The sequence below is a fragment of the Rhododendron vialii genome, chromosome 6a (assembly GCF_030253575.1).
Source record: "Rhododendron vialii isolate Sample 1 chromosome 6a, ASM3025357v1".
In the NCBI taxonomy this organism is placed as follows: Eukaryota; Viridiplantae; Streptophyta; class Magnoliopsida; order Ericales; family Ericaceae; genus Rhododendron; species Rhododendron vialii.
In genome coordinates, this window is record NC_080562.1 from 31,188,760 (window position 1) to 31,250,108 (window position 61,349).

The following is a 61,349-nucleotide window of genomic DNA, read 5'->3' on the forward strand; positions in this document are numbered from 1 at the left end:
TCGGGATTTCCTGTCCCTCTTTGAGAGAGAGAGAGAGAGAGAGAGAGGGAAGAATGCAAATTGGTCTACAGAATTTCTATTCTCTTGACTTTAGACAAGCAAATATATAGAAAGGGGAAAAAAAATCTCCCTAAATTCTCTCGCGCAATTCACTGAAAGATAAAGTCCTCTTTTGTAAAGTGGTGTCAAACCAATTCCTTATCCGGTACCGGAAAATTCGGTTTCCGGCCAAAATTTCCCCGTCCAAGGTGAGAAAACCAAAAACCAGTTAGCAAAAGTTCAATCTTCGTTTTTTTCTTTTTTTCTTTTTTCACAAATGCTTCGACAAAACTCAAAGCAAACACACCCAAAAGTCGCGACTCGCGACGATTCAAAGCAAATCAAGAAAAAAATAAGAAAAATAAAACCGACGCGATCAGATACAGTGTATTTTTGAGATTCCGAGAAAATCCCCCGACATTTGCGGAATGGACAAGGGATGGAAAAATATGAAGGATTTGAGAATGCTTTCAAACGGGGAAAGTTTTGGATTATGGTAACTCGAAGAAATCACGCGATCCACCAAGAAAAACTGTTATTGCGTTCACAACGATGATCTATTCCTCAACGGAAACCCATGTTTTCTGGTATCACTTTCCGGGGAAAAGGAAAAAGAACAAACAAACTAGGAAACTGAACTGTAATCAGAGAGAGGGAGAGAGAGAGAGAGAAGAGATCACCACGTATGTACTATATAGATATACACACGTAGATATATATGCTCTCTTACGTGAACCGTAACCGTCCATTAAAAGAAGTTGCATCGACTATGCTTATGCTGTAGAGTAACTATTCAATGCTTCTGAAATACTGTCACCTCATGTTCCAACTTTTTTTTTTTTTTTTTAATGATAATACGGTGTTTGATTTCTCGCAACTGTGAGATGGTAAAAGGGCATTGTGTAACTATTCGCGCCAGGTGACCTGCTAATTATTTACCTAACTACGAGGTTCGAAAAGTTAATCTCGAATTACACATACGTTGACGTGTTCCCTTGTATATTAGTACACCAACTTTCACTTCCCCATTGATGTAAGACTTGATAGTGGTGTCGAGCAGCCGATCTGACCATCCATCTTAGTAATCGACGGCAACGGACGGCTCGGATTTTTATCCACTCGAATTATATTCAAGTCGTCTATGTCGAGATAAGCGGCTCGACACACTGCCAAGCACGAGGTGCTTGGCAGCATCTCCCATTCCAGGACTTGGGGCCTCACAATTTTATACCAACTGTAACACCTTGTGCCAACTGATCTACTAACTCTTAACCTAATCACGTACTCAACGGATTAACTTCGAGGTATGCGAGAGTTCATATTTCGTTATATACCAATTTCGTTTCACATTTCCCACCAATGTATTTTTCGCCTTTGCAAAAAGCTAAATTGATTGGATATAAGTATCTACCTGTATGAATAATAACTTTTCAAAGAGCAATGGAGGGTCAATGTCTAATTCCGTTAAGACCAATATGACTCCATCAAGCCCATAACCATGTTCAACCAGCTTGATTTTTTGTATGGATGAACACAATAGGGGGCATTGTGGGCAATTTCTAGTACTACCTCCGTCCCAATCTACTTGTCACTTTTGAGAGTTCTTGCCAATTTTCAATTGATTATATCTTGTAATTTATAATGTTTTAGGTGATTTTGAAAACATTGTATTATTGAACAAATCGAGATCTATTAAACAAGATCCATATTGGATATAAAATTCATTACCAATTTAAAGATATAATTAGTTTTTTTTATCCAATTAGAATAAAACTGGAACAAGTAAATTGAGACGGAGGGAGTAGCTCTTTGTAGTTCAAGTTGTTTTCACTAAATTAAAAGTTGTAGAAAATGTGTTGGGTGTTTAGAATAAAATGTATTGAATGGAGGTTTGCGGAAAATTATTTTGACATATTTTTAGATTCTAGTTTCTAAAATAAGGGAAGAATGTTTGTCAAAAAATTTAGAAAATTGATTTTTAGAATTTACAGATTTTGAGAACCTGAAAAAGGAAAGAAATTCTCACAATTTTGCAGCTACAACGAACATGTTTCTTAACTTCTATTAAATTCATAATCTAAAATTTGAAATAGAATCTGAAGCTAAAATTTAAAAATCTGTATCCACAGCTATAACAAACACGCCCTTAATTTAGTATGAACAAGTTAACTAAAACCAAAAAATTGTAGTGAAAAAATCTAGTGGGAACGTGGCCTAAGTCCTACGAAATGAGCGACTCAAGTTGGCAAGTAGGATTGTGATAGGTTCTATTTTGCATCACATAAGGGGACGGGGGGCGTGCTACGCGATCTCAACCGTCCAAAAGTGTTATGGATAATCTAGATTTTAAAAATTAAACTCTTTTCCAGAAAAGTTTCATTTTAATATTTCAGACCATTGATTACTGAGACAGATGGTTCACAAACACACAGCACAGCACACACTGCATAACACAATCCCCGCGTCCATGTTACTGGGTACATCATAGAAATCATCATATGAAAAGATCTTAATTAATTCTACGGATATCTAAAAAATATATTAATAAGTGAACATTACCCCACCTGTAAGATCCGGATCCCTTTTCGATAACGAGAGTCGTTTAATTTTTAAGTGCTTGGTCAAATAGTACTTGCACGAGTTCAAAAAATAATGGTCATATAATCGTACTCCCTCCGTTCGAATTTAATAGTCACTCGTTTAATTCTAACCCGAAAAAAAAAGTTATATCTTTAAAGTAGTAATGAATTTTATATTCAATATAAATCTTGTTTGATAGATCTCGATTAGTTCTATAAGACAATATTTTCAAAATTACATAAAAATATTATAAATTACAACATATAATCGATCGAGAAGTGACACAAACTCCTAAAAATGACTATTAAATCCGGACTAAGGAGTAATTAACAACCGATATGATTATCATTTGAAAAGATTGTTTAATGTAGCCATTAGAAAACCAATCAACCAAACTCTAATAGGTGTGAACTTAATTTGTTTAATGGAGTAACAATTAGAAAACCAATTAACCAAACTCTAAATAAGTGTGAACGTGAACTCCAGCGGGTTTAGCCAAGCCGTTGTGAGAAAGCAATAAGTGCTCATTCATAAGGTCGCAGGTTCCATTTTCACGGAGGCCGAAATTTCAACTAGGAGTCATGCCCGGTCGTTACCTCTAGGGTCTCAAAATTAGTTGAGGTGCATGCAAGTTGATCCGAATATCCGATTTAAAAAAAAAAAAAAGGGGTGTGAACGTGGGGAGAAAGGGAGATTTCCCTTTGTTGGTTTTTTTAGATAAAGACTGAGAGAGACGGGACAATAATGAAGGCACCATAAAACGAATATATTGTACTATAATTGATGTAACTGCGTGAGACTTATCCAAAATATTTATCTATCTCTCTCTTTTCCTAATCTCTGTGGAACTTTAGTGAAAGTTCGAGACTTGGCCATCGCTGGCTTTTTAAAGTTGACATCTTTAATTTCTTGAATCGGTAAAAAAATGTCTGGATGTCATCTTATGACGATTTTGGGAAATACTGTAATTAATTTGATAAATGCTCCTTTTAATTTGTTGATGAATTTTCGTACTCTCTCTCTCTCTCTCAAGTGGAGTATTTCTTTACTGGTCTTGGGCACGTGGTGCCACAACACCTCTTAATACCACGTGCTTGACCATTTGCCGTGTTTTTTTTTTATATTTTTATTTATGTAAATTTATAATAATACACTTTCATGTATGAAAAATCAAACAAGTGAAAGGATAACATTGGCCCGTTAGATAATTGGGAGTTTGGGCTTGGCCCTTTAAGGTGTTTTGCTTCGTCGCAACCTAACCACTTAGAAATAGGTTTGCACCCCAAGCGTAGGGCTAGGTCGTTGAAAGCATAATAACCAGTAAGACCGGATCGTTCCCACAGAGAAATCTTCTTTAGCGAATTTGGAATAGAAGTTGCTTAAAGATTGCGGCGTTCAAGCGGCCAACTTTAGAGTTTTGATTCGATTGATGAAATTAAACTTGGAAATAAACTAGGTTAAGATGGTCGAGTCAAAGGGATTGATTTACCCACGACTTAGCCATCAAACGGTTTCTTCATCTAACTCATGAGTGGACCGAAACCGTCCGGATTCCACTAGAAGAATTAAAAGCTGAAGACTACTTATAACTTAATTCAAAACTCTAATTCAAATTGAACTCATTTAACGCAAGTGAGAGATGAAAAAGGATCATTCGCACGCGTAGGATTATCAAGCACGTAGCATAAGGCGATAGACTTCATTGATCAAAGAAGCCACCAATCCCCATGATCAAAGCTAGAAATCATGGGTTTAATTCATTCAAAACCTTGAGATTAAGCTAAAGTTAAGAGAAACCATATAATGGACTAATCCATAGGGTGAACCTCACCCCATGACCGAACCGATTAACTACTCACTCATAATAAAAAGACTAGAAAACATGCTAAGAAATGAAAACATGATTAACCGATAGAATTGAAAACAAACTTGATTTATATAGAGATCTCACTAATGGCTACAACATTAACAAACGAGAATTAATCATCCAACCACTACTTACTTGAGTTGTTGAGGAATTGAATGCAAGAACTTGAAGGCAATAACTAAGGAGCTCTTAAAACATAAAAGACTTAAAGTGTAAAAGAGTACATAATGGCCAATAATGGCTTACAAAGCTATTTAAAGGCCACACAAATCAGCCATACAATGGACCAAAAGGTCCCTAAAATATCCCAAAAACAACTAGAAGTAGAAACTTTCCATATATGAAAGGTTGAAATATTCAGCAAAAAAGGTGCTAGCCGAAGGGCATTGGTACCAATACCTAAAAAATGAGGTATTGGTATCAATCCAACTGTCTTCTAATTCGGCATGATGGTACCAATACCTAAAAAATGAGGTATTGGTACCTCTGTGTGAAAACAACAGAACAGGGTCAGCTTCGGCCATCATGTCTTGTCGTGCTCCGACGGCCTTCCAATGCTTCATTACATGATCAACGAGACTTGGCGGAGGTATGCCAAGTGGCCTTGGAGTCTCGGATACCCTCGAGGGCCATCCTCGATGCATATGCCTTGCTTGAACCACTTTGGCACACTCCTCGCCAATCTTGACCTCCGGCCAATCTCCGAGGCTTCTTGTGGCACCGTTAGGCTCCGGTGACAATGTCCATATGCCGCCGGGCACTTGAACTCTTGGTGACATACCGGAATGTCCCTTGGCGTACAAAATCGCCTTATTAGCACGTTTTACCTGAAATACACAAAAACGTACCTTACATGCAATATCGCATAAAAACGATTACTTAAACATATAAAAGCTACAAATTAGAGGATTAAAGCCCCAAGATTATACAATCTTGGGTGCTAATCATGTTTCCTCCAATTTTCTATTGGATGTGTGATGTACCCTTATCGAGATTAATAAAAAAAAAATTATGATTAAAAAAAAACTTTATAATTTCAAATGAATAAAAATTATAAGAAGGATGCTCATATAATTAAGGAGGGTGAAAATTAATACCATCTTTGTTTCGATGAATTTTTATGCCATTACAGTGATTTAGAAGACAAATTTTACATTTAAATTTAATAGTACTTATAAAAGAGGAGAGTATGAAAATTATTTTCCCATTTTACATATTGCCATGATTCCATGAAATGTTTTAAGGATAAAGTTGGAAAATGATAGAGACGAATAGAAGGCTATGGAATATCGAACTTCCGCTTTACGAGATTGTATACCATGCGGAGGAGACCACCCTATGAAACACTGCGGTCAAGTACCGGTTTTATTACAAGTACAATAAAAACACACAAGTTTGTTCATTTTGGGTTTTGAAGAATGTTTGAGTGGATAGAGAAATTGCAATGGAGACCATGGACAGAAATTTTAAAGCCCCCAAACGAACAACAATTGGTGACTTTTTATTGGCTCATTCATTGCTTCACCCCCAAATTAGTGTTTGTAATTATATTGACTTGCCAGCCTCGCTGCTACAGATATTCAGATTTTATTCACTCACAATTTTCTTTTTTCGGAGGTGTGCAAATGGGGTAGCTCATTCTTTGACTAGAAGAAGCAGTAATGGTCTCTTCAGTATGTTGGAACTGGGAAGGCTACCTTCGCTTGTGGCTTTCTAGTCGTCTAATTAAAGACGGATGTTACTTTTATGTGATTATCTTATCTACTTGTGTTTTTTATCAATATAAACTATACTATAATTCACACACACACACACAAAAATTAGAGTTTGTAATGGATTTTTTTTTGGTTTAAATTAAGGCATTTTTAAAGGCCCGTTTGTTATCGGTATTATTTTTTTGAACTCGTCGATAAATCTATAAGCAAGTAAATTAAATGGACCCTAATTAAGCGTGGAGTATGAGAGGGTGAAGCATGGAATGAAACTATCCAATTTATGACCTTTCATATTTATTACTACCTTTTAATTACCCAACTTCAATTAATAAAGATAACATTACTCTCGTTTACATTTAAGTTTTAAAGGTAGTATTTAACAGTTATGACACTATCTAACTGCATGTTTAGGGCCAAAAGGAAAAAAAAAAAAAAACTCATTTTCTTTATTTTATTTTTACGGGCTTTCTATATGTCTTGGCATTTTGCCTCGGACGCAACTTTGCATGCTACATTTACCTAGCCTGGAGAGGCTAGCTAGGCAAGTGGTATTCAGATTACCCCATTTCACATTTTTCACCCTGCGTACAAAGCACAAATCCAATCCATTCTTGATGCATGTATGAATGGATAGCAAAGAGAGAGTAGGGTTGGAGTATTGACGCAGCGTAGTAGCAGAAGAGAAGCTAGATATCGTACATGTAGACGAATGAAGTCTTTCCGTAAAATCCGTAGAGATTTGTTCTACATCGATCAAGTGTGAACGTGGAAAAATATATAGGCATGAAGAATTAATGACCTTAATTTTTTGTACTTTTGATTATGACCAAAAAATACAATGGTGCTACGACCACAACCACAAACATATGTACACATATAAAGACACAAACTCTCTTCACATTAATTGTGGGACCCATAAACTTTGCGTCTTTCTGTGCGGGTGAAGAGTTTATTGCAACAAATAAATATTAGTAGGTTTGGAGATGCTTTATGTCATAGGCTCCCTAATTCTGATGAGACGATTACCCAACATTTTCAATTCCAACCTAAAAACCCCACTCATTAGCAAAAACGGTCTTGCTATTGTCAGTCCACTGGGCTGACGATAAACACACTAAAAGACAAGAAAAACACGTATTTCTGTGCACTTTTTACATCTTTTAATACACATTCACACACCTACTATATCGTCAGCCCATTGGACTGATTTTAGAATTTTCCTAGCAAAAATGTCAACCTCCATTGCATTATCGCTTGTTGTTGGCAAATTTGTGAATGAACCTCCACAGAAAGTCTTAATTTCAAGACAATCGAAAGGTCCCTACGTGATTCATCGATCATATCTTGGCATTGCAGCTCAAAGGTCCATGGTTTAATATTGTTGGTAACTCCCCCAAGATGTGAGATCGAATATTATGGCAGAATTCAATTCATCGATATATTCATTTCAATAGGTTTAATATTGTATTGATTTCTAACATCAACTCAAGGGACGTCTCTCCTTGCATTATGAATTGATCAATCCCGTTTTCAGAAATTCTCACCAGCTCCACGAATTCCTCACAGCAACATTTGTTGGAGAAAATCAAACTGCATGCGCGCTCGACTCACGACGAACAAAAAACAATCAGGATCTTAGGATACTATCGTCATAGAAAAACAAACCAGAGAAAATGAAGAGAAAGAGGAACAACATGATATACGTGAAAATCCTCAACGCGAGGAAAAACTACGGGAGTCACATCAGTCCACTATGAACGAAGAAAACAAAAGATTACAAGTCTTCTCTCTCTGAAAAGTTTTCTTTTGCACTTTCTGTTTCTAAAATTTTTTTGGTCTCTCAACAAATGAATACAACAATTGATATTTACAGGCAAAGGCCAAAATCTGCGCGGGACCCCTCCAGTCGCGGGATGCCTGGTCGTGCGCCTGCCCGACTCAGAACTCTGCCGCGTGAACCTGTCGCTGAACTCTGTTGCTGAAAGTTGTCTGCATCCCCAATAACATTCTGGAATTGTTCTTTGTTAAGGGGGAGGCAGAAATAATCTATTCACCAAGGCGGCTTTCGGAGGTGTTCCTTCTAATGTTTGTGGCTTAGTCGTTCTATATCGGGACATAGACGCCGGTCAACTTTTACACCCACCAGTGAGGCAGTGATCATCTGTTTAAACATACTATTTATAGGGCTTGGTTTGGATTGATTTCTGTAATATGTATTCTATATTATTTTGTATAATTCGTTTGTAATATCAATGAATTACAGTATTTTGGATTCGCCGATCATATTGTATTTTCCCCGACATCGCTAAGTCAACTATCCATGTTGTTTTTTGAATTCCGACTGTGCAGTCATAATAATAATAATAATAATAATAATAATAATAATAATAATAATAATAATAATAATAGACGGTCATTAAGTAATATAGTGCTGATATCTTATCGTATATTAGGACAGTAACTCAAAATAATAAATTAATTATTATTTCTAGAATAGAACTTTGCAGGATCCACAAACACTAAAATTAGGTAGCAGATAGAAAGAAATTTAATGAAACAATATGAGTTAGGTCACAAGGAAAGGTAATAAATAGGCAAATATGATGGTGGACGCCGATGGAAGAAATTGACGCTAGCTGATGACCTACCGAAAATACTAGATATGGAGGCGATTTGATAGAAAATTTAAAAACGCGATCAAGAAGGCGATCTGCAATCGCAAGTGAGATCGAAGAATAATGATTTGAAGAAATCGACAGCTAGTGCTAATCAACTTCAAAATCTTACCAAAAATATCTTGGGTCCTTTGACGATTGGGATATGCAACGTAATGCACATCAACCCGATATATATACATTTCATAACGAAATATAGCGAAAATTCATGTCTATGATATCTTTTATGATAGTGGTGGTCAAAAGTTGCTTAATGTTTTAGATACTGTATTTTATTTTAATTAGAACGAGAATGAAGAACTGCCGGAAAAATGTCAGGCAATTCGAAAAATTAAATTATCTCCCTCTCACTAAAATCTTTCTTGTTCTGGAGCAGTCAATAGAGACGACGTAGCATGATATCGATGCTTTTAAGTACTAATTATATGTGTTTGGACAATAACTAAATTTTTAGAAGTAAATTTTACCATTTTAAAATCCAAACTTTGATTTTTTTGAGTATCGGATGATTAGTATTTAGGGCGTGTGCGTGCCCGATGCTGGTTTCTATATGCAAATGTATCTACTCTTTTCAAAAAAACATCGATCATAGTAAAAATAAATAAAAATGTATCGATGGCATGACTACGTACCTAGAATGTCTAGAACCTTTTCCGTTCAAAAGATTATGACACTTATAACTAGCTCCGATTCACACACTAATCTTAAACTAGTAGCTTACACCACAAAACTTAAAAAAACTTGAGCTATCGAACTCATTGTACTGTTTATAATTTATCGCTATTAGGATCTCCTCCAATTCACTGTTCACTTTTTTCAAATCTTATTTTGTTCATCAACTGATCGACTTGTTATTGGCCCGTTCTATCGGACATTGCTTCGCCGGCCAAAAGGAGTTCTGGATTTCGTAATCAACTTCTTTTCATTAAATTTTTACGGGCTCGTTTGTTACTCTATCTTAATCTTTTACGGTAAGTTTTTAACTTTTCGATTAAATAAATAAGCAAGTAAATCAAATCAAATGGACCCTCAGTATAGAGTGTGAATGTGAAGAATGGAACAAAGCTACCCTATTTATTATTAGGCTAATTAAAATCTAACAGTTATGACACTATCTAACTCCATAGTTTAGGTCATCTTTGTATAGCAAATTTGGGATGAATTTGAAGAAAGCCGTGAGCTCATGAAGGAAGAAACTCCTCTTAAATGGGATGAATCCTGCAACGATGCTTGCAAAAGCATCAAATCATATCTGACGGGACCTCCAGTTCTCTCTTCTCTTATACTCAGATGACCACTAATCTTGTAGTATATTGCAACAAAAGAGCATTCTATACCCGGACGACCACTAACCTTGGAGGATTCGTACATCCAAATCCACAAGTAAATTAACACACACAATCGAAGAACAAACCAAGAATAGAAAACAATCACAAGCAAGAAAAACAAGACACAAAAATTTACTTGCTTCCAACTTAAATTGATTGCTTAATCGTACTCCACAGAGTGTTGGAGTGTATAATTATGATAAAAGAAAAAGAGAGTTACAACTTGGAGCGCCCTAACTATAGAAGAGAAAAGCCCCTGCAGCAATCCCTAAAAACTGCTCAAAACACGTGTTTTCATGTACCCGACGGTTAGGAACAAATTTATCACACTGATGACCGATTTCACCATGGTCAGGACAGCACGGTTAGGACCGTAAATACAAAACTTCGGATTTTACTCTCTTCACACCGGTCAGAACTGAATTCATCACCACTGTCAATGTTGTGCCAAACACAAAATTAAGAATATAGCAAATCAACAAGCGATAAACAAGAACACAAGGATATACGTGGTTTCGCTCAAGCACAAAGCAAAAACATACTCCACGGGGAAAAGAGCAAGAGGATTCACTATAAACAGGGAGAGAACACGAAGAGCCGGCTATACCCGTAACTCTACTTGAAGCACCAAACAGATATCTAGAGACAAATCTTTGGTGGAACCCAAAAGGGAGACACAAACCCTTGGTGGAACCCTAAGAGATGAACAAAATCCTAATATCTAAGTCATTGAACAAAAGATCATAACCCTAGGAACCCTTAAGGTCCCTATTTATAAGAAAACACTAAATAAACCTAAACCGAATAAGAATAGGAATAGAAGTCCTAGTCAATTTAGGAATTTTAGTCAATTTCCAACAAATCTCCACCTTGGCTTGAATTCTATCGAACTCAATACTATAGGCAATCTTCTCCTTCAATCGCTCATCTCCCCCTATAGCCCCCCAAGGGGCAATCACCAATGGCACAAACGAGCAAGGCTCAAGCACGCATCTTCCAACGGGCACCTCCCACCAACGCATCCATCCCAGATACACACAAAGATCTGTTCAAACTCCCCACGAAGTTAAAAACTCAATACTAAGTCAATCTCGAATTCACTGATGAAGAACCCAAAGATGTAGCACAATCGTGCTACCATCAAGCACATAGAGGTTATTCGATTTCTGACCCTTCATCAAAACACGAGCACCCTTCAAAACCCTCAAGATTCCACCTTTAGCGGTATGCTTCCAACCCAAAGAGTCAAGAGTACCCAAAGAGATAAGATTCCTCTTCAAATCTGGTATATGTCGAACACCAAATAACATCCTCACAAACTCATTATGCATTCTGACTTTAACTGTTCCAATCCCAACAATTCTACAGGGCATATTATTCCCCATAAGAACTGTACCACAACTGACCGATTCATAAGTATCGAACCAATTCTTATTTGGACACATGTGGTAAGAACGTCCGAAGTCCAGAATCTATTCGGTATTCGAACAGACATCACCAACACTCACAGAAAGAACACAAGTGAATCGTCGGGAATCCTCTTCAACAATACCAGCAACAACCTTCTCTTCAAAATTGTCCTTATTTTTCAACCTAGGACACTTTCTCACCATGTGCTCATATTTCCTACAGTAAAAACACTTTACTTCTGATTTGTGGAACAAGAGCCGGAAATCCCTCTACTACCATTATCACTCTCAAAAGGTCTTCCTTGTGCCACCAAACTATCAGTATAAACCTCACTTTCACCGGATACTTTTTTCCTTAATTCCTTTGAATATAAACTAGATTTAACATCTTCCATGAAAATTGTATTTCTCCCATAAAGTAGAGTAGTAACAAAATACTCATAAGACGTAGGCTAAGAACATAACACAATAAGGGCTTAATCTTCATCATCAATCACAACATCAATATTTTTTAAATACATAATAATTCGATTTAACTCATTTAGATGATCTTTTACGGGTGTACCTTCCCTCATACAAAACACATAAAGGCGTTGCTTCAAATACAACCGGTTGGTAAAAGACTTCGTCATATAGATGCTTTCCAACTTCAACCAAATACCGGTAGCCATATCCTCCTCCCCGACCTCGCAAAGCATATCATCAGCTAAACACAACTGAATCAAACTGAGTGCCTTTGCATCGAGATCCTCAAACACACTATCCTGCATATCAGCAGGCTTCTTCGATTTTCTTAACAATGTCTTGTGTAATCCTTGTTAAACAAGCAAAACCTTCATCTTAATACGCCATAAACTGAAGCTAGTGCTCTGCTCATTGAATTTCGCAATTTCGAAACAAGTCGCCATTGAAATGATCACTAATTGCACAATACGTAGCGCAAAACGAAAGCATCAGATTAAAAACCCGATGCTTTGATACCAATTTGTTGTGCCAAACACAAAATTGAGAATATAACAAATCAACAAGCGATAAATAAGAACACAAAGATATACGTGGTTCCGCTCAAGCACAAAGTAAGAACGTACTCCACAGGGAAAAGAGCAAGAGGATTCACTTTAAATAGGGAGAGAACACAAAGAGCCGGCTATACCTGTAAGCACCAAACAGATATCTATGGATAAATCTCTGGTGGAAACCAAAAAGGAGACACAAACCCTTGGTGGAACCCAAAGAGATGAACAAAACCCTAATATCTAAGCCCTTAAATAAAATACCATAACCCTAAGAACCTCCAAGGCCCCTATTTATAAAAAAGTACTAAATAAACCTAAACCGAATAGAAATAGAAATCCTAGTCAATTTAGGAATTCTAGTTAAATTCCAACAGTCAAGACTGAAATCGCTGAGACTGATGAATGTGACTTCACACCTCATGAGACCCATCACAAATATATGTACTTCAATTATTTTCATGTCTAACTAGAAATAGAGTAATATTCTGATTAGGTATTTTTCATGGGTGGGTGTCCAAGTGGTGATGTTTATATATACTTCTTGTATTAGATATTTGAAAACTTCAAAGTGACTTGAACTCCTTTGTATGCGTTTTAGTAATTTAAATCGAGGTCTGATATAGTACATGAAAAAATATATATAAAATTGTTCAAGAAACAACACTAGACAATCTAGATTCAATTTTAAATGCGTTTTAGTAATTTAAATCGAGGCCTGTCTGGACTGTCCAGTGTCATTTTATGGACAGTTTCATATTTTTCTTTTAGGTATCCTATCTTTTCTGATTAATTTAAATCACCAAGAAAACAAAATCTCTATCATAATTACTCCCTTCGTCCCGATTTTGTTTGTCCACTTTTTCACTTTGCATTGTCTCAATTTATTTGTTCGTTTAACTATTAAATGGATAAAATTTCCTTTTTGCCCTTACTTTTTTAAATAAAGTAACTTTTCAAAAAAACTGAAGGGTGAATATTAAAAAGTAAACTACTTTTATATGTAATCATTATGTTTCCTAAATAAGTTGGATTCCAAATATTGGATAAACAAATTGGTACGAAATGAGTACATACTGATGAAAAGTATAAGGGTACACTGAACTTATACTTTTGATACTGATATATGGAGTAAGTATGTATCTAAATAGAATTCTGTGCATGCTACGGATTTCCAAACAAGGCTTTTCCACACAATTTCAATTCCGTATATCTTTCAATATGAATTTTAAAAAATATACAATATGAATCTTGTTTGATAATTCTCAATTAGTTCTATTATACAAAGTTTTCAAACTCATAAAAAACACTATAGATTGAAATATATAAGTGATTAAAAATGACACGAATTTTAAAAATTACCATTCTTTTTAAGACAGATGGAATTTGTATCTAAATAGAATTCTGTACATGCTACGGATTTCCAAACAAGTCTTTTTCACACAAGTCTGATAAATCAAGACAAAAATAGCACAATCAAATGTCTAATGTGAATGAAGGAAGTTCTGTCAACGATATGCCTCATGCATATTTATGTGGCCTCCATTATTGTTGATCGATCCAGTTTGGATTTTCCTAAAATCACCTCCCCCGGCCAGACTCACCCCCTTCCATATTTCCATGGTGGGTGCAAATTATTGGCCATGGTACTATTTTGACTTTATTTTTTATTTTTTCCTTCCGTCTTTAGTTGATTGATTTGTGAGAGTTTTGTCTCTCGTTATATGAAAGTTGTTAGTTTCGTCTTTAGACTTTTTGTCTACAGATTGGGTTCTCTCAATCGAGGTTGCTTCACAACGATATTTGTGTTTCGACATATCTCTACACGATGTCTTTAGTGGGACAACTCGTGGCGGCTTGGCGGATATGTAGTTCTTGTGCATTCATAATTGGTTTGAGTACATTTGATCGTCTGAGTATTTGGTGTCTTTTATTTGTCCTTAACTTTGTACTTTTTCTCATTTGAGACTCCTAATTAGATGTTAGGCAGTTTAAATTAAAGTGTTGCTATTGCGTCAGGCTATGCCTGGGTTTGAATGAAAGACATCGATTGCCTTATGATTTACTCGTTTTGTATTTGTTAGACGATTAATTTGGCTTTATTCAAGTTCTTTGTAATAATCTCTGTTTTGTAAGTGCCGCTGAACGTTTATCGATACAATCTTCTCAATTTTTGACAAAAAAAAAAAAAAAACTAGCTAGCTAGCTAATTAATTCATTCAAAAAATGATCATTTTCTCTGGTCCACAAGTTTGCGATGGTACACAATATATGCAGATTTTATTTTTCATGAAAATAAAAGAACTAGAGAAGAGGATAATGCCATGACTCAATTTTCTGGTTTCACACTAAGGAAAAGTATTTCTTAGATGCTTATGCGTTCAGCTTGATAGAGGTGGGTAGAATGACCGAGTACTGGACACCGTCGGCACTGTCGGGAGTCGATAACACTCGTCATTGCTTCAACTTATTACAGAGAAAATTTTCAGTGTCGACTAAGTACCACGTTATCTGGCTCACGTGGTGTCTGAGCGGACATATTTGGGCCGTCCAAAAGTGTCTAGATTGAAACACTCTCTCCTCTTACCCCAACACTCTCTTTCCTCTTTATTTCTCATTTTCTCTCTCCAAATCTGAGCCGTTCAAAATCGAAATTGATGGTCCGAATGCATTGAGCGGGCATCACGTGTAGAAAGACAAAATAACCACTTGTGTCGATAACCATTCAGAAATTTAAAAAAAAAAAGAAGTCATAAATCCATGGTGTAATTAAGCAGGGGCGGAGACACCTCGGTAAAAGTCGGGTTAGCGGTCATTTGCCAATATAGTTAAATGGCTTTTTTTTTTTTATCTTTATTCTAAAAAAATTAAAATTATGATTTTTTTTAATAAAGATAAAAATAAGCCAATGAATCTATTTTTTTTTATCTTTATTAAAAAAGAGTTTTGCTCGCAATTTTTTATTTTTTAGATTCCTCTCGTCATAAAGAAACAATAATTTTCAAAAAATCCACGAAAAACTAACAAACGTGAATTTTTTTTTAATAAGGAAAAAAAAAAAGTCATTTCACTTATTTTACTAACCTCTTACTTGATCACCTCACGCATCTTGATTACAAACATTAGCTAGACACGACGTAAATGTTCAAGCATTTTCTCCTCTTCCACAAGTTAAAACTATTGCAAATGGTACTGTTAGATTTTTTGGAGGTTCCAATTAACCTAAAATTACTTGGCAATAGGTGGAGTAGCCTCTAGATTTTATTAACTAAACTTGAGTGGCTTAGATGAGCAATGTGAGATTAAGTATAACACTTCCCCTCACGTGCAGCCCGGATGCACATGGAGGCAACAGACCCGGAGCTGAGCGATTAACTTGGGCGAAAGAAATGACAGATACTTTCCACATGAGTCGAGGCTACTCAAGACCTAGCTCTGATACTTTCGAGATATGAAAAGTTGTCATAGTCAGTTGTAAAGCAAAATCACAATTACGGAGTAATATCTATCTTCTATTTAATTAACCCGTTAGGTTAATCATTGCTTTCGATTAGCAAATGGAAAACAAACAAAACTGCTACCACCACTAACACCTTCGCAAACACATACAAACTCGCATGCACTGTGGGTCTCATACACAGTGGAGCTATGCAGTGTGTGCAGGACCCACAGCACATGTGAGTGTACGTATTCGTGTTTGGGTAAGTGTTTGAAGTGATTGCAGGAAAAAATTAGACCAATTTGGTTCTAGTGTTTGGCCCATTCGTGAATGCAAATTACTCCCTTCGTCCCAAATTATTTGTCCAGTTCGCAAAACGGAGACTAAAAAATAATGCATTTCTCTCAAGAAAAAATTCAAATTTTTTTTATAAATTAAAAGAACTCATCGATATCTAGTAAATTATTAAAAAAACTTTTAATTTTTCTTGCAAAAATTGTATTATTTTTACGTCCTTGTTTTGCAGACCGGACAAATATTATGGGACGGAGGGAGTAATTATCTTACGAATACCTACAAGTAAAGTGATTAGAAGTAGTCTTAATTACTAAGAGCATCCACAGTGAAATAACCAAAATCATAAGATTGTTAAAGTTAGCAATGTTCTCTCAAAAAAGTGCTCACAGTGGCATAACCAAACTTAACAAAATCTTAGCAACTCATCAGGGCTCTTGGATAATTAAAACTATCAACTTTTTGCCAATAATCAAAATCTTCTCTCTCTCTCTCTCTCTCTCTCTCTCTCTCTGATGGAGGTAAGAAAAACATTTTTAAAAGAAGTTTTTTTTTTTTGCAAAAATAGTTAAAACTTTTTTTTTTTAAACTGTCTTTTTTTGTAAAAGCTGTTATTTAAAAAAATTGTCTTTTTTTTCAAAAATTGTTGTTTTAAAACTTTTTCGGAAAAGTGTATTTTCAATTTCTAATAACCTGTATTTATTAGTTTGAAAACTATTTTTAAAAAATTATTTTATATGGTGACAATTTTTAGATATTTACAGGTTGATGAAAATGTGATGTGGCAAGTGTTATTCAATGTTGATTATGGCTCCGCGGACATCCACATTGCTAACCTTAGCAATCTCTTAAATGAATAATCAAAAAATGATGTGGCAACTTTTGATTATTAAATTTTGATTAGTCCACTGTGGATGCTCTAAGATGACCACATGATGCCGTAATTGGAAGTAGTCTTAGGAGAGATATATATAATCACATTATTCTGCATCAACTAAAAACCATATTTTAAGTGCATCTCCATTGTAATAATCAAATTGGTATGGGTAAGCAAACTTAACAACAATGCTAAAAAAATACCTCACATTGTAATAAACAAAGTTACAAGTCTTTTAGCAAATAACCAAATTCCACTCATTCCATAACCAAACTTAACAACTTTTATCAATAACCAAAACTCAATAACCAAACCCAAAGCTCAATAACCAAAAAATACCCCACATTAGAATCGTCTCATCGAGGCGAATAATTTGGTGTGGTCGGGTGTGTGATTGAAACTCGTTTGAAATTGGACATAGGTGTATTGCGTACTATGGGGTTTTTTTATAGGGATGCAAAAATAACCAATGTGAAGGTAAATGTTAATTAAGTTTGATTATGAACTAAATGGATAATCAAATACTGACGTGACACATTTTGGTTATTGATTTTAATTATCCCCATTGCGAATGCTCTAACAACCATGCATTTATATCGAATGTTGATTTTATGAAATTACTGTAAGGAACTAGAGTACGTTTTATTCCAGTGCTATATGTGCTGTCTATTGTCAGGTTTAATTTCCTCCTCCCCCATCGTTGAATTTGATGGCAAAGAGTGAGTGAGAGACTTCAATTCGAATGATCTATTTTGTCTTTTCTTTTTCTTTTTTTTTTGATGATTGGGTCACGATTTATGGTGCCGTTGACAAATGGTGCAGAATGAGCATTGGTAGTTGGCTGGGGGATGTTTCTCGAAATCGACCCTGCTGGTTTGCATTTTTCCCTTCATTCATATGTGAAGTGCACTTTAAAAATCACTCATTCGTGATTGGATATTAATCGCGCTGCGCTAGGTTCGTGAAGTACGATTTATCCAGTATTAGTTTGCCACCGCACTGACTCTATCGGCGTTGGATGCATGTAAATTGGTGATGTAATAATGACTCTAGGATACAAATACATAACGTGTTATACTTGGCCGATGCAATTTGTATCATCTTCTTCATTTGATGCATGTGTAATGAAAATTGGTTTGGGATGTGGTTTCATCCAATTACTCGATTAGGAAGTCACGTAAATCTGTGTGTCTGTATATAGCGTTTTTTTTTTAAAGTTCTTGTTTGATCTATTTTTGGTACGGTTATGTATGTGTGTCGGTGCCTTAAGAGCATCTACAGTGGACTAATCAAAATTGAATAATCAAAAGTTGCTACATCACCTTTTGATTATCCATTTAAGGGGTTGCTAAGGTTAGCAATATAGATGTCCACAGTGGCATAATCGAATATTGAATAATCAAAACTTGCCACATCACATTTTCAACTTATAAAAATCTAAAAATTGTCACCATATAAAATATATTTTTAATACTTTTCAAACTAATAAAAACATGTTATTAGAAATAGGAAATAATTTTTTGAAAACTTTTAAATTTTGAAAAACACTTTTCCAAAAAAGTTTTTGAAAAAAAAGACAGATTTTTTTTTAAATAAAAGTTTTTGAAAAAAAATTACAGTTTTAAAAAAATTGTTTTTAATAAAAAACAGTTTTTGAAAAACGGTTTAACTGTTTTTGTAAAATAAAAAAAAAAACTTCTTTTAAAAATATAGTATTTTTTTTAAAAACATTGTTGAGAGAGAGAAGGTTTTGGTTATTGACAAAAAGTTGCTAATTTTGATTATCTAATGGCCAAAATTTGATGAGTTGCTAAGAGGTTGTTAAGTTTGGTTATGCCACTATAAGCACTTTTTTGAGGGAATATTGCTAACTTTAACAACCTTATGATTTGGTTATTCCACTGTGGATGCTCTAATACAAAGGCGATACATTTATCTTACGAGGAATATGCTCTGTTTTAGTAAGAATTTAGTGAAAGAATATACTTATCACGAGGGGTGTCTGGAAGTATATTCCCGAGCATGACTCTAAATTGGGTTTTCTCTATTTATTCCATGTGACTCTTGTTGTGCTTTCCGAGGCTCTAGAGTCTGGACCTATGAATGAAGTAAATATTATAATGTGCACATAAATTGATTTTGATCTCTAGGTTTATCCTTTCTGATGTTTTTCAGCTTTGATTTGGGGGCATGATTCGGCAGCAAAATGTCTTTTTAGCTCCTCGGTTCTTGAAAGTGTAGGTGGGCTACTGTTTCAGTAGTATATATTTTGAGAGCAGTCACTTTGTGCATACATATTGCTAAAGATTAAGTTTATCTTTAATTCTTTCCTGTCCCTACTCTCAATTGGAAACTAGATGAATTCTGGTATTGTTGTATTCCATGAGACCCTTTTGGGGACCAATTCTTTTTTGACAAAGGATTCCCTCTAATATTTGGACGATGCAGATGCAGATGCAGTTCAGTGGTTTCTCCAGTGATGGGTGATCTCTATTGCAGAAGGCTTGTCTGCTGTCTGCAATCCACGTTTGGTCCGTAGAGGTGTAGTTGGATTGTTCGCAACCGTTGAATGATATTTTTAACAGTCGAGATTAAAAAAAACTTTTCCGAGAAAAAGTTGACTTTTCCCAAAAAAAACTTCTCCCCGGAATTTTTTTTTAAATCAGAACCGTTAAATGTAAAGATAAATGATTGTGATATAAGTGCATGTCTCTCTGCAATTGGACAAGCAGAGAAACCGGGTCCATCTCTATTAGGATTTTGGGTCTTGTCCTGTCCTTTTCACTACTTCTTCTTGTTCTTGTTCTTTTCTTTTCTTTTTTGTGGTCTACTTTCACTAGTTCATTTTAGCCATGATTCCATGAATGTGAAGGGTGATTTTTTCTATTAGTGTGGGGTCCTGTCCTTTCCACTACTTCTTTTGAGTAAATATTTATGGCTAGTCAATTGTCATTTAAGGCCTTAGGGCCTGTTTCTATTTGATTGCAGAGTTCGTTTTCAGATATTTGTAATGAGATGAGATTAAAATTGAGATTAATAATGAGAATAAATTAGTAATTTGTATACTTGTTTTACATGGGATTAAACGATAGGATTATTACGTAACATGTTTGTAATACATAGGATAGGATTGGATTGAAAATGTCAATTTCCTTTTTTACCCTTGTGCCAAATTGATATAAAAAAATGGTAAATGAAAATGAAGCAAACATTAAAAAATATAGTTAATAAATTAATTATACAAAATTAATTTTTTTAGATTGCTTATATATTAAAAAATGATTAAAAAATTAAGTGTTGCTCCAATTTTCAATCCGTTTTAACCGGTGCGAAGATTTTATTTTTCTAATCATTTTATCCTAAAGGATTATGATCAATTTTTTTCTCTAGAACTTTAATAATCAAGTATTTGCTTTACAGGAATCTAAATGAAAGCTGTAGAAACAAAAATTATTTATGACCCAGTAGTATAATATGATTAAAATAATAAGATCTTGGTACCGATTCAAACGGATTGAAAATCAGAGCACTTAATTTTTTAACCATTTTTTAATATATAAACAATATCAAAAATAAAATGCTACTGTACAATTTTTTCAAAAAATTAATTGCTCCAATTTGCAATCCATTTGAACCGACAAAAAAATTTTATTATTTTAATCATATTATTCTAAAGGATCATAATTTAATTTTGTCTTTAGGACTTTAATAATTAAGTATTTGCTTTACATGGTGCTAAATGAAAGCCATAAAAATAAAAATTATTTATGATCCTTTAGAATAAAATGATTAAGAAAATAAGATACTCGAACTGGTTCAAACGAATTCAAAATTGAAGAACTTAATAAAAAATTAAGTATTATAATTTTTTATTGTACTCCAAAATAAATATGATAATTTATTTGAGAAACATTATAACAAGAACATTATATATACATAGGATGAGGGCAGTTGTGTCAAAATATGTAAACAGGGTGGATATAAAAGTCATTCACCATCAATCCCATGGGAGAGGGATTAGTAATACCACTCCAGGGTTGACTAATCCCATTCGATTGGGGATTGGTATTCCCAAGGGATTTGTAATTCATGGGATAAAAATCCAACCAAATTAACACACTTTTTGAACGGCACTTCACTTTCCCAATTCTATCCCAAGCCCCAATCGGTCTATCAAATAGGGCCTTAGTGTAAAAGAGTTTTTCTGCTAAGGTGTGTTTCATTAACTAAAATAAGTAGGAGTAGTTATTTTTCAAATACGTACTTATTTTTTAAACTAAAAATGTATGAGAAAATAACACATCTCGTAAAAAAAAAACCAATTTGGTGGTTGAATATGCAAAGACAGGGACGGGTGTTCCAGTTTTGTAAAAAAAGAAGTTTTAGAAAAGAAAGGTAATTTCAAACTCAAAATTCATGTGTTTACGCAAATTATTTTTCCTAGCAATATGAATCTTGTTTGATAGATCTCATTGAGATCTTTTAAACGGTACAAAAAAATTTTAAAAATATTTTTTATTTTCATTATATTTAAGCTTAAAATTATCTTTTTTTTTTAAAAAATATTTAAAAAAAAAGCGAAACGGCATTGTCAAGCATGGAGACAAAGTAGTACAAGAAAATGTTCTCCACTTCTGCAAAAGCGTGGCCCCATATGTTCTCTACCCATTTCGGCATTCTCTCTCTCTCTCTCTCACGTGAAGCTGATAAATACAATGTTGCTGGACCAAAAACGGATTCCAACACTAATCAAAGCACAGCGCTTAATCCAACGATCAAACTTTCCAACGAAGTTTGCTTCCTTTCGTTTACATTCAATATGCACTGGAGTACCTCGTACTTTTTAACCTTTGGTCCAAAGCACCATTTTCTTTTCCTTGTAGCCATCAACTTCCTTAACCGTTAATGGAGTTTGATTAAATTCCTTTTATCAATTCCGTTCTTTCTTTTCTTACATGGTTAGAAAATTATTTAAGTCCAAACCCTCGAACCATTTTATGGTTTTCCCTTTTAAGTCTCACGCAATCGATCTCATTTAGAAGTTAGATAAATGGTATTCAGTCCTTCAACATTAGGCGTGACAAATCTTGCCACACCCGCATTCCATCAACAAACGCGTTCACGCCTTGCTCAGCGTCCCCGTGTCAAAAACAGGAGTTTTCAAACTCTTAAGATCACATCAAATGACCTTTTTGATAGTCCATATGCGCATGTTGCATTATCTAATGTCCCGACTTTAACTAAAGTGAGAAAATAAAGTGGGAAATTTACTAAGCTTGTGTTGTAGGGATTGGAATATCCTAAGAAAAATTGGCTAGAATAAATGTCATACTCTCGATTTTTAACATAAATAAATAATACATTTCAATAATGAGCTTTGCGTATCATACATATTACCTAAAAGAATTTCTCATCTGTTTAATTTACCAACAAGTCCTCATTTCTTAAACAATAGCAATCTTGGCACTACGGCCCAATTTAGCTTAGATACAAGTACAACGTGTTTTGAATATTATAAACTTTAGTCAAAAGATAACTCAAGAACTAATTAGTTACAAAATCATCTTTAACCAAAAGTAAGCCTATTACAAAGATGAATAAGTAACTAAAAAAGGTTAGCTTCCAAAAATCTTCATGTCCAATCACACCATAGCATGCAATCTATTACCCAGTATTTGAACCTGAAAAGAAGGATTTTGTTGAGCTACATTAGCCCGGTAAGAAAATCTTTACCAGTCTTATATGTAAACATGATGATAAGTGCAAACAAAACAAAACAAAAAATGATAAGGAAACACAGCACGATGGGTGGTAATCAATCAACTTGTAAATGAGCCTCTATCTAGATTGAATGCATAGGTCACGTGACACAAACAATTCAACAATCCGAACTCGACTCGCTAAATCAAACTCCCACCATCGGTATTTCCACCCCTTGCTTTACCGTACAACGCCACAAGGATTACCGTGTTACCACCTCGTGCGTCATGGTGATCCCTAACGATCCGGGTTATCGTATTACCACCCCTTGCTTTATGAGACCCCTCTAAGTTTTCGTATTACCACTCATTGCGTTACAGGACTCCCTAAACCAACTTCCGACCCATTCGACTATTTCTCATACAATATGCAAGCTAAGACTCACCCATGACCACATTCATAGATGAAACATCATACGTCATGCGTTATGCCAACGTCATCACAAATGCACCATGATCAATCACAAGTATCAATAATTTATAGAATACACTCTAACGATGTTTTAACTACATAATTTCTTACTCAGTTTTTGCTAACGGAAGACCAACGGAACGAGGATGGCATCAAATGGTCAAAGGAAGTCAATTAGACAAGCTTAAGATAGGTTAAGAGGTGTTGAAGAGAATTTAGAAGTGATTGGGGGTCAAAACAATTGACGGAGGGACAACGAGAGCAAAACTGGAGATAAGTCTGTGGTATCGATGCGCACAAAAACCTTATCGATACAATGTTAACTATGCAAAAAGATAAGCTTATTGTATCGATACACACATAATCTGTATCGATACCACGGGGCTTCGGGTAGCGATTCTAGCAGATTTTCAAGGCATGTACAACAATCAAAATCCAACAATTAAAGGCACGAGTCTACACCAAATCAACATATAAACATATAAAAGAGGTAAAGAAGTCCTTACCTGTAGAGACCCGTAAATTCATTTTATAATTTTATTGTTTTATAAATGGAAAAGTGATGGATTAATGAGAATATTGTAGTTGGGGGTCAAAGTGTAAGGAGTTGAAAGTTATGGGTGCTAGTGTAATTTGTGCATGTGTGTGCCGTGTATATGCCTGGGAAATTTTTTTCCCTTTTCACTTTTTTTTTCATCTCTCTCCCAGCTCTCTCTCGGCTCTCTCCCTCTCTCTTGCCCTCTCACCAAATTTCACTCCAATAACCCAAAACCCACTCAACACAACCTTCAAACATTCATCCTCTACGCGTATTGTGGTCCGTATTTCACCGGTTGGAGCTCGGTGGAGTCGTATTGCTCTCGGTTTCGATTTTCGGAAGCTAGGGCTTGAAATTCTTGTGGGTTTCGTTCTTCGGCCTCGAGGTAGGGATTCTACCTCTTAATATATGTAATAGAAGTGCTCTCCTTGCTTGAAATCGTGTCTATTGTTGTTGTTGTTGTTGTGGTTGGATTTCTTGAAATCTGCAGAAAATTTGCTCGAACACCCATTTGTATCGATACTGCTCTTCTCAGTATCGATACAGGAATCTCTGGAACGGCTTAGGTTACTGTCGTATCGATACTGATTAAATCAGTATCGATACAATCGGTCTCTGAAAGTTTTTAAGGCCTGTTGTATAGATACTGAAATTCATAGTATCTATACTTCAATGCCTTAAGGCTAAGTTTTGTTTCTTGTTCCGACTCCATTGTCTTGACCCCCGATCGCTTCTAACTTGTTCCAAACGTCACCAAATCACTCCATAACACTATCGATCATATTCGTTGAGTTCGTTGAGTATCTTTGCAACCTTCGCCCCTTGTTTGGTATAATTGGACGTTGATTTCCATATGGACTTTGATTAAATTGAAATGACACGTTATGTGAGTAAGAGATTTTTGGACACTTATCGACACAACGAGAACATTTGGGGCCCATCGACGGGTGGGTGCCTAGCAGGGGATATCAGGGTCCCATAATTAGCCTGGCAGGAGCTTATGCTCATAATGATCACTCAAGGCCTAACCTTCTCGGTGGGCGCTTGGCAGGGGATATCGGGGTCCCATAATTAGCCCGGCAGGAGCTTCGGCTCATGACACTTAACGTGAAGCGATATTGGACACATGGAGAGTGAAACGGTTAAAGATTGAGGTGTATACCAAATTTCATACTGAGTTTGTCGGATTGTTAAGCCTCGGTTATTGCCTATTGTGTGGTCTGTATCTCGTTCTTCCTTGTGATCATCCTTGCATTTCTCTTGCATATAATGTTAGCGTAGAATTTCCTACTGGGCTAGTGTAGCTCAAGCCTATCATCATTTTCAGGTACTAATACAGGACAATAGCGTGCATGCTTGGAATGCTTGGATGTGATCATTATTTTGAAAGCTATCGATTGAGGAGTTACTTAGGCATCTTTGTAAATCTCTTTGAAGATGTATTTGTAACTTTATAGTAAATCTTTTGACTATGGAATATTGTAACCTTTAACTCTTGAATATTCAGTAATTGCGTTAATTTGGGCCTCGGAGCCGAAGATGTAATATTTTGGGAACGCTACTTCATTTTGGTTATCGTACAAATTATGGCGAGATTTTATTTATGGAAATCATTTATATTTATGTTAAAAATCGAGGGTGTGACAACTTGGTATCAGAGCGTTAGGTTTAGAACACCTAGCGACCGTGGGGAGACGTTTCGTCTCATGGGTTCAAAATTCTGTATTTTTTTTTTTTACATGACTTGTGCATGCTTGTGTGACTAACATTCGTATGATTACGTGGCATTGCATTTTCGATATCGTAGAGTGGTGTAGAGTTGTTATTAACCTGTGTTGGGAATTTGGGGACATAGTTGTGATGTTGTGATTAATAGTTTTCCTTTCTTATATCTTGTAGTAAAATGCCTCCGAAATCGCGTGTTAGGCGGGGTGTGGCAGGAAACCGGGGAGGTCGTGGCCGTGGTCGTGGCCGTGGGGTGCCACCAGAGGATGAGGTTAGTCAGCATGGGGAGAACCCAGGTAGGAATCCGGGGGCTGGGGCCGGTAGGGCTGCAGAAATACCACCCAATCAAACTCAATTTGCTAGGGATCTTGTCGCAGCACTTACAGCTGCAAATCTGTTCAACCAAGCTCCTAGAGAAAATGCAGACAACCGAGCCTTATCAGCAATGCGAGAATTTAGCCGTAGGAATCCACCGATGTTTGATGGGACAAGTAGTGATCCTCTTGTGGCCGATCATTGGTTAGCACAAATCCGTAAACTTTTCAATGCTCTTAAGATTACCGAAGACGATTTACGAGTGAATATCGTGGCTGTTCAACTTACCGGGGAAGCCAATGAGTGGTGGGAGTCTGTCCTAGAATCTAGGAAGGATGCGAGGAGAGCGACAAGGACCGTAGCTCAAGTAAATGAACCGGATGTTGAAAATTTGACGTGGGCCGAGTTTGAGACATTATTTGAGGAACAATACTTTCCAGAGACTAGTCGTGAGCAGTTGAGAGATCAGTTTGAGAAGTTGGAGCAGGGGGGTATGACCGTGTCGGAATACGCTCAAAAGTTTCAGTCTTTATCTCGATTTGCGCCAGAGTTGGTGGCGACGGAGGAAAGGAAATGTAGACGTTTTGAGAAAGGGCTTCATAATACCGTGAGGAGAATGGTAATGGTGCAATGTAAGACAAAATACGCCGAGGTTGTTGAGTGTGCGAGAAGTATTGAAATACCAAAGGAAGCACAGAGGAATAGGGGAGTTTGGGAACCGAGGCAACAAGTTGTGAGTGTGAGTTCATCGTCAGGAAGCTTTGGGAGTCAAGGACGGAAGAGACAGAGGGAACCATCTCAGCAACCATCTAACCAATCCAACTTTAGGGTACCTTCTTCTTCAGGGACTCGGGGTGCTTTGTCTAGACCTCCGTCTGTGTGCTACAAGTGCAATCAACCTGGACACGTTCGTGCTCAGTGTCCACATCTCCAGAAGGCTTGTTATGTTTGTGGGAAGATGGATCATCTCGCTAGGAATTGTCCTCAGGGGTCGATAGTGCAAAGTGAGTCGGGTTCCGTGCAGCAGCCGGGAACGGGGTATAATGTTGGCCAACAGTTTAGGGGCACTCAGAGGCAGCAACAACCTCACTTCCGCCAGACTACGTCGGTTCAGAGTTCCGGGGGTGACAAGGGAGCGAGTTCTTCCGCGCCTACTCAGGGTTCTGGTCAGAGGGGAGGTTTTGCACAAGGTCAGAGTACCCAGGGGCGTGTTTTCAACATCAACTCGAATGCTTCACCTTCTATTTCTCAGGTTCCAGAAGCATCCGTTGTGAGGGGTACATTTCTTTTGTTCAACTCATTTGCTAAAGTACTCTTTGATTCTGGAGCATCGCATTCATTCATTGCTGCATCATTTGTGTGTGCCTTGGAATTGGAAACGGAGAGTCTTAGTCCTCCTTTGTTTGTTGAGACACCATTAGGGGGTAGAACGCCTCTTGGTCATATTTGTCGAGATTGCGAGTTAGTCATTTGTGACCATCGTTTTGTATTCGACTGCATCGTTTTGGGAATGTCGGGGTTTGATCTTATCTTGGGAATGGATTGGCTATCTACCTTTCATGCTACCATCGATTGTTTCAAGCGTCGAGTTCGTATTTGTCCTCTTGGGGGTCCTTGTTTCCAATTCTTTGGGGAGCGTCGGGAGCCGTTGGAACCGTATCTATGTGGGTCTCGAGAGCGCGAGTCAATTTATTCCTTGTTGGCGAGTTTGACGTTAGATGAAGATTTGTCGACACGTGGGGAGTTACCTTTAGTAGTTCGCGAATTTCCCGATGTTTTTCCTGAAGAGTTACCTGGTTTACCTCCTGAAAGAGAGATTGAATTCGTTATCGATTTACTACCCGGTACCGCTCCTATCTCTATACCTCCGTATCGTTTCGCGCCAGCCGAATTGAGAGAGTTGAAGACTCAGTTGCAGGAATTGGAGAACTTAGGATTCATTCGTCCGAGTACGTCACCGTGGGGAGCACCGGCTCTTTTTGCGCAAAAGAAGGATGGTTCACTCCGCTTGTGTATCGATTATCGTAAGCTAAACCGAGTCACCATTAAGAATAAGTATCCCATGCCTAGAATCGATGATTTGTTTGATCAACTTCGGGGTGCGACCTGTTTTTCCAAAATTGATTTAAGGTCCGGTTACCACCAGTTGAGGGTTCGGAGAGAGGATATTCCTAAGACCGCATTCCGCACTCGTTATGGCCATTACGAATTCGTTGTTATGCCTTTCGGATTGACGAACGCTCCAGCTACATTCATGGACTTAATGAATCGTATCTTTCGTGCATACCTTGATCGTTTTGTGGTTGTATTCGTCGATGATATCCTTATCTATTCGCCAACGGAGGAGGAACACCAATCGCATCTCACCATTGTTCTTGAAATCTTAAGGGAGCACCAATTGTACGCCAAGCTTAGTAAGTGTGAGTTTTGGCTATCCGAAGTCAAATTTTTGGGTCACGTGGTTTCGAAGGGTGGCGTGTCCGTCGATCCAGGAAAAATAGAGTCTGTTATGAATTGGCAACGACCGAAGAACGTGTTCGAAATTCGTAGTTTTTTGGGTTTGGCCGGGTACTACCGCCGTTTTGTTCTTGATTTCTCTCGTTTAGCAGCGCCAATGACTAGATTAACACGTAAGGGGACTCGTTTTGTTTGGAGTGACGCATGTGAGATGGCCTTTGAAGAATTGAAGAAGCGATTGACGACTGCACCGGTTCTGATTGTGCCCGAACGTGGAGTTGGCTACTCTGTATATTGTGATGCGTCTAAGGAAGGGTTAGGGTGCGTGTTGATGCAAGCAGGGCGAGTAGTGGCGTATGGATCGCGACAGTTGAAAACTCACGAGCGAAACTACCCTACCCACGATCTAGAACTTGCAGCCGTCGTTTTTGCTTTGAAAAGTTGGCGCCATTACTTGTACGGTGAGAAGTTTGAAGTCTTTTCCGATCATAAAAGTTTGAAATACTTATTCTCTCAAAAGGAACTTAACCTTCGACAACGCCGTTGGATGGAGCATTTAGAGGACTACGATTTCGAATTGCAATATCACCCGGGGAAAGCGAATGTCGTGGCGGATGCGTTGAGTAGAAAACCGATACACTTAGCGAGTCTAGCTATCCACGAGTGGAAAATGATGAACGATTTGGGCTTTTATGCTTCGCATTTCGAGGAAGTTCGGGAAGGGGTTACGTTATGCAACTTGACCATGCAATCAACTTTATCGACTCGAGTAATTGAGGCACAACAACACGATGAAGAAGCGGAGGAACTTCGTGCTAAATTCCTTAGTGGAAAAGCTCAAGAGGGGTGGATGATACACGCCGATCAAAGCTTGCGCTATCAAGGAAAGTTGTTCGTACCCGTTTCGTGTCGGGAAGAAATCTTGCGAGAGTTTCACCATTCACCGTTAGCCGTCCATCCGGGGGGAACGAAAATGTATCATGACTTGCGTAGGCAATTTTGGTGGTCCGGAATGAAGAGGGACGTTGTGATTTTCGTATCCAGGTGTCTTACGTGTCAACAAGTGAAAGCCGAACATCAACGACCCGCGGGAGAGTTACAACCATTGCCTGTGGCCGAGTGGAAGTGGGAGAACGTGACGATGGATTTCGTTACGGGTTTACCGAGGTCGCCAAGGGGGCACGACGCTATTTGGGTAATCGTGGACCGTTTGACGAAAACAGCACACTTTTTACCTATTCAGGTTACCGATTCCGTGGATGCACTTAGCCGTTTGTATATTCGGGAGATTATCCGACTTCATGGGATTCCCGTATCTATCGTGTCCGATCGAGATCCGAGATTTACCGCGCGTTTTTGGCAAAGCTTGCAAGCCGCTTGGGGCACCAACCTTTTGTTTAGTACTGCGTATCATCCTCAAACCGATGGGCAATCCGAGAGAACGATTCAGATTTTGGAAGACATGCTTCGGGCTTGTGTCTTGGATTTTCGGGGTAGTTGGGAGGATCACTTACCGTTAGTCGAATTCGCGTACAATAATAGCTATCAATCTAGTATCGAGATGGCACCTTATGAGGCTTTGTATGGGAGACCATGTCGATCGCCTGTGTGTTGGACCGAATTAGGTGAGGCTACGTTAGTGGGGCCGGATATGATCAAGGAGACCTCCGAGAGTATGAAAGCTATTCGCCAACGCCTTAAGAAAGCACAAGAAAGAACAACCGAACAAGTCAAGGTGATCCGCCAAAGATTGTTGACCGCTCAAAGTAGACAAAAGAACTATGCTGATCGTCGTCGTCGCCCATTGTCATTTGAAGAAGGGGACCACGTATTCCTTAAAGTATCGCCTCGTAGGGGTTTGTCGCGTTTTGGAAAGAAAGGGAAGCTTTCGCCACGTTATATTGGGCCGTTTGATATCATTGAGAAAATTGGGGAGGTCGCGTATCGTTTGGCGTTGCCACCGAAGCTATCGGGTGTACATGACGTGTTTCACGTGTCTATGTTGAGGAAATATGAACCGGATCCGTCGCACGTGTTAGAATGGTCCGAACTTGAGTTGGAGGCCGACGTGTCTTATGGAGAGGAACCGATGCGTATCCTAGATTCGCGCGACCAAGTACTAAGGGGTAAGACGATACTGTTAGTGCGAGTCTTGTGGAGCAATCAGGGTAGAGAAGAGTCGACATGGGAAAGGGAGGACGAAGTTAGAGAAAAGTATCCGCACCTATTTTCGGAATGAACCAATGTGAGTGTTTAAGATTTACGTGTCTTGATAATTGACTTGTTGCACAAGATTAATGGCTATGATTGTTGCATGCATATATGATGTATATGTTAGCTAACCTTGGCTTGGAAAAATTTCGAGGACGAAATTTCTTTAAGGAGAGTAGAATGTAGAGACCCGTAAATTCATTTTATAATTTTATTGTTTTATAAATGGAAAAGTGATGGATTAATGAGAATATTGTAGTTGGGGGTCAAAGTGTAAGGAGTTGAAAGTTATGGGTGCTAGTGTAATTTGTGCATGTGTGTGCCGTGTATATGCCTGGGAAATTTTTTTCCCTTTTCACTTTTTTTTTCATCTCTCTCCCAGCTCTCTCTCGGCTCTCTCCCTCTCTCTTGCCCTCTCACCAAATTTCACTCCAATAACCCAAAACCCACTCAACACAACCTTCAAACATTCATCCTCTACGCGTATTGTGGTCCGTATTTCACCGGTTGGAGCTCGGTGGAGTCGTATTGCTCTCGGTTTCGATTTTCGGAAGCTAGGGCTTGAAATTCTTGTGGGTTTCGTTCTTCGGCCTCGAGGTAGGGATTCTACCTCTCAATATATGTAATAGAAGTGCTCTCCTTGCTTGAAATCGTGTCTATTGTTGTTGTTGTTGTTGTGGTTGGATTTCTTGAAATCTGCAGAAAATTTGCTCGAACACCCATTTGTATCGATACTGCTCTTCTCAGTATCGATACAGGAATCTCTGGAACGGCTTAGGTTACTGTCGTATCGATACTGATTAAATCAGTATCGATACAATCGGTCTCTGAAAGTTTTTAAGGCCTGTTGTATAGATACTGAAATTCATAGTATCTATACTTCAATGCCTTAAGGCTAAGTTTTGTTTCTTGTTCCGACTCCATTGTCTTGACCCCCGATCGCTTCTAACTTGTTCCAAACGTCACCAAATCACTCCATAACACTATCGATCATATTCGTTGAGTTCGTTGAGTATCTTTGCAACCTTCGCCCCTTGTTTGGTATAATTGGACGTTGATTTCCATATGGACTTTGATTAAATTGAAATGACACGTTATGTGAGTAAGAGATTTTTGGACACTTATCGACACAACGAGAACATTTGGGGCCCATCGACGGGTGGGTGCCTGGCAGGGGATATCAGGGTCCCATAATTAGCCTGGCAGGAGCTTATGCTCATAATGATCACTCAAGGCCTAACCTTCTCGGTGGGCGCTTGGCAGGGGATATCGGGGTCCCATAATTAGCCCGGCAGGAGCTTCGGCTCATGACACTTAACGTGAAGCGATATTGGACACATGGAGAGTGAAACGGTTAAAGATTGAGGTGTATACCAAATTTCATACTGAGTTTGTCGGATTGTTAAGCCTCGGTTATTGCCTATTGTGTGGTCTGTATCTCGTTCTTCCTTGTGATCATCCTTGCATTTCTCTTGCATATAATGTTAGCATAGAATTTCCTACTGGGCTAGTGTAGCTCAAGCCTATTATCATTTTCAGGTACTAATACAGGACAATAGCGTGCATGCTTGGAATGCTTGGATGTGATCATTATTTTGAAAGCTATCGATTGAGGAGTTACTTAGGCATCTTTCTAAATCTCTTTGAAGATGTATTTGTAACTTTATAGTAAATCTTTTGACTATGGAATATTGTAACCTTTAACTCTTGAATATTCAGTACTTGCGTTAATTTGGGCCTCGGAGCCGAAGATGTAATATTTTGGGAACGCTACTTCATTTTGGTTATCGTACAAATTATGGCGAGATTTTATTTATGGAAATCATTTATATTTATGTTAAAAATCGAGGGTGTGACATTACCTCACAACAATAGCCGAGATTCAAACTTTTTTTAACAAGCCCTAGCCTCTGGAACTCCGAAACTTCGATTCAAGCCCAACTCACGGATCTCCGAGCTCAAGAACGTAAATGGAAGGCTTGAGGAAAATTGATTCTTGAAGATTTTGGGAGATGAGGTGGAGTTTTAAGTGAGAGGAGAGGAGAGAGAGATAGCCAGATGAAAGAGGGAGGGGGACGGATGAGAGAGAGTGAGATATGGAGATTATAATAAAGGGCTACAAACGAGCCGAGCGGAGCTTTACGGTGTTCAAGCTTGTTTATTAAGTTTTTAACGAACACGAGCTCGAGCTCGAGCTCAGTGAAAACTTAACGAGTCGAGCTCGAGCTGAGCAGGCCTTAGCTTGACTCGAGCTTGAACTTGTTCACGAGCCTTAACGAACCAACGAAAAATGTATATATATCTTCGCAAAGGCCTAATACAATCAAAAATATTTTGATTGTGAAGGTATATATCTTTCATCTTCCTATGGAGCAGGGGTGTACTGGTGTGCGTGTGCTCTTGCTTCCCTTGGTTGACTAAAAAGTGAAAACGGAAAAAACAAATTATGAAATAACAATAAAAATTCTAAATTTAAGTATATATACCCCGGCTCGCGAGCCGAGCTTATCCTAGCTCGAGCTCGGCTCGTTTACAAAACGAGCTGAAAAACTCGGCTCGAGCTCGTTCGTTTAACTTTCGAGCCGTGCTTGAACGAGCCATTAACGAACCGAGCTGCGAGCGGCTCACAAGCGGCTCGGTTCGTTTGCAGCCCTATGGAGATATAATTATCTTCTACACTCACACACACTATAGATACTAACTTATATGTAAATCACACATTCACCCCCTGTAGTTTCTATTTCACCACCTCAATCCTCAATCTAATCAACCACCAATAAACCACTCTTTCTCATTTTGACATTAATTAATCATTTTCAGTAATTAAATAAATTACGGGTCTCTACAATAAATGGAATAAACAAGCTAATATTATTCATTTTGCATATGATTAATTGGCCGTGGTTAACCGCTTTTATAAATTTCTAATCCAAGCATGTTGGGGATAAATGTTGTTACAATTAAAATCATAAACCAATATCGAATAAGTGTGAAAATTTCAAATCTAAGTTCGCCTCGTGTAAAATCAGTTTATTCTGAAGAGTTTTCAGACATCAATCCAACATCAAGAAGTTAGCTAGAGAGAAAATGCAAGTGAAAGGCTATAAAATAATTCCCCCGCATAGGGCATGTTGAGGAAGATTTGCTAAGTATTATTACTTAAGTTGTGGATGATGCAAGCCAATATTCTAGAAATATATGAATTTTATATTATAATTTCTAAATTAGTAGTAGTATTTTATTAAGGATATTTCTGTTTTAGTATAAATTGCCTAAAATATTAGGTTTTCTTAATCAGGTTGATTGTATTTTATTATTATTATTGTTTTCCAAGACTGAGATTTAGCTTTTTATTATTTTAATTCCTGTTTAGTTTTTTAGGGTAGAATGCTATCATCATTATTTAAAAAGGATGTAAGCCTTTGGGCAAGATTATTGTTATTGAATTAAAGAAAACGAAATTTATCTCATTGTTGTGTGTTCGAAGATAAAGTACTTTTAGTTCATATTTTCTTATTGCAAATAGTTTCGTAAAAAAAGTCTGCGCTGCATCAATGGGCACTTGGGACCATCACAACTTTGTCAATTGTTTTTGGCGCTGGATTTTGAATTTAGTTTTGTTCTCCCATAGTAATCAAGAAGTATACTCCCTTCGTTCCATATTGAGAGTCTCATATTCTCTCTTTTGCTATTTTTCAAATTAAAAAATCAACTACTTCCATGTATAATTTTTCAAATTTTTTCGCACCGTATTAAACATCTCAATTAGTACTTTAATTTGATGCAAGAAAATTCAAAAAATTATACACGGAAGCAGTTGATTTTTGATTTTAAAAATGGCACGACTTTTGGTAGTAAACTCTCAATATGGAACGGAGAGAATGGAGGGAGTATTTGCATGGCTTGGACAGAAGTTGTTTAATGCATGCTGTTTGATTGTAGCGACTTTCTTACTGTGGGCGCCGAAACCTATTAGGAGTAATTAAGGAGGGAGATGAAATCCTCTGCTTCTCGCATACGTTTGTGTTCTCAAAAAAATAATACTCCGATAATAATTAGGAACTCTATCAAGATACATTTTTTGGTAGCGTGATACAATCTCATTTGATCAGCACACCAATTCGTAATCTCTGAACATTTTTATAGGAGGAGAGATTTGAACCTCTCATTCGTAGCAAAATTTTTATGGTAAATTGATTTATCAACATGCCTCGTTGTCTCTTGTGACAAATTTCAAAAGGCCAAGTTATTTCAACGCCAAGAAAATTCGAGCCCTAAATTTTCAAAGAAGGATCATTGATCTCTAGCTTCGTGGACTAATAATAGATCATCTAAATTGCATTATAGTTGACAAAAGAATTAAGAGCAAATAGAGATCTGAGTAGCAATATGGATCACCAGAATAACATCAGCTCCGTGAGTCCTACGCAGGTTATTTAACACATACTGTAAGATTGATATGACTAATCATAATTGGCGCCGGAAATCTATTGACAGGCCGGGAGGAGGTAGACCAAATCCCCTTCTCGCTTATTATTTTTAGGATAGGATATAATTACTGTTGTTCCAGATTTTCATGACAGATTTGGTCCAATTCTCCTTTGGACTAAACCATACTCGTACCCACACGAACCAGAAACTTTTTAAATTTTTTAGATCACTCTATCCCTTCTTCTTCGTTGTCGTCTTCTTCTTCTTCTTCTTCTTGGTGGTAGTGGGATACAATCCTGCATAATGAGCACCAGAGCTCGTAAGAGCCAAGGTGATACTACTAGGCTAGGCAATCGTAGCCATGGCCCATCGGAACATTTTATCGAAACGATTTTATGAGAAATAAATCGTAGCATTGATCTATGACAAGTTTCGATTGTCCAAATTAAATTATCCTAGCTAGTACACCAAGAAAAATCAAACAGGATTTTTCAAATAAGGTTTATCTCTTAGTGGATTAGAACACCATCCGAATATCATTTACAATTTGCGAAAAAACAAGAGAGTGGATAGAGATTACGGTAGCAAAATGGATGGAGACCAAGTCCTCCTGCACAAGTTTTTTAAATACATGCTTCCTAATTGATGTGACTATATATATATATATATATATATCGACAACAAAGATTGACTATCATCGACAGTACCCGAATATGTTATTAGGAGAAAGGAGGGAGACCAAATCCCCTTAATTTCTTGCTAATTATAGATAAATACTTGTGTAGTTGTTGATTCAGAATGCTCATGATGATAGATTTTGTCAAAGTCTTCTGTGGACTAAAACCATGAGCTGGTACGGCCACATGATGTATTCAGTCCAAGAAATTTCGTATACAATCGAACTTTTAAACATATATATAAAAAACTAACTCCCGAGCTCCTTCATGTTGTTGGTAGCGGGACCTAAGTCACATAATGCACATGCAAATATAGATGCGTGAGCGCGTGGAAGCGTGAAAGTGCCTTTCGAAACTCCACCAAACAACTAGAGTTTGTGAGTGCGGAGCATGAGTACTGTAGAGCGTGGGAGCGATGGTCATTTTGAAGGATTACGTGACTAAGCGCGGGACACAATGCTCTGAAGTTCTGATCAATCTCAACTACTACATTTTTTTACTAGGACTTCAACTTCTGAGACTCTTGTGAATGAGCCACAATAGATATTACTAAAACTAGACTGCCGTTGGAAACTTCTTCCATTTGACCGATTCACTAGACATGTATCGTTATCTTCCTCTGTAAAAAAATTTCGAAATGGCCAAATGTGCCTAACTCCAAGAAATAAAACCAACCGTACGTTTGATTTGTCAAGAAGATGTCTAGTTTTTCAAAGAGGATTTATCTTTTAGTAATTGGTTAACAGATAGACCATCCAAATTTCGTTACAGTTTACCAAAGATATCAACAAATTAGAGAGGTTTTCATGGATGGGAGGGGCTGTAGTGCACCTGCCGCACTACACTACAGCCGATCCGGCCGTTCATCTCGGCACGGACGGCTCGAATTTAATCCGAGCTCTTACAAATCCTAGCTGTCTATTGTTCGAATAAAAATCTGAGCCTTCCATTATCGAGATGGATAGCCAAATAAGCCGCACTACACGTGTAGTGCAGGGGGTGCATTACAGCACCCCGGGTCCGACTTTTAGTAGTACTTAAACTTTGGAACACCCTTGCTTGAAATGGTGATCAGTTGACTCAGTTCATTGAAGGCAATCCTTGACCTAGTAAATACAGTACCATACAAATTTACAAAGTGACATATCCTTGGAATGGGCCTTCCCTTCATTAGAATATTTGTACCTACTTACAAGTTAGGACAACAATCACCATCTTTATCCCTTTTTAAATTCATTTATCGTCAGTTGTTCGGATCAACTTAAGCGCACTCTAACTAATTTTTAGGACCAATCCATTGTTCACTGGCGGGAGCCCCATTTGGCACTGTATTGATGGGCCCGAAAGGAGTTGATTGTACCTGAGGTGTTTCAAAGTTGAGACTTTAAAAAAGAGCAAATCCTTAAATCTCAGACCTTAACCATCATCAGACCTTTTGAGGTTATCACTGTCTCTATCTTATTCTTTCTTGTGTTAAAACACTGAACGCTGCTACCTACACAGACTTGCTCCACGTGGCAGATTTGGACCATATCTCATTTTCCATGTGACGAAGCTCTATCATTTCATACTTCTAGAAGGAAAAAAAAAAGTCTCTATCATTTTTTTGGACTGGGCCGACACAACAAGGCCTGCAATTTTAAAAAACTATGAATCATAGGTCACTGGAGGAATTTATAGATGAAACCAATCAAGTAAAAGAAAATATATTATTCGGTTTACTATTTTTTCAACAACCCCCTGCCCCCGTTCGATTAATTTATAAAAAAAAAATTGATTCGTAAAATACCCGAAAAGGAAAGCATTGGAAAACATTGGTAAATGGTGGTCTGATCATCGGTAAACATCTGCAATTTATATTTTGTTTATTTTCGTCTCTAGCTGTTTTTTTATTTTTTTTCTTTCCTTTTTTTCTTTTTGTTGAAGGTGATATCTAGCTGTTAGACTCCGTTTCTTCAATAATATTGGGCTGCCTCTTAACATAATTCGGGGGCCCAACAGTTTAAAACTCACAAGTCGTGTTCTCAGTTGAAGTCTAGTTGAGCCCACAAAGGCCCATTTCTGTTCCAATTTTGGCCTACACAGTATTGTTCAGAATAACGAGAATTAAAGAAGGCCCACAGTCAAGTTCAACAAAACGGTCTTTCGCGGGTATTAATTATCAAAACACGTCATTGGCCGTCATTTTCCCCGAAAGGAAAGAAAGAAGAAAGAAAGCCCAGCCCATATATAATCACATGCAATTTTTTGATATCCGCATAATCATGCGCAATTAGAAATGAGAATTTAATAATTATGAAAAAAAACAATGAAAGACAACAAGGATGAGATGTAGTACAAAACTAGAGCCAATCAATCATAATTGATTCCAGTCAATCTCCCACTTTGACCATTATTATTCCCCAGTAAAGAGCTTCATATCTCTGATGATTAAAAGGAAGTAAAATGAAGGCCATGGGTGTTTCTTCATTTGATTCCAATGATTGGGTTTGGATTCTTTAAATAAAAGTTAGGACAAATATACAGGTTTTTTTATTATAATATAATAATTTAACCCACAAACTTTTAAAATTACATTTTTACTACTACTCATTTTTTGGGCTTTTTTATTTGGGATTTTCAATTAAATTGGGCCCTAAGCTTTGTTGGAAATTTTCCTCTTATGCCTATGGCATAAAAAAAAGTAGAGAAGTAAAGGGCCCTTCAAAAAATAGACAAAAACAGGGGACCCGATGCGGCCGCATTCTCAGTGTATGTTCAAAACCAATTATTTTTTGGTTCTTTGAAAGTAGGGCTGCGCACGGTCCGGATCGGATCTAATTCCTATGAATCCCGTCCTAATCCGTGAGTCACTATTTTTTGAAAAAATAAAATCCATGTCTGGACCAAAACTCTCTCACAGTTCGGTCACCTGTAAAAATAAAATTCGTGTCTGAACCAAAACTCTCACAGTTTGTTCACAGATTGCATCAACCAAATACTTCATCACCTGTAAATACATGATTCTGTACTCTAAAAATGGAAAATTTTGATGTACTTAGCAAGTATTCCAAGTTCTAAAATACATTACATCAAGTCATCAACTATCCAAGGAAGAATTCTATTTCTAGTTCTAGGTTAGCAAAGTACTAAAAAACAAAAAAAAAAAAAACCATGAAGGTAAATCTTCTATTCTCTAGAGCGCGGCACTACAATAAAAAAGAAAAAAGAAAAACACATCAACAAAACGACTCAAACGAGTATACAGCCTTTTAAAATTAAAATTGCACTTTACCTCCTTGGGTTTAACAGTTTATATTGGTATACGATATTGTCAAATAGTTACAAACGATTTATAAAAGTAGCTGTAAAATTATAATTATTTACTATGCAACATATATACTACATTTTTTATTTTTTAAATATCTCACGGTCCGGTTCAGATAATCTACGATTTGCAAATAAAAATCCAATCATAATCTGTATCTCACTGTTTTTAAATTTTGAATCCATATCCGAACCATTAATCCACGGACAAAATTCTAAAGGTATAAATCAGTTTGGTCCGCACTAATTTTACAGTTGATCGGATTTTTTGTGCAGCTCTATTCGAAACTCCAAGGGACTCCTTGTAAGTACAAGTATACAAGCATTTGGTACAATCACACCAAAATCTCATCGAACCTTTTCTCATCCATAAACCAAAATTGAAGATAAGGTGATAAGCCTGCGTGGCAAAAAACCACATCCTCCCTATTACTAAAATCACACTCTCTTCCACCACCACCCCCCCCCCCCCTCTCTCTCTCTCTCTCTCCCCTCCCTAATCTCCACTTCAACCATGGCTTCTCCAACGCTCATCACTCCCACCACCACCAAACCAAACATCATAAAATCCAAACTCACTGTTCCCACCACCACCACATCACATCCCCGCCGCCGCCACTTCCTATCCCTCGCCGCGGCCGGCATCCTCTCTCCGTCATTCCTCCTCCCTGCCCCGCCGGCACAGGCCGCCGAGGACGATGAGTACGTGAAGGACGCAGAAGAGGTGATCAGCAAGATCAGAAGCACCATAAACATGGACAAAACCGACCCCAACGTGCCGGCGGCCGTGGCAGAGCTGAGAGAGGCCTCCAACTCGTGGGTGGCAAAGTACAGGAAGGAGAAAGAGCTGCTGGGCCGGGCTTCCTTCCGGGATATCTACTCGGCCCTTAACGCCGTTTCCGGCCATTACATCAGTTTCGGCCCGACTGCGCCGCTCCCGGCGAAGAGGAAGGCTAGGATACTACAAGAGATGGAGACGGCTGAGAAGGCTCTAGTGAGAGGAAGATAAATTGGAGCTACTTTTTCAGTGGTAGCAAATTTTTTATATTAGTATAATTTAAATTATTATTGGGAATTTTCTTTTTGTCAAGTTTATTAACAATGAGGTTTACATTTTGGATATTTCAGGTAGATATATAGAACTAAATATCGATATAGATTGAATATTTTGTCATGTGGTATATATGGTGAGACTGGATCCTCCTCTCTTTGTGATTTTTTCCGTATCATCTTAAGTATGTAATCATTATAGATTGGAAAATAAATTTCCAAAAAGCGACAGGTTATTTGTTATGCTCCACCTTTATATGCATAGGGCTCACATTATGTGATAGAGCATTACAAATAACCACTGCATAATAACCATTGCATTGAAGATTTTTTTTCCCGAAAAATGAGACCCTCCACGATCATGCGTGAGATATTCAAGCAAATTAAAACATCAAATTAATCAAACATTAAAGATTTTTTTCTCACGGTAGTTGTCTAGCCTACTCCTAAAGGGATGGAGAAGGGGTGTTGCTAAGCGGCATACGGGTGAGACTAACCCAAAGGGCGCCATCAACTACCGCACCAAACACTCTCGCTCGCTCTTAACGAGGATCCAATCCTCGATCGCCTTTCATGTAAAAGAGGTGAGCAAGTGTTATTGGGCTGCAAGCCCGTTGGCAAGGAAGTGGGAACCTGAGTAAACCTTTGCTCCAATTGTTATAATTTTCTTCTAGTTCTTCCAGTACCGTTTTCCATTTCTCTAGTCGCTCAATCCTTTCAGTTTCATTTCCATTTCAAGCCTTGACAGTTCTTCTAAACTTATAATAAGAAATTAAGCTAGTTTTGTTTTTATTTGAATTTTTTTTTCGCATTTGTTAGTTTTGCACCTAATTTTTGTGGATTATTCATTCATCTTAATGAGAGGAATATGAAAAGTAAAAAAAAATACTTTTACCTAATTAAGTATTTTGAGAAATTAACCACTTTTTAGCAAAATAAATGAAATAACCTTTCATCGAGATGAATTAATAATCCACAAAGTTGGATGCAAAACTAATTCCAATCAGGACAAAACCAACTTAATTTCTTACTATAAGTTTAGGAGAAACTCACCCTCTCGTGTTATTTTCATTTCCTTTGTCCCTTACCCATTTTCGTTTCAAACTTCGTTATTCGCCAAGTAATGGAGTTCTTCATTTGGGTCTTAGATTTTACTTTGATTCCACATTTCCTACGGTGGGGAAATTTGAAGTTCTCTTCGTTGAGGAAAAAAAAATCTCTTGTGGCTTAACCGCTAAGCCACATACGTTTGTTTGAACTTTGAAGTAGAAGTCCGATCAAGGCCATATGCCTAGCTCCATCAAATTGAATTGTGATTTATTCCTGGCACGCCTGCGCTAACCGCTCACACCTACGCAAAGGAGGACGGGGAGTTCATTGGCACGCCCAATGGGACTCCAATTGTTTCAAGGGGCATCACATTGAATTATTCACATGTCAATTAAATACCTTGAATTGGATGTTGAGATTCGGTGTTTGTGTGGATCATTCTAATTTTGCATTTGATTGCTGATGTAGTCATGGACTTCAAATTCGGTTTGGTTTTTTGCATTTGGCAGATCTATGATCTGTTCGATTGGTTTGCGGAACACCCGAAACCAGTTGGTTATGGTTATGGCATAGCTTGTCCCATCCCCAACGTTGATCCAGGGATGCGGGTATCCTAAAAGTTTCAGGTATCATATTCCGTTATCTCAATATCTGTCCCGCTCCGTCCTGTTGTCATTCCTTAAAATCTTTAATTCTTAGGCTCTGCGGATGTTTGCATATTTACTAAGAACTCCCAACTTGGATTGACCTAACGTTTCCACATGATAGTCATTAGTCGGCTCTAGCCCTCTTATCATAACTCTTCTTTGGTTGAGGCTGAATCCTCTTTGCCTGAAATTCATGTGCCTCTGTGCCAAGGGTTTTTTCTACCGTTAAATTTAAAACATAATAAAAAACACACAATCCAACGGCCAAAAATATCTCTCGGCACAGAGACATAAAAATTTTCGGAATAGATAAGATCGGACCCCTCTTTGGATTAGCCTCCGTTCAAAGCTCAGATTAGGACTAGTGGCCCTACTCAGGCCTCGAAAGAAAGGCCCCCAATTGGGCGTTATATATGACAAACCTTAGAAGTGGGAAAAGTGACCCAACATGGGCTGGGAGAGAAAGGCCACTGATCAATTGGGCGTTATATATGACATACCTTAGAAGTGGGAAAAGTGACCCAACATGGGCCGGAAGAGAAAGGCCACTGATCAAATGGGCTTCACAAAAGACCATAGATGGGGGAAGGCTAGTCAAATGGGCTTCATCGTAAACAAAAAGCTTGAGTCTGTGGTATACACCGAGTCCTGCTGCTCTCAATCTTCACAATGTACCCGCGCTCTTAATTCTCGGTCTCGCGAATTTTAATAGTTTGAAATGCGGGCGCATTCACGTACGCTGTCGCTTGCCTTACCGCTCACGCACGCTGACGCAATTTATGACTCAAGGTACAGCCGTATATTGGGTCGATATGTCAACAAACATTTAAGAAAGAAAAATTCAAACAGCGCAATACATCACATATCCATTATCTTAAACCTAGCTTCTACCATCCAATGACGATGAGGAGGTATCAAGTTGGCCGTTCTATGCTTTCAGGCTTCAGCTAATACTATAAAACATGAATTGATTGACACTTTTATTTATAACTCAGGATGTCGGTCAATTTACAAACACCTCGACTGAAAACTAATCTCGCCGTCCACTGGTACACAACCCATTCAAAGCTGGAAATTAAAACCCTATAAGAAGTGATAGCACCTAGAAAATTGCAAACTTGAGACCTGGGGGGCAACTCCTCAATCGCCTTTTTTTGATAACTCTGTGTGTCCGGTTAGCTTGCACTCACCTCAACAAATTCTGAAAGGATCAATCTTACTGTCCACTGTGGACAGTACACTAATGAGGAGCTCACGGACTAGCCCCATAAGAGGTGATAATACCTAGAAGGTTTCGAACCTGATACCGGGGGCAAACCCTACCCGTATAAGTCACCTTTTTTTGATAACTCAGGATGTTCGGCGAGTTTATGCTCATGTCGACTAATTGGGATTACCCTACCATCCACTAACGGGGTACTCAATTAATTAAAGTCATCTTCCTAAAAACGTTGATAGAATCTAAGAAGTTTCGAACCTGAAATCTATCTAGGAACCAGCAAATCCCAAAATCTCGATTTCAAGCCTTTCACTAACAAGTCAACCCCTAAGAGTCGACTAACACTAATACCATATATATAACCCTACAGTCACTTTACTCGCTACAAGGTTCCCGGATCCCATTCCGATTTGGTTGAATGGCCTGGATCTAAGGTCACTGACCCCAAATACCTAACCTTCCTTCAGTCAACCTCTTTTTTTTCTTCTTCTTCTTCTTTGGGTCGACTTAATGTAACTGTTTGAACCACCAGAATCCTAAGGACGAAGGTTACAGTAATATAATACTCATCACTTTTAATCATGATATTTTGTTCTGATGCATTAGAAAAACTACAAAGGTTGCCCCAGTGGGTTAGTGGTTGCTGTTATTTAACTGGAATTCAATATGATCACCACCTTGTCACTAAAATAAATAAATCAATGGGTACGATTTAACAATTTCTCTTTGGATGATAGTTTATATAGGAGAAGACAGTATAGCTGCAACATTTTAAGCTACAAAAAAAAAAAAAAAAGGTTAGGCCTACAATATTATTGTCACATTGAGGTTATAAACAGGGTGGCATTCAATTAAGGGAGAACTATCTGTTGGAAATCAGTGACAACAATTTCAATTTCAATTCGAGCGTGTACTAGATACGCACCGAGGATTGTAATATTTATTACTATCAATGAAATTATTACTCTTCCGTTAGAAAGCCAACGAAAGCACCGGCCAAAATAAACACGTACATACAAAAAGATAATTAAAAATCTAATTTATGTATTTGGCCTTGATATATACTTGTATTCACGAGAGAGAAAATTTCACTATGATAAAAATAAGAGATTATCCGATGGGTAGGATACGTAAAACCCAATCATAGCTTTTTTTTTCGAAATTGAGTTTTTGTAAGTGTACTCCAAATTCTTTCTTCTAGTACTTCTGTTGTACTTCCCTCGATCTGTCCCCATTCTTTAGTCTCTTTTGAGGGTCCGTGCCACTTTTCAATTGATTATATCTTGCAATCTATAATTTTTTAGATGATTTTGAAAACATCGTTTAAAAAAGCTCATTGAGATCTATCAAACGCAGATAAAAAAAAATATCTATCAAACAAGATCCATATTTGCATATAAATAGTATTATTAATTAAAAGTCATAATTAGTTTTTTTATCCAGTTGGGATAGTACGAGAGGCAAAAGAATGAAGACGAAGGGAGAATTTTTCCTCTAGACAACAGAAAGACAACTTTACATGCATTAGTACGTTGTAAAATAATTTTTATTTTTCAGATTGTCTGTCATGTTTTTGCTAATTAAACACATTAAAAGTAGTATTAATCATTATTCTTTTCTTAATTTTATAAAAAAAATTGCTAATCTAATAGACTCCTACAATCGCAAAGTGTGCGAGATTTTTGAGCTTCACCAACAAATAAAGCAACACAACAAAGTTAGAGAGAGAGAGAGAGAGAGAGAGAGAGAGAGAGAGAGAGAGAGAGAGAGTAGTGTATCGAACATAAAAGGTGATTCCTTCACCCCACTTCCATTTTGATACTCGAAAAGAAAATAAAGCAAGGAATTGAATTTGAGCTTTATTTGCTGTTATCTGTTCTTTGTAGCAAAAGATATCCAAAAAGCTAAAAAAAAGTCATCACCAAGTTTAGTGGAAATAGGTGGCCATTTATCCACTTTTTTCATTGTGGGAAAAAGGTTTTTTTTTGTGGGAAAAAGTTAGCCAACTTCTTTTCTATGCAATGGAAAAAGAAGTTAATTTAAATAAGCCTTTGAATTAAAACCAAGGTATCCAGTTGCTGTACTCTGTGTTTTGGGATATCTCTAGAATCAGCTCACCAATGCATATTCCTTTCCTTTGCAAAAAGAAAAAAAAAGAAAAAAGAAAAGGGCTAAGTTCTGACTAACTTTCGCGTACCTCAACTAATCTTGAGTGACCAATCCTATTGCTCACTTGCGGGAATCCCAATTATAGCAAGAGCTTTTGCTCTGTATGGATTGACTTCAAAGAAGTTGATAGCACCTAAAATGTTTCGAACATGTAACTTTAGAAAAGAGCAAATCCCTAAATCTCGAGTCTTTCATTTCTTTTTACTCAAACCTGCTCGCTTTAACATTTTTGCTTAATTTAGTCATGGATACTTACAGAGGAATCAAAAACAAGAATCACAGCAATTGAATGTCCATACTTGCGAGATAGGAGAGTACAAATTTTGCCGCACCGGTCTCACAAGTGATCATGAAACATGCAATTATTGGGTCCACAAGGGTGGGGTGGTGATTCACCCAGTGTACGGATCCTTTGAATGAGCCGCCTCCTCCTTTTGAGCAAGTCTGCAAAACAAAGGAACAAGTTAGCGTTGCCCGACTGAAAAAGAGAAGGGATAAGGGCAACCTATTTAGGATTTCCTCCTTCGGCTTTCATAGGAAAAGTCTACTTGCTCCATAACTAGTACTTATGTACTGGACACGAGTCCCATAACGTCACGCGTAACTGTTAAGTAGATGATGTTATGCATGACGCTCAGTGTGCACTGTCCCGAACGTGTCACTCAAGCAACAAGTAGAATCCGACTTATTGCTAAGTAATCCACGCAGGCCAGACATAGACCTCTCTCCTCGGGTTCTCCAACTAGACTCGCCATGCGGGCCTCAAAGGACAATTGGGCCGATCGTTAGAGGCCGAGCTATGTGGGGCCCGAGGGGTGTCGGGATCCCCTAGACCCCAGCACCCCAGGCTCCCAAGTTTTAAAATTTTTATTTTGTATATACTGGATTTTTATTATTATTGATACTTATTTGTTTATACCTACTAATTATCTTAATAATTTTAGTTTGATTTCATTAAAAAAACCAGTTATTTTTATATTCTCATTCCTCAATTTCTTTTATAAATGAAAAATAAGCATGTAACAGTCAAAGTAGCCTAAAGAAAAAAATACAAAATGATTGGTATACTTTAACTGTATTAGGTTAGTATCATTTCAATAACCAAATGTAATGTATTGGAAAATAAAAATTTTATGTTATAATAAGTATATCTTTCGAAAAAAAAATTATATCTATTAAACCGGCCCGCCCCGAATCCTGGCTCTGCCACTGCCGATTGTACAATCCATGTGTATCCAACTGAAGCAAGCCCCAATGAAACGAACGGTACTCATGATGTCAAGAACAATGGGGGCATTTCCTCTAACTAATAAGTTATATATGGACAATTTTTGTTGTCCAAAAATATCAACTTGTTTTCAGTACTAACCTATAAGTTGTAGATAATATCAATATGGGTGGGTGAATGGAAAAATTAGAAGGAAAAATAAAGAGAAAAATGAAGAAAAAAAATATTATGGTTTAATGTGAACAACACGACAAAATACAAAAACTTGTAGTCCAAAATTTTTAACGGAAACACCACCTAGGGGAGAATGTGTCTGCTTTTGTGTTAGAAAGACGTACACGCAGATTTGATTTTAATAAAAGAAAGTGGTGTGCCAAATGATTTGGGGCTCACAGGATTAGATTCCTGGGGATTTAATTAGGCTTTCTCAAATTAATCATCCTTTTAGAAATGCTTTAGTTTATGGAACATGGCTTTTTAGTTAATGGAAAGTTCGAAACCACCTCGGGATCGATCCACATCTCCATCCACATACAATGCCCCACTTGCTTAAACTATTCCAACCAACCACCCTCATGCCTTGCCAATGCCAACCACCCTCATGCATGCCTTGCTTTATATATTAAGTAGTATATATATGTACGGAAATTTTCTAAGTCAGGGATTCCTGATTTTTTTACTGTCAGGACCTCATTGTTCCCGATTGAATTTTGATAATTCGAATCGTTCAATGTATTTAAAACGTGTTTTTAAGGGTGTTCGCGAGAAATCGGAAAAATATATAACCGGAAAGAGCTTGATCTGAACAGTTTATCATAAAATGCGTTTTTTAACACATTGAACGGTTCGGATCATCGAAATTTGATCGGAAAAGTGAACTTTCGCACGAGGTTCAAACCGTAAGAAAAATCAGGGATCCCTGACTTGAAAAGGACTATATGTGTGTGTATTTACATTGATACTTATATTTAAATCGATATCCGGATCTGTTTGCGTTCACCTTGACTAATTCCGAGATCCTAAAGACATATCTAAAGTTTTGATTTAGCAAAATCGAAAGAATAGTTTAAAAACAAAACTCCGATTAATGGCCATTAGTTTGAGATTGGATCCTCTGTCCGAATTTTCTACCTCGACTCTTTTTCTAATTCGGGATACTTAAGTCACGTCCAAATTCTTAGAACAAGAATCTCAATGCATCCGTTGATGCAACACGTTTTCTTCGAGCCAATTACGTATAAGTTTGGTTCTCTTTGTTCTTCAATCAGACAAGTAGCTAGTTCTCAAGGAACGGGACTCTTAATTTCCGGTCTCAAAAAGACTTGGTGGGTTTTGTTTATTCTTTTGTGGGCCTCTTCCGAGCCTACATTGATAATCTGAAACCGTTTTGTAGAACTCATCGAGAACATTAGATACACTATGTTCATTGACTATCAATTGATATGTTTTCAGAACGCATTTATCTTGAAATAACAGTTCCAATTCAAGGTGACAATATGATTATTAAAAATAAATGCGGATTTTTTTGTAACTGATTTTTCTAGAAGTTGAATTATAACTAATTACCGAAATGAGCTTCGAAATGACCTATGAAATGCTAGCTCTAACAGGATTGTCCAGTCTAAAGGACCAGAAATGATCGACCTTTTTTTTTGTTTGAATCGAGACGATCTTGATCAGTCTTCTCTTTTTCTTTATTTTCTGAAGAGGTCCTATCCCTTGTTGGAAAGAGTTGGTTCAAAAGATAGGTATTATCACATGTTTTGAGCATTGCAAGTGGGTGGAAAAAGGTTTTTTTCTTTTGAGGTCTTTGTAATAAGAGTTCCCTAGCTGGATAAGAGATAACATGTGAACCTAAAAAATGGAAAACAGATATGATGATACCACCATGCTTGGCATTAACGTAAAGTTCCTTGTAGGCCTCCAACTGATTCGGGGTTTTATACGGAAAAGCTAATAAATTAATACTGCCACTTGCATATATTTGTGTATTAGTACGTCATAATTTTTTACTGGACTTTTTCGATTCCTCTCATCGAGACAAACAATAATACATAAATTTTTGAACAAAACCGCCCACATATTGGTTTCTTGGGTTCAACAGAGGATTGTAAATGTACGGTAGCAGGAGAGTTGCTTCGTGAAAGAGTATTTCTTTTTATAACTCATGTTTCCAAGCAAGCTTACGCACACCCCGATTAGTCTTGAAGGAAGAATTTCACTATCCACTTGTGGGGAGTCAAAATTAAAGATAGAGCAATGCTCTGTATGAATTGGCTCCAAAGAAGTTCATAGAACTTGAGAGGTTTATAATTTGAGACCTCAGGAGGAAACAAATCCCTAAGTTCCCGATATTGACGAAAATAAAGGAGTATTTCTAATGGTGTGCTATACCAAAGATAAAGCTTTTGTGAGAATTTTCTTCTTGGAAGAGGTCCTCTCCAGTTTGAAAACATAAATGGATTATCCACCAGAAAGTTGGTGGATCTTAAAGAATTGTTGTTGGAGAGGTTCTGAAGCATTACTCTAGGAAAAACACCAAATAGTTAAATTCTCAAAGAAAGGCCGTTGTTTTCTTTTTTTAATTTGCACGTATTGTTACTACAAGCATTTTATTCTTATTTTTAAGATCTCATAAGTGCCGTCGCGGGTGTGAAACAACCTTCCTCTCACTGCACTAGTCCTCGTGAATCAGATATTGTTGAAGTAGTCCTTGTGAATCAAATATCAGGTGTATAAACACTCTTATTGAACTCGCACCCGAATGAGAATATGATAATGGATTATTCCTCCGAGACAATGATTACCACACTAGAATCACCTTTCAATAGGATATTGAAGGGTGATTTCCACTAAACTACTAGTACTTCATAGCCCTTCCACTAAACTAAATACTACTAGTATTCCACAGTATATGGATTAATTATTTATGTTTTCAAAATTTTTTAAGTAATTCATCATCCTGACATACATAATTGATTTGACATTCAACGGGAACAACTTAACTATTGACCTGCAATAAAAAAATAAATTATTCCTAATTTTACGGTGGTTAAAAAGCTCATAATCATGCCCAACCCAACCAAGTCATTACCCGACTCTTGGGAGTTGGGCCTAGCTCAAGAGGTTGTGTAGCTCTCCTTTGGAAACTTTGGAAATGAGAGGTGGTGGGTTCGACTCCTATGAAGCGGAGGTCATCCCTTTCCCCCTTTGTGCTAAACACTAACATTTAACTACTATACTGTATGACGTAAAAAACAAAAAAACTCAGATCCATTACCCTGAGTGCTCCAGACCTGGAGGAGATGCAGCACAGTGCTGTGCACATTCAGACCGTCCATTTGGCAGTGCAACTGTCCAAATTTTATCTCGATAATTAATAGCTTGGATGCGCAAAGCACCATCCCAGTTCGATCGCTCCATCGTAACCGTTTCATCCTGGAAAAAGAAAACTCTCATCTTCAGTTTCTCTCCGGTCCCCATCTAGTTTCAACTTCTAGCTCCGAAGTCTGGCCCAGTTTCTCCAGTTGCTATAGCCCCTATTCTCTTTTCTTTCTTCTTTCTTCGTTTTTTCTTTCGCGAATGGTTATATATTCGGGCAAACTTACTCGCATTTTAATTAATTTTTTCTTTAATTCGGACAAAAACAAGTCATTCATGCCCAGATTAGATAATCGACAAAAAATTACGCCATTCTTACGACATAATACTAAAAATCGAACCCTCGTTAATTGTATAATGAGCAAAATCACCGACCAACAGACGGAAGTACCCTCAGCCTATACACCCCTAGACCATACCCTTTCCGTGTCTGAAATAAGTATACTGTTGTGTGTCGACCTTTCTTGCTTTTGCAATTAATGCTTCCCCCCCTCACCATCTTTTCCTCTCTCTCTCTCTCTCTCTCTCTCTCTCCAACTCTGAACTAGAAATCTCGACTACACCATTGGAGGGAAGAATTACAGAGGTAACATCCATTGTTCCCGTTTTCCATTCCTTCCCTCCCTCTCTGTTTAAATCAAAAGCTTCTGCTTTATTTAGAAACTCCACAATGTAAAACTTTACCAACCCTGTTCTGTACGATTCACTCGTGTTCGGTCATTTGGAGCATCTCCACCGAAGTACAAATCTTCTTCTGCTTAGATTTCCTTTGCTTTTGGTATTATTATTTCCGTCCTGATCATTCAGTTGTTCTTTCTCCGTCCGCGTCGCTGTCCGGTTGCCGAGAAAAACCCCAAGGAAAATAGAAACTACTTTTTCTTTTTTTTTCTTTTTTGAGTTTAAGTTTTAGTTAGTTTTCGTCTTGAGTTTCAAGCAGTACAAATGTAGTTTTCAGTTAGGTATAATTGATTGTGACATTTTTATTTTTTTATTTTTGGTATGGATTTCTTGTGATTTCAAATTCTCTGACTTTCGTTTCTTTTCCTTCGTTTTCCTGCAACCAAACGGAACGCGGCATTCGTTGATTTTTGTTTTCCTACTTTTGTTTCGCTTTCGGCTTGTAGAAGACAACGGTTGCTTGGTGGAATTCTCACGGCTTTTCCGTTTTTGATTGATTGATTCCGTTTGAAGAATCTACGCCTATATTTTGGTCCCTTTCCGCATTACCCTCTTTTGTTTTTTGAATTTTGGACGTTCTGGCTTTTCTGAAAGTGATTTGGATAAAAATCTCGTCCTTATTTTTCAGTGTTTCAAAAATAACTAGGCGCTAGGCGGGCAGAAGAGGAGCGCCTGGTGGCCAACTAATGGGCCACCTAGAGCCCTAGACGGCCAACTAATTAGCGCCTAGGACGATTTTAATCTATGCCGTGGACCCTGGTCCCTTACATAGCGCCGAGGCGCCGACTAGACACTGTTATTTTTTGAAAAAGTCCGCATTGAAGTCTGGGTCTCTAGAGTTTCTGTAGCAATATTTTGTTGTCTAAGAATATGCAGAATTCTAACTCAGGATCTGAGGAGAATGAGTGCGAAAACAGAATAATTGAATACACAAACTCGTGAACATCGTTGGTGTGTAAAGTCCGAGTCGGCTTGGATTGTCACTTGCTGATTATGTCGGGATTTGAGACGTAGATAGCCTGTTACGGTAATTGGCGATCTAAATTTTAGATATAAATACCAGTTATGCGAAGCCAATTTGAATTGGACTTGGTTACATGATTGGGGAATCACGTAAAAAATTTATTTGCGGTATTTTCTTGATTTTTCATTGCCGTGTGTTGGTTTGACTGATTTCTCAACAAGTACCCAAAATAACCCGTAGGTAGGAAAAAAGAAAAAGCATTATGCCTTGGCTCCATCAGTTGGATCCATAGAGCACATGGCTAGGTGCACAATTCGATCAGGATCCACGCTTCATAACAGTCAACTGATCTAATTCTTACTATGTTAGATGCGGTTAGAATTCTTTGAATCCCCTGTAGATTCTGAGGCTATGTTCTATACCTGTAATCTGGGGTAATATTCTTAATTTAATCACCTATGGATACTGAGCTAAATTTTTATATAGAGTAGTTTATGCTTTATGGAAATGTTTTCATTGGCAGTAGAGGTTTGATTGCAAAATTAATTGGTTATCCACGTTTATGGTTTCTTGTTGGAGATTATTTAACCACTTTTCGCTGTTTCAGTCTTCTTCATCTTTAGTACTATATTGCAAGTGCGTAAATCTAAATACATGCTATTATGACGCTTAATTTATAAATGAGATTCCCTATGGAGGACTAACAATTTTAGTGTATTTTTAATTCCTTGTTCACATGGGAAGAGCTTGATTCATTGAGGTTACATACAGCTTTCATAGTGATGTAGTTATAACTTATAAGTGATTAATTAAATGCTCTCTCATTTTTTTAGCGGGTTTCGTCATCGATTCACGTCTCCTCCAGTGGATTAACATGTGACTAGGATACACTCAACCCAGTTGTCTATTCCAAGTTCCAGCTTGACTAGGTCTTTGGGGTGCCAATCTTTGGAGTTTTGTTGGTCTTATGCTGGGTTTATCATACCATCTGAATTGGGCATTTCATAGGCCATCTGGTCTCCCGAAAGGAGGGATGTTGTAACTTGTTTAAAACAGATATCTTCTTGCCCGGATTGAGGTAATGGGGGGTTGTCTCTCGACTAGCAATCTGGGCCTTGGATTGTACGAGAGAAAGAGAAATAGGAAAACATTTTCAGACCATGTCGCTACGTTGCAGAATTTGTCCTCCATTCCTAACAGGATATTCGCCAACGGAAAGAGCCGGACTTCTTGTATATTCACTCAGCAGGGCCGTAAAGGGATTAACCAGGATGCAATGATTGTGTGGGAAGTAAGTAGAATCGCATCTGTTTGAAATTATGATACAGTCATCTTTGGGACTCAATTACGTAATCGTTTCTTGACTTTTGTAGGAATTCATGCCAGAAGATGTGACATTTTGTGGTGTCTTTGATGGCCATGGTCCACATGGCCATCTTGTTGCCCGCAAAGTAAGAGATTTGTTGCCATTAAAGATAATGTCATCTTTGCATTCGTGTGAATCAAAGCAAAGTGCTTCTAGTACTGCTTGTTGCGCTGGGAATCTTAAATCTGATGTAGGAGATGCTGAGAAGGACAGTGACCCGGAGGAGAAAGTGGGATCTTTATGGAGAGAAGCTTTTCTTAAGTCATACAAAGCCATGGATAAGGAGCTGAAGTCCTGCCCTAACTTGGACTGCTTTTGCAGTGGCAGCACTGCTATCACCATAGTTAAACAGGTACGACATTCAGGAAGCACTACCTACCCTATTCTGTTTCTGGTTTTCATGTTGCATCATCTGATTTCCTTTCGTCATGTTTTGATTGCAAGGGTTCTAATCTTTATATGGGAAGTATTGGGGATTCCCGAGCGATCTTGGGATCCAAGGACAGTAATGACTCCATGGTTGCGGTTCAGTTGACCGTTGATCTAAAGCCTGATTTGCCAAGTAAGCTATACCATAATTTGATTGTCGCATTGTTGGGATATTTGCATTTCGTGACCTATTTGTATTGATCTGTCCTGATAATGAATAGGGGAAGCTGAACGGATCAAACGGTGTAAAGGAAGGGTCTTTGCATTGCAAGATGAACCTGAAGTGCCAAGAGTTTGGCTGCCGTTTGATGATGCCCCTGGCTTAGCAATGGCTCGGGCATTTGGGGACTTTTGTTTAAAGGAATATGGAGTGATCTCTATTCCTGAATTCTCTCACCGGATTCTTACGGAAAGAGATAAATTCATTGTTCTTGCTTCTGATGGGGTAAGTTTTCGAACCTGCGAGCGGCGTAATGTGGATGGAAAATGCTAATAGGTGATCTTTGGTTCACAGAGTAATTGTCTGTAAACTAAGTAATAAGTTGATATATATATGAACGGGTTAACAAATCCAATAGGTGAGAACTTAAATTTGCAAGACCATTGACTTTGACACATCTTCGACATTCCTAGACATAGGTCAATCACTTCTTAAATGTTCTATAATGTAAAAGAAGTTTCATTCCTTCCTAGCCGCTAACACATACTAGGATGCTAAGACAACACTTGGGCCAGATTTTGCGGGGGCAAGGAGAAGAATATGTAAGACGAAAACCTGTTGTTTTGTTGCTAATAAGAGATGAGTGTAAAGAATTTGTCATGAATAATTGGACTACATTTTTTCTTTTAGATTTTAGTACTCCTTCACTTTCTCTTAGTTTATGTAGTTCTTGCCAGAATTTCTATGCTCAATATTTCTTGAAGGAGATGAGACAATAGCTTGGAAACTAGTTTTGCTTTTCATTTGTTTTCTCCCTTCGCACTTCCAAGCATGACACCAAGACTTGGGAGAGCTGTCAGCTTGAAAACACGGTAGATGGTATCCTCAAGTGCTGCTTACGTGGTCTTACAAAATTTGCATAGCATGTTGTACACAGGGGACTGACCCTAGGTAATGCCATTTCTTGTGGTCATTCATGTGCACTATTGGTTCTTGTGAGTGATTTCCTTTTTGAGTTGCTCCTTTGGTAGACTTGAAATCTTCATTATTTCATGTCAATTAGCAGTTATGCAAAGCTGGGTGAAGGAAAATATTCTTCACATTGAACGACAACTATGCTCACTGATGTGATACCGAATTCATCAGATAACATAACAGATTTAAAGGGAGTCGAAAATTTTCCATACATCCTTTTTTCCTTTTGGCCATTCTGTGCTGTACTCTGTTGCTTTGACATTCTAATTTATAAAATAGCATGACCGTTGACCGATGCATTTGAAAAGCAGTAGTTATGCTTAAAACTGCTTTCCTTTTAGTATGGTGTGCTGATCTTGGCGCTTTTGTAGTTTTGTGTTTAGAAGTTGCCCCTGCTTGGTTGCTGTTTACATAATCAGTTTACATAAACTCCCATTGTTTCGGTATTGTATGTCTCCAAGTAACAATAGTTTTTGAGAATTCTAAATCATATGTTTGGCAACTGTTAGAACTGGCTCTTTTTTCCAGAAAATTCCCTGACAACACATTTCGAAGTATGGCAACCAAATGCATTTTTTTGTTTTTTAAATGCTCTGGAAAACCTGAAAGTATCACCCAGCGGATTACAGTTTTTATAATACATCAGTCTCTCTATTCTTGATAGCAGCTCCGGTGCATTAATGCAGGTTTGGGACGTTCTAAGCAATGAAGAGGTGGTTGAGATAGTAGCATCAGCTCCTACCCGGTCATCAGCTGCACGCACCCTGGTTGACTCGGCTGCACGCGAATGGAAAACAAAGTACCCAACATCAAAGATGGACGATTGTGCGGTGGTTTGCTTATTTTTGGATGGGAAGATGGATGCGGAATCCGATTACGACGATCAAGGCTTCTCTTCCGTGACGATCCAGAGCAACCATTCCGGTAATGCAGCGGAATCGGACGATGGGCAGAACTCTGAGCCATCTTTCCAAAGAAACAATACCGTTCGATCCAGAGAAGAAAATGAAGCCTACAAAAGATTGACTGTTGAGGGGGAAGTACTAAATGGGGAGAATTCGGTTCATGAGGATCAGAATTGGTCAGGTTTGGAAGGGGTGACACGAGTTAACTCTCTCGTTCAACTTCCCAGATTTTCTGAGGAAAGATCAAGAACCTAATTTGTTTTTGTTTTTGTTTTTGTTTTGTTTTTGTGACCTTTGATAATTGACTGGGACTAGCTTTGTATAATATGTTGGCTTCTGGGTTCTTATTTTCAAGCAATTTGGAGATCTGGCTGTGCTTGTGCACTTGTGTCGAGGTAAGTAGAAGTATTTATTTTTGTTGCTTTATCTATCTTACTATACAAAAATGGCTAAAGTTCACTAAATATGTTTGGAGTTCCAGAGCAAGAGGAAAGGAAAAGGAAAAGATGGGAAAAGGGTAAGATAGGATATCCAGGCTGACTCTTAATCCCCTCCTCATAAAATGCAATAAACATTCTAACCAAACATCCGATCAATAGATCCGCAGGGTATGTCTCTTGTAGGCTGTATATTTGGTTATTCTTTTTTTCTATTTTAAGCTAATTTACCCAATCTTCCTCTTTACTCTAGACAAGACCATTGCGTATTCAATCCAATCTGGACCGTAAAATTTCTAACCAAACATCAAAATATGTGGAAATTAACCGGCCGGGTAATTCAGTATGAGTTGGGATTCTTCTTCGGTTTACTTGAACGAATGAACAAATTGTCCCCGAAAACCCCGCTATGAAAGCAAAGTAGAACCAGAATATGCATCCTTAATGTAAATGCACCGGTTGAGTTTGTTGGACATGAAAAGGGAGCAATGGTGGTAGGGTTCTTGAAATCTATTCTGGCCGGGAATGTAGTGTTTAATGCTTTTCTAAAGCAGAATGAAGGTGATGTAACCCGACCTTGTGTGTTGCAACTCCAAGTTTCCTATCATTAAATTGTTGAAGTCCATTTGAATCATCCATTATTGTAATTAATGGGTTCAAATTTGTTCAGAGACTCTGATATCGGTACGAGTCTCTGAGCAAATTCGAACTGTTAGCCCAAAGGTTTTCTTATGATACCTTATTGATTTTGATGATAACAAACACATTTCAATTAACTTTATTTTGATTAATTGATATAGCACTTTAATTATTGGGTTCTTATAATATATTAATCTTGGAGTGTTTACTTAATGGACCCTCTAAAATTCAAGGTTGCTTTGGTGAAATATATCTTATGGCTAAGCTATGTACTTGTTGCACAGGATTATTTTCTTCCTAAACCTAGACATGTACGGCTGTTTCTCTAGCATCCTAGCCAAGGATTCAACCTCTTGAAGAAAAGGCAACAAGCTAGGGGAACCTATCTCCAGTAGTCAAGATCAGTTAAAGGAAGAAAAGGAAAGATTAAGGACAAATCTTTTCTCTCCACTGCTCCGGTTCAAGATCCAGTCGGTGCCTCCATCTTCGGCGGCAGGTGGTTTTTTTCTCAGTCGGGGTTTTGGCCGGCGTGCATCAGTGGTAGTTCTCCATGGTGGCTGTGTTTATTTCCTTGTTTGTTGTTTATTCCTGTTTCCATCGGTTTTGTTTAGTTTGTCTCTGACTGGGTGCGTGCGCTTCAGGCCGGGGCAGCTAGGGGATATGCTAAGGGCCCCTCGTAACCCGACCCTTTGAGGCGGTGAGACATGCTAAAGCCTGTCCTCTAGTTTATGTCGGTTTTGCCGGTGTTCCTTTGTTACCTATTTTCTTAGTTTTTTTTCTCTGTGATGACTTGTTGCACGTTTGCCCATTCTCTATTTTCGGATGAATTCGGTTTAATTTTCCATTTTTGGATTTAATGAAATGTGATTGGGATCAAAAAAAGAACATGGAATATATAAATCTCTGATTTGAAGTCAATTATGAAGGAAGATTGAAGAAATCATGAATGGAAAGGGAGGAGCCTTTTGTGTCTAACGGTAAAAATTCTCCAACAGTCATATTCTTTGAAGAATATATAAAAAGAGAAGCAAGAGGAAACTATACAAGGAGAACTCTTGAAGAAAATTATTGTGAGCCATTACTTGAAAAATCTATTAGTCATACAACTATATTCTTCATTTTGATATCTATACACTCGTGTGAGAGTTCTTATTTTGATCTTCATTGTAAGAGGGAATTGTACAGTACCCTTGTTCATACTTTGATGAGAGATCTTTTTGTGAGAGATTTTAGAGAGAAAATTACTTAGAGTTAGATGTTACTAGCACCGAAGTCAAAACTAGTTGGATTAAGTGTGACTAGCACCGGAGTCAAAATTAGTCGGAGTGATTGCGGATAGATTGCTCGTTGTAAAGGTTGTCTAGCACCTGAGAAGCTAGAAGATTGTAACTATTGGAGATAGTACAGCAAATCCCGAGTTGGACAATTAGGAAGTGGACTAGGCCGTGAAGTTGCTGACCAAACTACTATAAATCCTTACGTTCGATTTTCTCTTCCTTAGTCTCTTTAATTTCCGTTTTGCATATTTGTATTGCTTGCGTAAACTGATAATCTCTAAATCTGAATTGGGACAATTTAGCTTGCTTAAATAGTTAATTTCGTCCATATATTAAAGCCTTAAGAATCTGCTAATCAGTTTTCTTTATCTGTTGTGTTTTCTGTTATTGAGCTTGCTCCATTTGTTAAAACTTATTGTGTAGTTATTGTTTTTGAGTCGACTCAAGTGTGCTGCAACTTTGATTTGTTTATATCTTGCATTTAGTTTCTTAAATTGTAGAAAATCAATGTGAAACCCAATGACCCCTTTGGGTTGCTTTTGGACCAATACGAACCATTAATTATCTCAATGTATGATCTAGATTTAGACTGTGCCGTCCCGTCCGGTCTAGGACTTGGAAATGAGAGAACACAATCACTCTTCAATACTTGTACAAAAAACGAACCTTGAGCTTGTGCAGCCGTGCTTCTTTGGTAAGGAAGACATATTGGTTTACTTTTGTACTTAATACTGTAATCACCAGGAAGTAAACAGGTCAAATTGAATTCACAAAATGGACATGTCTGCTGATATTTATTAGCCGTTTGAGCAGATAGTTTTTAATCAAGCCCTCAGTAAAGCCCAAGACCTACCAATTTCCGTGCACCTCTCTCTCTCTCTGTGGGGTATGCAGTGCATGAGCATGTGTTCGCAGGATCCAGGTTTAAACAATCTCCTTAACTCACCGCCAAAAACTTCACCCAACTTCCCCGAAAACTGAACTATAAGAAGACCTCTTCCCATCCCATATTCCTCACAAAACCAACTCAAGCATTACTAATTCACTGCCTTTTCAATCAACCTGCTTTCCCTGTCTTGTACTCTTCAGTACCACCAAATGGCTTTTTACAACTCTAAAACCCTCCTTGCTCTCCTCCTCGTCTTCAGCATCCTGCTTGCCACAACCGATCATACAATTGCGGGCCGCAAAACCCCGAAACACTCAAAGAACGCAGACAAGAAACAGCCTCAGTTTCTGGTCGACACGGACGGCAGTTTCTTTGTTCCGGGCATCGGCCGTTTCATGTTCCCGAAAAAAGGACACGGGTTCAACCCGTTCACCTACAATCCGGTCACCGGCACCAGCGGAGGATCAGCCGGTGGCGGCGGCAGCAGCAGCGGAACTGGTGGCGGCGCAAGCCACAGCTACGTTCCCGGCGGCGACGATACGCTCGTCCCTAACCCCGGTGTCGAGGTCCCCTCGGGCGGCGGCAGCCCTTCCGCACCAGCTAGTCCTTGAGTTTTCCAACCATTTCTCTTGATTCAATGTCCAAGAAATAAACAAGACGGATGTGATTTTTATTTTTGAGTCCAAGTATGTAAGTGTAATGGAGTACTCTCCTTTAGTGTACTGTTTTGTGTTTGCAGAATGTGTCAGTTTTTGACATTGAATAAAATCCAAGAAGTTGGGAACAAATTTATGAGCACAGAGAGATTCAAGGAGTTGTTTTCATGAATTTTTCTTCCAATTAACAAAAGCATACCCAAATACTAATAGTTAGAATTTTATATATAGCACTAGTGCACTACTGACATTCCCTGTGCATTAAAAGTGAGGAATGGGGATATTGTCATACGTTATGGTCCCAGACAAGCATTTAATAGGACTATACTGGACATTTCCATATTTAATATTGAATCCTCAAATGCAAAATGCAAACAGGATTTCAACCTCGGATTGTGCACTTGTAGGCCACCGGTTTTAAATAGTGACATCGGGAAATGTAACGGTGATACAGCGCAGCCATAGATGTATATCGGCCGATATCGGACCGTATTAGTCAATTCGCAAGTAAATAACGATATCGGGAGTCCAAATTTCCGTTACGTAACGTCCTTGATTCCCTACACTACAGAGAAGATAGAAAAATGGATACCTTATAATGACATAGAGTACTTAGTCCTCTGTTCTTGACAAAAACATTCCACCGGAAGGTAACTCTATTAGCCAATATGTACGACAGAATCAACAGGAAAGAATTGTAATTATCTTCAGAATATCTTCCATCACAAAACGGAATCCCATGGATAACGTAATTGAAAGTTCTATCAAGAAGATAAACTGTCGTGTTCTACAAGCCAATTTTAACCGGATGCTCCGGCCAACTTGTGTGCACCTTAACTAATTTCAGGGCCCTAAAATTAACGATCGAGCAAACCCTTTAGTGGCACCAAGATTTGGAATGTTTTAATACGCTGACATCACACCAATAAAGTATAATTGTGCTCTAAGACTCTATAAGAAACTATAAACTATTAGAGCTCGTTAAGTTTGATTTTGTTTGATCTCGATATTAATATTGCAAGGATTGCTTAGGCGGACGCGGGTTGCCTACTGCCCCTGTGGCCAAGGCAGGCGTTGCTGCCCTTCACACGGCACCGTTTTGTGCATTAATCACACACTTCTTTCTTCTTTTTCTCTTTGTCCTTTTGTTTGCTACCAATTTCAGATTTTTGAAAAACATAATAATGCTACATCCGTATCCACCGGTAATTATCAATAAGAATACTCACAAAGAAGGTATGTATCGTCTGAGATTGAAAATTACTTGGGATATTTTTTTTTTATCAACTGTCAGGGGTTGTCCAGGATGACTTACTTGCACCTCGACTAATCTCTTCTCCAGTCAAAGTCAGGCTCATCCACGCTGTGACTAGAATATCTTGTGGCCTGTCCCCAAGAGGTCGCCAAGTTTTGAACTCAGGATGTCTGGGTTTACATCTCATCCTTGTTGCCAACCACCCTCGCAATATTGACTTGGATGTGCAACCACAAATATTAGTTCTAGCAGCTCTACATGTAATGATAGGTGGTCACTTGAACACCCCAAAATTTTTTGTTGTTGGAATACATATAATATTTTTACTTTTATTTTATTTTAGTTTAGCCCTTCTTGAACACCCAACTCAAAAAAAATTTGAACACCCAACCAAAAACTATTTAAATCCCACCCAAAAATTCAATTCACAAATAAATGCAATGTAGACAACCCAACTAATTAATTAAAGTTGCCAAACTAATTAAAAGTTGGAAATCAGTGAATGAATGATTGCTTGATTATTTATATTGAGAGTGATGAATTATTTACCATTGATGAGTAATTATTCAGTGGTCTTGACACACCGAAATGTGGTACCCAAACATTTTTACCCGTCGCATATTTTTATAGGATCCATACATTTAGTACTGAGCTCCACAAAAAGGTGTGGTGGATAAAGATGTTGGGTGCCCCAAGATTTTTGTAATTTGTACGGGTGTGCGTGCTTTATTCTAGCAGTTTTCTGTTTGCATGAAGGAGCTTATAATGCTATTTTCCCCCCATTTAATGAGTACCAAGTCCAAAGAGAAGAAAAAAGAAGTGGGTTATTAATGCACAAAACAGTGCCGTGTGAGGGGCAGCAGCGCCTGCCTTGACCACAAGGGCAGTAGGCACCCTGCGTCGCTCCA

At 37.9% G+C, this 61,349-nt stretch overlaps 4 protein-coding genes and 1 non-coding gene across 9 annotated transcripts in view; 4 read left to right on the forward strand and 1 right to left on the reverse strand.

Moving 5' to 3' along the window:
* LOC131329011 (uncharacterized) overlaps positions 1–808 on the reverse strand; it is a 3,774-nt gene extending 2,966 nt beyond the window's left edge. The window contains exon 1 of the mRNA XM_058362033.1: positions 1–808. This exon is cut by the window's left edge and continues 229 nt beyond it. The gene's annotated coding sequence lies outside the window, so the exon portion shown is untranslated.
* An 18,529-nt stretch (positions 809–19,337) lies between these two features.
* LOC131331665 (small nucleolar RNA snoR100) lies at positions 19,338–19,445 on the forward strand. Its single transcript, XR_009201467.1, has one exon. It is a non-coding gene; the product is annotated as a small nucleolar RNA snoR100 (small nucleolar RNA).
* A 19,969-nt stretch (positions 19,446–39,414) lies between these two features.
* LOC131329014 (photosystem II repair protein PSB27-H1, chloroplastic) lies at positions 39,415–40,241 on the forward strand. The gene has a single exon (XM_058362039.1). It carries the CDS (start codon positions 39,582–39,584, stop codon positions 40,074–40,076), a length of 495 nt encoding a protein of 164 aa, XP_058218022.1. The 5' UTR covers positions 39,415–39,581; the 3' UTR covers positions 40,077–40,241.
* A 1,435-nt stretch (positions 40,242–41,676) lies between these two features.
* On the forward strand, positions 41,677–55,672 carry LOC131329012 (probable protein phosphatase 2C 52). 5 transcript variants are annotated; one of them, XM_058362036.1, is made up of 6 exons: positions 41,677–41,793; positions 52,287–52,744; positions 52,827–53,171; positions 53,264–53,381; positions 53,470–53,693; positions 55,070–55,672. In XM_058362036.1, exons 2-6 carry the CDS (start codon positions 52,535–52,537, stop codon positions 55,541–55,543), a joined length of 1,371 nt encoding a protein of 456 aa, XP_058218019.1. In that variant the 5' UTR covers positions 41,677–41,793; positions 52,287–52,534; the 3' UTR covers positions 55,544–55,672. The 5 variants fall into 5 exon arrangements, with proteins under 5 accessions (XP_058218019.1, XP_058218017.1, XP_058218021.1 ...); XM_058362034.1 differs by lacking the exon at positions 41,677–41,793 and adding an exon at positions 50,239–50,397; XM_058362038.1 differs by lacking the exon at positions 41,677–41,793 and adding an exon at positions 50,527–50,551.
* A 2,858-nt stretch (positions 55,673–58,530) lies between these two features.
* LOC131329015 (putative cell wall protein) lies at positions 58,531–59,318 on the forward strand. Its single transcript, XM_058362040.1, has one exon. The coding sequence runs from the start codon at positions 58,740–58,742 to the stop codon at positions 59,139–59,141; it is 402 nt and encodes a 133-aa protein (XP_058218023.1). The 5' UTR covers positions 58,531–58,739; the 3' UTR covers positions 59,142–59,318.
* The last annotated feature ends 2,031 nt before the right edge of the window (positions 59,319–61,349 follow it).

Excerpts from the sequence above, each read along its gene's own strand:
- LOC131329012 (XM_058362036.1), top strand. The coding sequence starts at position 52,535 with ATGGGGGGTTGTCTCTCGACTAGCAATCTGGGCCTTGGATTGTACGAG. Across the intron at positions 52,745-52,826 it reads ATGCAATGATTGTGTGGGAA|GAATTCATGCCAGAAGATGT; the intron begins GTAAGTAGAATC and ends TGACTTTTGTAG. Across the intron at positions 53,172-53,263 it reads CTATCACCATAGTTAAACAG|GGTTCTAATCTTTATATGGG; the intron begins GTACGACATTCA and ends TTTGATTGCAAG.
- LOC131329015 (XM_058362040.1), top strand. The coding sequence starts at position 58,740 with ATGGCTTTTTACAACTCTAAAACCCTCCTTGCTCTCCTCCTCGTCTTC.
- LOC131329014 (XM_058362039.1), top strand. The coding sequence starts at position 39,582 with ATGGCTTCTCCAACGCTCATCACTCCCACCACCACCAAACCAAACATC.